We start from the raw sequence: 62,187 nt of genomic DNA, 5'->3' as shown, positions 1-62,187 counted from the left end.
CGGAGCAAGCCGCCGCGCCCCGCGCCGCCACCACCGCGCCGCCCCGCTGCCCTGCCGCCGCCCAGCCGCCGTCGTCGCCGACCAGCCCGCCGGCGAGCTCCGGTGAGGATCCGGCGATCCTCGGGAGGCGCGCCCCGGTCCAGATCCGAGGCAGCTACAGTAACCCTAGGAGGTGTTTTTTTTGCTAACTCCCGAAATTGCAGATCCAAGTGCCTCTGTTCGGGGCCCCGTAACTTTGCATCCGTAGCTTCGATTTGGGCGTATAGCATATCAAAATGTTCATCTCAGAGAGTACATCATTTCATTCCATTGCATCATTTTCATTTGAGCTCATCTTGATGCCCGGAATGCTGTTAGAAGAGGGATACTTGAGTTAATTGTCAGATCTGTTACTCCGTTTAGCACTTGTCATTTTTGCCATGATTAATGTGTGCATGATATGCCCGTGAGTTCTTCATATGTTTTGTTAAGGGTTTTGTCATCTTTCCAGAGGTACAACTCATGTATTTTTAGGATGTGTGTGGTGACTTGTGCAAGCTTGCAAAGTGGTGCACTTGCTAATTCTGTTTTCAGGGACTTAGTGAGTCCTGGGTTTGTTTATCTCATGATGCCATATGTTCATGTTGTTTCCTAGTGATCCGTGCCTCTTTTGAGGATGATCAGTAAGGGAGTTTTGTTAATATTGTAGTGCTCTATCCATCCATGTCTTTGTTTGCAATTATGGAGCACCCTAGCTTGAGTCAATCGAGCTCTACTTTTGCTTCGTTGCGAATCTGGGCAGATCGTCAACTTGTTTGCGATTTTGCCGATGTTATTATAGTTGATCCGTGCATGCTATGCCATTGTTCTTGCCATGTCTAGCTTGCATTTTGTGCCTTCATAAGGGATGTATGCTTGTCTTGCCATGACTTGCACCATGGTGAGTGCATCGAGCTCGGAAACATGCCTTCGTGAGTTATGTTTCAGCATGTCCCAGTTTTTCTCTAAGTCTGAAAACTGATTATGTTTTTGCTATGTTCGTGTGCTTGTTAGTATATTTTGTGATCCCTTTTGACTCAAGGTCACTAATGGACTTTTGTTAAGCTTATTGAGTAGCTCCATGCCATGTCTTTCTTTGTCATGTTTAGGTCCTGTAGCATGTTTTTTTGTTGCTCCGAAGAGGGCTATATGATCTGAAATTCCACACAAGTGTTAATTTCACTAAGTCTGAGATCTGTTTGTCATTTGCATTTTTGCCATGCTTGTTTGAACCTGTTAATGGATGAATTGGCCGTAGCTCAGTGCTAGACTTTTGTTAAGCATCTTATGTGCATGTCTGCCATGTATTTTGTTGTCATGTTTGGGTGCTGTAGCATGTTCATCTCATTGCATTTAGATGCCTACTTGCTGTAAATTACAGACCGGTGTCATTGTTGAATCGCTTGCCATTTCCAAACCGTAACTCCGATTCCGGTGTTCTTTATATCGTTTTCAAGCAATTTCATCTTGTCTTTCCAGTGGCACACTTGGAATTCCAAGTTGAGGCCAGGTTCATGCATTTCCTGGCATATCTTGTATTTTGCATCCCACATCGCATCCCGCATAGCATATCATCTTTGCATCGTGTTGTTTGAGTTTGCACGTGGTTGATTGTATCCTTGTTGCTTGTTTGTCTTGTTTGGGTAGAGCCAGGAGACGAGTTCGCTAACGAGGAGCCCGTTGAGTTTGCTTTCGAGGATCCAGTCAACTCTGACAACTGTGCAGGCAAGATGATCATACCCTCGAAATCACTACTATCTTTGCTATGCTAGTTTGCTCGCTCTTTTGCTATGTCATTGCTTCGATGCCTACCACTTTCTTGCAAGCCTCCCAAATTGCCATGTCAAACCTCTAACCCACCATTGTCCTAGCAAACCGTTGATTGGCTATGTTACCGCTTTGCTCAGCCCCTCTTATAGCGTTGCTAGTTGCAGGTGAATATTGGAGGCCGTTCCTTGTTGGAACATCTTTTATTTACTTGTTGGGATACCATTATATTGCCTTGTTATCTTAATGCATCTATATACTTGGTAAAGGGTGGAAGGCTCGGCCTCTCGCCTAGTGTTTTGTTCCACTCTTGCCGCCCTAGTTTCCGTCATATCGGTGTTATGTTCCCGGATTTTTGCGTTCCTTACGTGGTTGGGTTATAATGGGAACCCCCTGATATTTCGCCTTGATTAAAGCTTTTCCAGCAATGCCCAACATTGGTCTTACCATTTGCCACCTAGCCTCTTTTTCCCTTGGGTTTCCGGAGCCCGAGGGTCATCTTATTTTAAACCCCCCCCCCCCCGGCCAGTGCTCCTCTGAGTGTTGGTCCAAATAGAGCCACTTGCAGCGCCACCTCGGGGAAACTTGAGGGTTCGTTTTAGTTGTACGTAGTGTTCATCTGAGTGTGCCCTGAGAAAGAGATATGTGCACCTCCTATCGGGATTTGTCGGCACATTCGGGCGGTGTTGCTGGTCTTGTTTTAACCTGTCGAAGTGTCTTGAATTACCAAGATACCGAGTCTGATCGGAACATCTTGGGAGGAGGTCTATTCCTTCGTTGACCGTGAGAGCTTGTCATGGGCTAAGTTGGGACTCCCCTGTAGGGATTGAACTTTCGAAAGCCGTGCCCGCGGTTATGGGCAGATGGGAATTTGTTAATGTCCGATTGTAGATAACTTGAACCTTAATTTAATTAAAATGAATCAACTGAGTGTGTTACCGTGATGGCCTCTTCTCGGCGGAGTCCGGGAAGTGGACACGGTGTTGGAGTAATGTTTACGCAGGTTGTTCTCTAGCTTCTCGCTCGTGCTTTGCCTCCTCTTCTCGCTCTCTTTTGCGAATAAGTTAGCCACCATACTTGCTAGTAGCTTGCTGCAGCTCCACTCATATTTTACCTTGCCTTACCTATAAGCTTGAATAGTCTTGATCGCGAGGGTGCGAGATTGTTGAGTCCCTGTGGCTCACAGATTACTATTACACCAGATGCAGGGCCTGATGATTCCGCTCCAGGAGACGCGTATGAGCTCAAGTGGGAGTTCGACGAAGACTCTCAACGATACTATGTTTCCTTTCCCGACGATCAGTAGTAGTGCCCAGTCGGGGGTGAACGGGACCGTTGTCGCATGTTGGGTTCTCTTTATTTTGGCGCCGTAGTCGGGCCATGAGTGTTTGGATGATGTAATGTTATTTATGTACCTGATTGACGTGGCGAGTGTAAGCCAACTATGTTATCTCCCCTTTTATTATTATATTACATGGGATGTTTGTGAAGATTGCCTAACTTGCGACATATGCCTTCAATGCGATTATATCTCTAAGTCATGCCTCGACACGTGGGAGCTATAGTCGCATCGAGGGTGTTATAATATGCCTTGTCTCTATAATATAGGGGAGCTTTGATCCTAGTATGTGTGTCGTGCAGTCCAAAGCACCCATCTAGTTGGCACACATCTAGGGGGAGCCCGTCTATATTCTAGAGAGGAGGGGTTTGCGGTTGCTTAATATTATTTCCCTTGTGCAAATCCCGTATTGTCATTAATCCACCAAAAAGGGGGAGATTGTAAGGGCATATTTATCCCTAAGGTGTTTTGGTGATTGATGAAAACGCGTTTGTGGACTAATCGTGTGCCTTGACTATCCCAGACATTTCATCGCCAGGCACAAGACGGTAGGGTGCCCCTCGAAGACTGCTGAAGACGGCGTCTTTTCTATGTTTCTTTTTGGTGGATTTGAGTCGTAGGAAAGCCGTACTATTAAGAGGGGGTCCGCGTCAGAAAGGTTTGGGTGGAATCATCACGTACACGTCTCCTTATTGTCCCCTCCTTTCCCTTGGAGCATCCTCCGCTTTCTCGCCGCCTTGTTTTTGGCTGCTGCGTTGGCCCGCGGTAGTACTGCTCCCAAGTGAGCGGTAGTACCATGCTACGGCGCGGTAGTACCGCAGGTGCCCACGGTAGTACCGCTCCCCTGGAGCTGCACTACCGTTGCCCACCAGGCTAGTACCGCTCCCTCGCGGTAGTAGAGGCGGATGTAATTTTTTACATCCGCGCCTACCACGGTAGTACCGCTTTCGCTCCGCGGTAGTACCGTGCTATGTTGTCAGGCAGTAGTACCGCCCCTCTGCTGTACTACTGTGTCGGGTTTTTGCTTCTTCCGTTTATTTGCGGAAGTAGGCAAGGATGTTTCCTTCCCCCTGGCTAGGGGAGTCCTGCCTTGCGGTAGTACCGCATGGGGGCGCGGTAGTACCGCGCTCGCGGAAGTACCGCCCTCAGCTCATGTGTTTCAGATCTGACCTTGCTGTTGCTGGGGTTGCGGCAGTACCACGGGCCTGTATGGTAGTACTGCATGACCGTGTAGTACCGCTTGGCAGCAAGCGGTAGTACCGCGCGGCCTTGCGGTAGTACCGTTGGCCACGGGCTGGTAGGTGGATAACGGTTGGATCTTTGTCCCTCACTATATAAGGGGTCCCCTTCTTCCTTGTTGACTCATCTCTTCCAACCCTAAACTCCATTGTTTCTCTAAGCTCCATTTTCGCCCGATCTCACTCCCTAGCCAATCAAACTTGTTGATTTGCTCGGGAGTGGTTGAGAAGGCCTCGATCCACACTTCCACCAAGAGAAATTTGATTCCCCCCACTAATCCCTTGCGGATCTTGTTACTCTTGGGTGTTTGAGCATCCTAGACGGTTGAGGTCACCGCGGAGCCATAGTCCATTGTGGTGAAGCTTCGTGGTGTCGTTGGGAGCCTCCAATTGAGTTGTGGAGATTGCCCCAACCTTGTTTGTAAAGGTTCGGTCGCCGCCTCCAAGGGCACCAATAGTGGAATCACGGCATCTCGCATTATGTGAGGGCGTGAGGAGAATACGGTGGCCCTAGTGGCTTCTTGGGGAGCATTGTGCCTCCACACCGCTCCAACGGAGACGTACTTCCTCTCAAAGGGAAGGAACTTCGGCAACACATCCTCGTCTCCACCATCTCCACTCTTGGTTATCTCGTGCCTTTACTTGTGCAAGCTTATTTGTATCATATCACTTGCTTGCTTGTGTTCCTATACTTGTTGCATCATATAGGTTGCTCACCTAGTTGCATATCTAGACAACCTACTTTGATGCAAAGTTTAAATTGTTAAAGAAAAGCTAAAAATTGTTAGTTGCCTATTCACCCCCCCCCCTCTAGTCAACCATATCGATCCTTTCATAATCAGTGGCTATTTTTCAATAGACCAGCATGTGAAAAAGTTGGCAACTACATTGCATTCTACATGGCAACTACTATCTTCATGGTAGTGCAAATAAGACAGTTAGATAATCCACTTGTTAAAAATCTCGTTGGTGTATATCTTGCTCATCTGCATCTCCATTGCTAAATATGTTAGCAATTTAGGCTGCTTGAGCGCAGTGTTTTCTTCTTGATGTAGCTCAGATCCCAGTATTTTCTGTTGCAAAGTTGTGTATTGCTTGGCAAACTATAGCAATGAGTTGCCAGGGCTCAGGTACCGCTTCAAAACAGCATTGAACCCCTCGCTGTGCTGAGTAGTCTACAGAAATGGAAAGAAGCACTGCATGAAGTAGGCCGGCACCCAGTACATTCGCTTCTCCCACAGGCTAGTAAGTGTCTCGTTGTCTTGGACTTGGTATGTTTCAATCATAGCCGTCCAGCTCCGTTCAAACTCCTCCACCGTCAAGCTGTGGTCCACGCACAACTTGAATGCCTTGTGTAGCTCTGGACGGTCAACAAAGAATGGTCCTAGCATCTCCTCAACCTTCTTAATAATATGCCACATGTAGTGCATGTGCACTGCCAACGGAAGACCTCCTCTATGTCTGCACGCATGCTAAAATCCTGGTATGTTATTATGTTCATCGGAGCAAGTCCACCCATGCACTCCAAGAAGGTTTTGAACAGCCAAGTGTAACCATCCGTATCTTCGTTCCGAACGAGTCCGCAACCAAACTGCAATGACTGATAGTGGTTATTTATTCCTATGAATGGAGCGCATGGCATGTTGTACATATTAGTGAGATATGTCGCGTCGAATGAAATGCAATCACGGAAATGTTTGTAGGCTATTCTTGCAGAACCATCCACCCAATACATGTTTCTGACACGGTCCTCATCGTCCAATCTTATCCTGTAGGCTATTGTGTCTTCTATGTCAGCCAACCTGCTCTCTCTATGGTACTTTGCCTTTAGGCTTGTGAGATCTGCTGGTATGTAGGGCATGCCTCTCAGACTACCATCTCCGTTGTGGATCAGGGACAGTATTTGGACCATTCTTGATGGACCGATGTTACAATCATGTAGCAACTTTATGAATTTCTTCTCGAGGGGGCTGAATCCTCTATGGGCGCTCAGAAATTTTACCGGGTCAAACTTCTTTATGAGTTCGTGGTTGTGTTCGTTGAAATATTCGGTGACCACCCACCATGCTCCATTTGCGTTTAGCTTACACCGGACAGGACATTCTATCTTGAGAACGATGCCTCTCTTTCGTTCGGGCACGACGGGAACAACACCTTTACCCTTCTTGTTCCTGCGTGCCTTGTAGCACCTTATCTCACGTCTGCTGTACTCGTTAGTTTTTTTATTTTCCTATGGTATTCGGTGTTCACCGCAAACCCATGGAACATTGCATATCTCTGGTAGTATTCCTTGGCATCTTCAAACGAACCAAATCTCTGCCCAACATATGGTGGTTGAGGTATCATGATTTCTGATTGCCCGTCTTCTTCCTCCCCTTGCGCTTCATCATCAGTTTCATCATTCACTTCAGTATTAGCGGCTGTTTCATCTGCTTGAGTGTTGCTTGTGCTGGTGTGCACAGGTGTTCTTGTCGTCATTGCTGCAACGATTGCCAGTTCTGACACTGATTCTACATTGTTTGTGGCAGCATTGGTGACTTGCTCATGGAACACTCCCTCTGTGTGCTCCGAGGTTCCCGCAGTAGATGTCCCCGCGCCATTGTTGATTGTAGTTGAAGCTCCTGCAAAAAAACAGGTACGTGTGTAAGCAGTATTGCCTGAATGGCAGGTTTATCGTAACAGAATATAGCAACTGCGCCTTATTTGGCATGCTATCATTCATATAGCAAGCCATGGCATCTGCATCTGGCCATGCATGGCAACTGCAGTTTTTCAGCCATGGCAGCTACAGTTCAACAAACATGGCAGCTATTGTTGCCAAGACATGGCAACCAGCGTCTTTAACATCAAAACTTGCATTCTAGGTACGAGCCCACTAGGCAAATGGAGTTAATCATGAATGGCATACACACATAGACACTAGTTGACAAATCCTGAAGACCATAGACGACTATTGCACGTATCCACTTGGTACCATTTTGTTGTTTGCCACCACCACCGTGACAAATCCACTTTCCCCCATGCTTTTCCACAAAAGCAAAATGCACTATTGTTTTGTTGGTTCACATTTTTTACCTTGTTGTGCCACATGTGCTAATCAAAGCTGGTCTGTTACTTCAATTTGCTATGCTCTATATACAATAGCGATGGCCTGCAATGGTGAAGCTTGCCACGATACCTTTTCTGTTGTTGTTCCTCCATAACAACCTACGATCATGAGCAGTTGTTCAATGCATGGCAACCGTAGTTTCTACAACATGGCACATGTAGTGGTTCAACCATGGCAAGCAAATTTTGTTCACACTTTGGCATGCATGGTTGTTTAGACATGGCAACTATCAATGTCAAAACCAGCCGATCTCGGGTAGGGGGGTCCCGAACTGTACGTATGAGGATCGAAGGTAACAGGAGACAAGGGACACGATGTTTATCCAGGTTCGGGCCCTCTTAATGGAGGTAATACCCTACTTCCTGCTTGATTCACTTTGATGAGTATAGGGGTTACAAGAGTTGATCTACCTCGAGATCATAATGGCTAAACCCTAGATGTCTAGCCTATATGATTTATGATTGCCTCTACGGACTAAACCCTCCGGTTTATATAGACACCGGAGGGGCCTAGGGTTGTACAAAGTCGGTTTACATAGAAAGGAAACTTCGTATCCAAACGTCAAAGCTTGCCATCCACACAAAGGAGAGTCCCATTCGGACACGGGGGAAGGCCTTCTATCTTGTATTTTCACGGCCCATCAGTCCGGCCCATGTCACATAACCCGGACGCCTGGGGACCCCCTAATCCAGAACTCCCTCAGTAGCCCCTGAACCAGGCTTCAATGACGATGTGTCCGATGTGAAGATTGTCTTCGGCCTTGCAAGGCGGTTCCTCTTTCGAATACTCCAAAGCAGCTAAACAAAAGAACTATATACGGCTCTGTACAATAGTTACAACCCTGAACCACAAGGGTGAAATACTTAAACAAAATAAGTCATGTCTACTGACAGCTTTTTCGGTGAGACGTTATGTTCTGGCCTTATTATTATTTTGAACCGTTTTTTAGCCTCCCGCTTCGCGTTTCAAGGCGCGGTCTTCATTGACACATCTTGTCAAAGCAGAGACCGTGTCCCCTTATTGAGGGATTCTTATCAATACGGGTTTGGGTAATCCAACTGTGTCGTTTGCATGACCTCTTGGGAATAAGCGAGTTTTAAGGCTCATCGGGGGGCGCTTGATATTCACTGCCTTTATAAGAGGATAAGAACCCGCCTTATTACCTCACGCCTTCTTCCTCCTCTGCCCTTCCATCCTCGAGCTCCAGTGCCCAAGTTTCGATCTTTTTCGTCGCCACCAAACACTCCAGCCATGTCCGGATCTGGCTCATAGGGCAAGTGGATGGCTTCCTTTGTCATGGAGAGGAACGTCAAGGAACTCCGGGAAGCGGGGTACTTAGCCGTAGACATCTCCCACCAGCTCCTTGCCAAAAAGCATATCATCCCCACTCCGGAGCCTAATGAGAGGGTAGTGTTCATCCCTCACTTTCTCTGCGGACTAAGGTTTCCCCTCCACCCTTTCGTCTGCGGGCTCATGTTCTATTGCGGGCAAGATTTCCACGATCTAGCCCCAAATTCCTTCCTACATATTTTGGCGCTCATCATCGTGTGCGAGGCACTCCTCCGCATCCCCCCCCACTTCGGCCTATGGATTAAAGTCTTCAACATGAAGCCAAAGGTGGTTGACAGAGAGCACGCAGACTGTGGAGGCACCATGGTGAGCAAGCTCCCGAATGTCACCTGGCCAAAAGGGGCATTTGTGGAGACCATCAAGATATGGCAGCAGGAGTGGTTCTACATCACTGAACCCCGCGGTGCCAACTAGGCAGGCACTCCTGAGTTCAGATCCGGACCCCCGATGCGGGTTGCATCGTGGATAAACAAGGATCTAGATTGGGCGTCGTCCAATGAGGTGATGATGCTACAGAAGCGCATCAAGAATATAATGGAGAAGAAAACCAGCCTTGCTGATGTGGTCCAGGTGCTGCTTTTTCGCCGGATTCTCCCCTGCCGGCGCCGGACTCTCCACATGTGGGAGTTCAATCCGGCTAGCCCTCAGAACCTGCAGCGATTCTTCGGCATGACGCACAAAGAGATCTGGAAGTTGCTCTTCAAGGCCCAGAAGTTGTGGCCGAAGCCGACCAAAGACATCGGCTTCGACCGTGCTCATCCGGCCACTCCCATAAGTTTTCGGATTTCCGAACCATAATTTCAAATTGAAAATCCAAAGGGGTATACTGAGACTTCCATTCTTTCTTCAGGGCTGGACAAAGAAGGCGGAGCGGATCCGATGCCCGGCTCCGCTGCCCGAAGATCCAGCTATTCCTCTTCTGACAAAGATGCTGGTCCCGACGCCGTACCAGACGCCGGAGAAGAAGGCCAAGAAGAAGGGCAAGGGGGGCTAGAGGCGGCCTTCGCCGAAAAGGTACTTCAGATGCTGCGTCCGAGGATACCGAAGCTCTCTCCTCCCACGAGGGGGTGAAGAAGAAGAGGAGAAGGAGGAGAGCAATTCTCCCCTTAAGGGGGGGAAGCAGAAAAGGGCGGCTTCTGGGGACCTAGAGGCGGAGGCGTCCAAGAAGTGGAAGATCTCCCTTTCGGACGATTCGGAATCGGACGCCGAAGCCAACCCCGAGTGGCACCCCAGGCTGAAGCCCCTGGCCGAATCGTAAGTATCCAAGGACATTGTACATATATCCAGTTTTGTGTTTTATTGGTTTAACACGTTGAATTGTGTGATGTAGTCCGGCTCGCGATCTCCCCCAATGATCATCGTCTTCTGGGAATTCGCTGGGGCCAAACATGATTGAGAGCGAGACGCCTCTGCAGGCCTCCCCGCCCATTGCCACGGACAACACTGAAGTGTTGTCCCAAAGAACCTCTCCAGGACATGGAGAGGTGAGGGAGGCCGTCAAGACGGCGCCAGAGGGTAATACCTCAGCTGCCGAAAACATGGGGGAACCGACCCCCATGGAGACTAGTGGCGGGGTCCATGCCCAATTCGACCCCCAACCGAATATTATTCCAGAGATCCGCACGGCTCTGGAATAAAGTGAACAGCCTCCTTTGAAAGAAGGGGGCGCGTCGACTCCACCGGCAACCTCTGTCAACCAAGAGGCGCCGGACATTCTGGTGGAAGCGCTTCAACGCGCTTCCATTGTGGAGGAACACCGTACCCTTATGGGTACGGTGGTTGAAAAGGTTCGGTCCGCTAAAAACGGATTGAATGAAGCCTATACCAGCCTACTAACAGGCTTTGAGGTATGTGAAGTAATATTTTTTAGTTGCTTTGCATATGCAAAAAATATGCCTATGTATAGATAGTAGCCCCTGAGACTCTGTTCGGCTTTTGCAAAGGAGGGCCGAACAGAGGATCGACTAGTATTGGCAGGAGATAACATATGTGTCTATTTTAATAAACAGGCTTCGCTATTAGAGGCAACCGCATAGGTTGTCGAAGTGTCCAAACTTAAGCAGAGGTTGGAGCGTGCCGATGAAGAGCTCATCCGCACTAATAAGCGGTTTGAGGAAGAGCAAGGTATGCGGTACCTATACATACCCGGAATGATATGAGCTTTGATTAGTTATCTTGCTGAGTTTTATGGTTATACTCATACTGAATGCATCTATGGTCGAATCCCTCAAGAGCGCACTGGCCGAGGCCAAAAAGGAGGTGGAGGAGGAACGAGCCACCCGCCAAAAACATGAAGCGAGGTTGGATGAAGTCCAACAAGAGCTCAAGGATGCCATAAGCAAATGTGAGTCCTTGGAGCTCAAGGTTTCGGATCAAGACGCCGAACTTGCTAAGGCCCTCCAAAGCGCGAAGGAGGCCTGGGTTGAAGCCCAAGGCGCCTGCCGAGAGACTCAAGAGGCAAGGTAGATAGTGGCGGGTAAGGCCTTTAATATTCAGAGAAAATTTGTAAGGAGAAGATACATATTACTGACTCGGGTTTGGAGTTCTCCAGGAGCGTTTGCGGATCTGCCCAGGAGTGTTGCTGACGCTGCGGAGTTCTTTCGAGCCGAGGAGGGAAGCTCAACGGAGAAGTTGTTCTGGTCACAGTACCTTGTGCTAGAGCATCCAGTGCCCCTCAGTGATCAGCTGAAGCAGTTGACTGAACTGCATAGGGTGGCCGGACTGGCCATGAAGGATGTTATAGTCTGTCTTTGGCCAGCCGAGCCCATACCCAACAGCTACTTCGGACTAATGAAGCGGCTAATCAATGCCTGCCCCAGGCTTGACGCCATAAAGCAGTCGGTCTGTATCGAAGGTGCCCAGATGGCCTTTGCCCGTGTCAAGGTACAGTGGGCGAAATTGAATGCCACCAAGCTTGCAACAGAGGGACCACCCGCGGGCAAGGAGCACCGCACGCCGGAGCGGTATTTTGATGAAGTCCTGGAAGGATCCCGCATTGTAGAGGGCCAGTGTTCGAAGGATATTATTTTTGAATGAATGTATCCGGGCTGCCCGAACTTTGTATTATGAAACAAGACTTTTATATAATATGTTTGCTTGTTTTTATTTCAGATTATTTTCCTCATGTGCGGTATTTTGCTGTATCTGAAAGTTTGCCAGTCGTCGGCTTCATCCCCCTCGTAGATACTACGGGGGTGTTTAGAATAACATGTAATCACTCTTGACCCAACGTCTTGGTCTGTGAAGGAGGTGATTTACATAGCAAACCAGGCAATCAGACTATGCGGCTTTAGTACCTTCACTTAGCCATAGGAGTTTGACGGGGGGTTAAGTACTAGCCCCTGGTGCGCGTGCGGCTTTCCGAACTGGGATGCCTTAGGCACGCGACCGAGCCGAAGTTGGTCCTTCGTATAATACGGAAAAAATTTGCAAAAGATTTATATTAAGTCACTGGATAGCTGACCAGCTCTCGCTGCATCATGACAGTTAGTTTTCGGCTTTCTCTACTGAGGTGTTTGACCGGACGAGCCAAAAACACAATCGCAGTAGTTCTCCCTTTACTACCCTAGCCGAACTGGCAGAACGTAAGGTAGTAACCATAGGAGCCGGGCAACCCAACTATTAACAAAAGACATGATTCGGAGCCGATGCATATAATGCTATATTCGGGATGCCGAAGTGTACTATAAAAGTGTTCGGACTTGTTTTTTGAAAAATATGTTTTGGCTGGGTAGAGCCCCTGGCGATTTAAGTCGTGCCGAGGTGTATATGACAATCGGACGAAAAGAGGGAATACAGATTAGGAGATGAGCCAAGACCGAATAGGTTGGGTGAAAAATTGTTTCCATTATAGTCTGATTGATACGTCAAGACATATTTTTATAGAGGATGACATAGGCCTCGAGGCTATTTTACATGCCGAGAACAAGGGAAAGTTGTATACAGGTCCTAAAGAGAGGAAGAGGATCTTGAAGATCCTTTGGACACTCTGCCGCACGTCTGCGCTGCGTTTTGTCTTGATGTGTGATCCTTTGAGAGGGTGGACGGTCAAGTACACTTAAGGGGCCTGGAAAAGGGCCCTTGGTACCATCGAAAGGTGATGTTGGTTGTAAAGAACCTGGAAAAATAAAAATAGGAAAAAGAAAGGAAGAATATGAGGGTCCAGGTAGGATCGAGCCGTATTGTGGACTTTAATATGCCTCTGTCCTTGCCCATGGTATCTTTAGTGCGTAGTTATGTACGCGCGGTACATATGCTGCAATCCAGTTGGGGCTGTGACGGAGGCTGAATTGCTAATCTAGCTCTTGATGAGTCGGACTGTCATTCTACAGGGTAGACCGGACTCGTTTGACAGTGTCCGGTGGCTTGACTGTCGATGTAGTATTCGGCCTGATAAGGCTACCCTGTATTTCAACTGTGAGGGTCGCAGTTTGCTCCTCGGTATGGAGGGAGTGCTCCATGTTTCCATTGACTGTTATAACACCCCGTGGTCCAGGCATCTTGAGCTTTAGATAAGCATAGTGCGGAACCGCATTGAAGCGGGAGAACACGGTTCATCCGAGCAGTGCATGATAGCCACTGTGGAAAGGGACGATGTCGAAGATCAAGTCTTCGCTTCGGAAATTATCCAGTGAGCCGAAGGCTACCTCCCGCGTTATGGACCCTATGCAACAGGCCCCTACGTCGGGTATCACTCCTTTGAAGGTGGTTTTGGTGGGCTTGATTCTTGACGGATCAATGCCCATTTTGCGGACAGTGTCCTGATAAAGTAGGTTAAGGCTGCTATCGCCGTCCATAAGGACTCGGGTATGATGGAATCCGTCGATAATTGGATAGAGGACCAATGTTGTCGAACCTCCATGACGGATACTGGTCCGATGGTCTCTGCAATCAAAAGTGATCGGACAGGCTGACCAGGGGTTGAATTTTGGGGCGACTGGCTCTATGGCATAGACGTCCCTTAATGCGCCTTGCGCTCCCGCTTGGGGATGTGAGTGACGTATATCATATTCACCATTTTGACTTCGGGGGGAAACTTCTTCTGTCCCCTGTGTTCGGTGGGCGAGGCTCTTCATCGTCGTCCTCGCTAGGCGTCCCTTTCCCCTTATGCCCGTTGTTTAGCTTACCGGCCTGTTTAAATACCCAACAATTTCTGTTGGTATGATTGGCAGGCTTGTCGGGGGTGCCATGAATCTGGCAAGGCCGGTCTAGTATTCGGTTAAGATTGGATGGACCATCCTTGTTTCCTTTAAATGGCTTCTTCTGCTGACCGGGTTTAGGGCCACTGAATCCGGCGTTAACCGTTGTGTCTTCGATATCCTCGTTGTTGCTTCGACGCTTGTGCTTGTTGCGTCGTGGCTTGCCGTTTCCATCTCTGGCCTTGGAGGTGCCAGGGTCGCTGGTGTTGTTGCTTCTACGAGCAAGCCAGCCGTCTTCTCCCGCACAAAAGCGGGTCATGAGTGCGGTGAGGGCTGCCATAGACTTTGGCTTTTCTTGGCCGAGGTGTCGGGCGAGCCACTTGTCATGGACGCTATGTTTAAAGGCCGTGAGGGCTTCGGCGTCCGGACAATTGACAATTTGGTTCTTTTTAATTAAGTACCTGGTCCGGAGTTTCCGGGCTGACTCTCCGGGTTGCTGGACAATGTGACTAAGGTCATCGGCATCTGGAGGCCGAACATAGGTGCCTTGGAAGTTGTTTCTAAAGGCATCTTCCAAATCTTCCTAGCTACCAATAGAGTTTTCTGGTAGGTTGTTTAACCAGTGCCATGCTGGTCCCTTGAGTTTTAGGGGGAGGTACTTGATGGCATGGAGATCATCACCGCGGGCCATGTGGATATGGAGAAGGAAGTCTTCAATCCATACTGCGGGATCCCTTGTTCCATCATATGATTCAATGTTCACGGGTTTAAACCCTTCTAGGAACTGGTGCTCCATTACCTCATCGGTGAAGCATAAGGGGTGTGCGGCGCCTCTGTATCGGGCGATGTCACGACGCAATTCGGATGAAGTCCGTATGCGGTTTTTGGGCCTGATGAGGTTATGCCTGTCAGGCCAAGCTTGACGCTCGCCTTCCCGTGTTGGGGCACGCCTCCTTGATCCGTAGATTGATCTTGTTTGGCCTGCTCTATTATTCAGGTCTTCACGAAGGTCGTAGGTGTATCCTGGAGTCATTGTCTCTCTGTCTCTACGGCGAGGTGGTGCGGGTTGGTGTTCGGAGTAGGTGGCCGCTTTATCTCGCCCGCGTGGTGGCTGGTCTGGTTCATCGGCACGGTCATGTCTTGATGGTATGGGCTTGAGGGTTTCATTGTCAAATTGTGGTAGTAGTCGATGCTTCGGATAACTCTTTGTTGGGCGTTGAAGGACATACTCTTCGGCGGCTAGGACTTGGGTCCACCTGCCGTTGAGTGTATCTTGTTCGGCTTGGAGCTGCTGCTGCTGCTTTTTTAGACTCCTAGCAGTGGCGATTAGCTAGCGCTTAAAGCGCTCCTGCTCGAGTGGTTCCTCTGGCACGATGAAGTCTTCGTCGCCGAGGCTCACATCATCCTCGGAGATTGGTAGATAGTTACTATCCTCCGAGTCCTCGTTCCCGACTGGATCGTCAGGGTTAACTTGCCCATCCTCCCAATCATCATGTTCGGATGTTGGCTCGACAGGGGCTTCGGGGTCTTCGGCGTTCTCCGGGGTGTTATTATCTTTGTTGCCGGTATTGCTGTCTTTTTCGCGGCGCGATTTTGAGTGGCACCGCTGACGTCGACGCTTTGGAGGTGCTTCAGCATGCTTGTCCTCAACCGGATCCTTCCTTCCGTCATCATCATCCTCTTTGGGTGTGTCCACCATATACATGTCATATGTGGAGGTGGTCATCCAACGTCCGGTAAACGGCGGGTCTTGGCCCTGTTCGTCTCCGGCATCGTCGTCCATGCCGTCGATGTCTTCGGAGGCGTAATCCAGCATGTCGGTTAAGTCTTCAACAATGGCTATGAAGTGGGTGGTGGGTGGGACGTAAAATTCCCCGCTCTCAGCCCCTAGTCCGGGTTGGGCATAGTTCGGAAGTGATTCCTCTGTAATAGCGAGGGATCGCATTAAGTTCAGGGCCTCGTTTAAGAGCGAGGTTTGGACGTGGAAGCGAGAGTCCGCGGGGCTGGCCGGGGTGCAAGCCTCCTGGCCTTGCCTACTTGGCGCGGACTTCGAGAGTTCATATCTGGAGTCCGGGGGTGAGTCCGGCCTTTCAATGATAGGGGGAACCTGGACTGATTCTGAGTTCGCCGTGGACACGATTGCCTCTGGATCCTCGATAATGCGCTTTGTAATGGAGAGTCCGGTGGGCTCCACACTCCCATCTTCGGACCTGATGGTTTGCTCCGGATCTAAGGTCAGAGCGATGGTTGGGGCCGCGAACCCTTCAAAGATCAAGTCTCCTTGAATATCAGCGACATAGTTTAGGTTCCCGAAACTGACCTAGTGACTGGGGGCGTAGCTGTCATCTGTTCAAGGTGGCCAATCGAGTTGGCACATAGTGCGAAGCCGCCGAATACAAAATTTGGCCAGGGAGGAAAGTCTCCCCCGAAACAGCATCATTGTAGATGATCGATCGAGCCATCGAACCATCTGTTGACGGCACAGTGGAACTCTCATTGAAAGCACCAATGTCGGTGTCAAAACCGGCCGATCTCGGGTAGGGGGTCCCGAACTGTGCGTCTGAGGATCAAAGGTAACGGGAGACAAGGGACACAATGTTTATCCAGGTTCAGGCCCTCTTAATGGAGGTAATACCCTACTTCCTGCTTGATTGACTTTGATGAGTATAGGGGTTACAAGAGTTGATCTACCTCGAGATCATAATGTCTAACCCTAGATGTCTAGCCTATATGATTATGATTGCCTCTACGGACTAAACCCTCCGTTTTATATAGACACCTGAGGAGCCTAGGATTGTATAGAGTCGGTTTACAGAGAAAGGAAACTTCATATCCGAACGTCAAAGCTTGCCATCCACGCAAAGGAGAGTCTCATCCGGACACGGAGGAAAGCCTTCTATCTTGTATCTTCATGGCCCATCAGTCCGGCCCATGTCACATAACCCGGACGCCTGGGGACCCCCTAATCCAGGACTCCCTCAGCAACCACATCAGATTAGACATGGCAACTGCAGTTGTCCATGCATGGCAACTGCAGTTGTCCAAACACGGCAACTGCGTTTTGTATTGACACCGCGTAAACACCAATGTCACCTATGTTCCTTTTTCCTGATTCACTGTCCATAGAATCACTTCATACGACTCACCTGTGTACGACATTGATGGCAGGTACCCGGTTGCCGCCTGTTGCCACGTGCTGCATGATGGTCCTGCGTTTTTTCAAAAAACTCGTAAGTCCTTGCCATCCTTGCAGGTTTTCTTTCTTGGCCACATCAGTATGCTTTTTTCATATGTGTTATCTTGATTTGCCACATTGGCTACTTGAAGTTGTTCTCCCGTACATCTATCAGCGTTATCGCCCTGTGTTGGAACTTGCCATGGTATCCCTGTGTGTGTGGTTGTGTCATAAGAACCTGCGAACAAGGACATTGTAGCACATAAGTAGAATGCCATTTTTCCTCCCCACAAACATGTCAACTGTTCCTTTTTTTATCATGCATCGTACCGATGTTCGCGTACTGCTCTAGTAGTGGTAGCAACGGCCCTGCGGAAATGATTTGATTGTACTCTGCTGCATCCCAAGGGGGCGCTTGCAGCCTTTGAGAAAACCAAGGATCAGTGCCGTCTTCATGATTCATTTTTTTCCGCTTTTCTCCCACTGTGTTTTCAGTCACTACATGAATAAGAACGCATGAATATTCGAAATGCATTCTTGTTGTATGCACATAAAAGAAAACACGTCAATCTTATCACATTTCTTGCATAAACAACCAATGCATGATGGCAAGTAGAACATGCACATTCATTCTCTTTTCTAAAATCTGGATGCCAACTATCATTTTGAACCGATGGCAACAACCAACATAATATGATGTCAAGTAACAACATAACATGGTGGCGGCTAACGGCAAAGATAGGTGGCAGCTAACGACAAATATAGGTTGCAACTAATTTTCTCCCTCCCTATGTACCGCCCAAATTCCTCCCTTCTTCCCCTGATTTTAGTGAATCCTACACATCCTTCTGAAGCAACTACTCGCAACAACCCAACCCAAAAGCTTAGTTCAGATCTAGGATAGAACATGGCAGATCTTGCTTATGTTGGTGGGCAAAGGGGAATAAAGACAAATTTGTGGTGTGCTTGCCATGACAGTGTGGATCTAGTCGCCATCTTCGTGGGCAATATGGAAGTGCAATTATTTGGGACAAAAGGAGGAGAGAGAGGAGGAGATCGGAGATCGGCCTGTTAGCATGTCGTCGCGTTTTTCATCGATCGGGAGGGGGGCGAGGGGTGGGGGTGGGGTGGGGCTAGAGATCTGGTTTGGTTGCCATGGCAACTAGAGAAGGAAGACAATGGAGGTAGGGGATCGAGAGGTAGGAGACGACGATGACAGGTCGCACTGGGGTTCGAAGGTAGGCAAGGACGATGGGCGCGTTAGGTTATGCAGGCAGCGGGGTCGTTCACCCGGATGTGTGGGCGATTGTGTCACACACCGGACATGCGGGTTGTGGCAGGTTGCGCCCGGACACCATCGTGCAGGCGGGGTTGTCTCCGTGCCACACAGCGTGTGCGGCACAACCCCCTAGATGCCACACATGTGGCAGTTATCGTCGTTCAAAACGAATCGACGGCAATCAACACGTGTGAGCAAGTTGGAGAAGTGCCACACATGTGGGCGTTAGTGTTTCCGTTATTTAAATTAAATCTAATAATATTTCAGCCGAAGGTGAAAAACATGCCATAAAATTGCCACCACTGACACGTCCGTGCTAAAAAAACACTGTACCAACTTAGCCGCGGGCAGGATCATGTCCAAACGACCTTATCAGAGATGCAAGCAAACATGAGATACTTATCCGGTTCCAAGATAATAATAACACTCAAGCTGCAAATCGCTCAAAGAAAAATGGTTCAACTACTTCCAAAAAAAGTCGCCATACTCTTAAGTTGTGACCTCCATAATGGCAGTGACAATGTCTCCATTGGCAGACTTGAGAGCCCTGACAGCCTTGGCCCTTGAGACGCCCGCCTGTGTCATCACCAGCTCGATGTCCTTTGGCTCGACTCCCTCATCGTTGACAACCTCGTTGTCATCATGCTCCACGCCCGACGCCTCAGGACTTGAGATCATTTGACTCAGGTCAGGAGCCTTGAATTGTTCTGCAGCCTGGCTCTGCAGCTGGGAGCTGAGATCCTCAATCTTGGCTTCACCGAAAATAACATACGTATCTGAATTTGGGCTCTTGAACACATCTGGCTTTGAGATGACGAACAATATCTGGAAACAGTGGTGTTAGTCGACCAACGAAGGAATACAGACCATGCTGTGTAAGTGATTGTAATAACTCACATTCTTGCTTTTCTTCACAGTGACACGGCTTACACCAGTGATGGATTTCATGCCAAGCTTCAGCATTGCCTTGCGGCTCTTCTTCTCACTCCTGCTTTGTTTTGATTTGCCACTGGCATCACCTTCTTGCCCTGTAAAATAGCAATAAGAACAATATGGATCATACAGTGTAAGAGTTACATAAAGCGAATTGTATAATACAATCTGGAGCTTCCAGATAAGAGGGAACCGGAACCAGCTAGTCATGAAAAAACACAACAATTTCTTTAACACTACCTAGCACATATGATAGTCGGCACCAAGAAAACGTCTCCTTGCATATGCAAGTCAAATTTAAACGAAATGTAATTTACTCCAAGTAAAACATAGTGCAATGCCCATTTGCCCAGTATAACCTCTAAGGCTATAACAATAAAACATCAATAATTTAGACGCCATCTATAAAAATGTACTCCCTCCGTCCAAAAATACTTGTCCAAGGAATGGATGTATCTAGACGTATTTTAGTTCTAGATACATCCATTTCTATTCATTTCTGTGACAGAGGGAGTACACTATCACAGCCTTGCAGCTCCAGGTTTGAATAGCAGACTAAAAAGTACAATATATGCACCAGAAGCAGCTAGACATCTGTGCCATCAAATTGACTACAATCTAAACATCTCCGTTCTTTTGTTTCTATTCATTTCTGTGACGGAGGGAGTACAGAACTATCACAGCCTTGCAGCTACAGGTTTGAATAGCAGACTAAAAAGTACAATATATGCACCAGAAGCAGCTAGACATCTGCGCCATCAAATTGACTACAATCTAAACATCTCCATTCTTTTGTTTATACAGCACAAAAGATCTTTCAACATCGGTCACAGGCACAGTACAAAGATTATATTCCATCTCAATTGAATTGACAACGAGGATTGTAATTTTGAAGTATCTACAACAAACCCACATGACCAAACCAATCAATATTCTTGTCAGATGCAGAGAGAATATCCCAAAAGAAGCTAAAAGCAGACAACCAGTAAACATGCATTCATCCAAACAAACCAGCCAGTGGTGAAGCTACGTGTAGACACCCAACAGAGATACTCTTCCTCCCGGGTTGCTCTCGGGCGACTCTGGAGGACCCTCGCCGCCACCCTCTCTAGTCCACCTCCTCCACGCCCCCTACCCTCGCCGTCGCAGTAGGAGGCCTCCGGGCTAATCCCCTCGGCGGACAGCGGCGGCGAGGCCACGCTCTGCTCTCCATGCACCGTTAGCCTCCTCCCCATATCCAAATCGAATGCCTCCAGAACCTTCCTGCATGGAGCTGCCAGCTGCCCGCTGGCCGGCGCATGCTGGCCCTCCGTCGGTGGCCGCCGCTCCATGCTGCTCGCCGGCAACAGCGACGCCTGCAGGCTCCCGTGTCCCACCATGGTGGCGTTATACTGCCTCCTCCTTCTGGACTTGGGGATGGGGAGAAATCTCTGACGGTTCGCCCGGCCATGACTGCGGCGGTGCACTCACGCCACTCCTCCATGTTGATGGCGCGGTCTGCATCTCCTTCATGTCCGTATGGTGAACTTCTCTGCACTCTATGTGATCTCTCTAGTTTGCTTCATTCCACTCATCACCGGCCATCCATCCCGTACCGCCGTCAACATCACCTCTTCGTCGAGCCCTTCGCCACCATCCATCCGCCCCTGCCCGTCGTTTGGTGTTTTGCCCTTGTAGCTATGCATGCTCAAGACCCTCCCATAGCTGTCGTTGTTGTGTTGCGGTGAGCTTCGTGTTCTTGGTGTTCTCTCGGTTCATCTTTGCTCAATGACGACGCAAGATGCCTCCCCAACTTGCTAATCGTTCAGAATTCCTGCGGCGGAGCCCCTAGTCAAGGTTCGTGTTCAGCTGTGGCACTCGTTGATTGTGGATGCTCCTGTGTTGCACCCTGGGGTTTGGTACGCGTTAGGCTGCTTGCGATGTCTTGGTATTGTGATCTCTCGACGGCGCCCCGCATCTACTTGTGTCTCTCGTGGTGATGGTCCTATGGTCTGCTAGCTAGGCTGTGACATGTCCTGGGTGTCTTTTTTCTCATCTTCTTTTAACCTTTTTATTTGTACGGTTTTTTGGCCCGGTTTCCCTCATAAACGTGGCCAATTTGTTCAGGTTTTCAATCCGGTTTCCCTTATAAACTGGATCATTCTCTTGGCATTATGGCCATTTGAGTGGTAATATATTCAGGTGGGGAAACTCTCCCCCCGGTGACCATTCCAAAAAAAAGAAGGTAAGTGTAGACTGTTATGTCAAGTAACATCACTTAATTTGCTCAGCAAACAAATCACGGCTATTTTCAAGTGTATACGAAAATTACATGGATACTGTACATATGTACACATGCTACCATTGTTGGCACCACCACTGAAATCGTCCAAGGGCAAAGACAATCCGACCCTAAAAGAAGGTCTAATAATGTAAACAGAAAAAAACAGGATTTAATAAATCTCACTCTGTTATTATTTTCACATGTTCGCATCAGATTTATTAATTAATACAGCTTTACGCAAAGTGGATACAGGAGACCAGTGAGCATAGTGAGTTACCATCCAAATCATCATTGTCATCATCATCGTCGTCGTCATTGTCGTCATCATCATCATCATCATCCTCAACCACAACCTCCTCTGCCTGCTCCCAAAATTCACACAGTAAGATCTTCAGATGTTACCCAGTACACAACAACTAAAACACCTATGTCACCGAGGATAATATTGAGTTATACTTCTATCGATATTAAACAGTGGATTACGCTGCCTCGTGTAAATAAATAACTAGATGAAGCATTAGGCTACAGGATTAGAATTACCAATACCCATTATAACACACTGAAAGCAATAACCTTCCAGGATCGGACTAGTTCATCGAATGGATCTAGAACCAGCAAAAACAAGGACATTTCATGGAATATTTAATCCCTGAACAAATCGATCACCGATTCTGACGATGACTGGCATTGCTCGGGAGGGGTTGGACCAAGGATCACATCCAAATCTCACCTCTGTTTTCTTCGCCTCGAGCTGCTCCTGCTCGATCTGGGCGGCGAGCTCCTCGGCAGTCTGCGCCGTCATCCTGGTGCTACGGTGGTAGTCAAGGGGCAGCGCTCGTGAGAAGGGAGGAGGTGGCGGCGGGCCGGCGAGGGCGTCAAAAACCCTAGGCAGATTCTCCTAGTGGTTGCGAGACCCGGACTAAACTCTTCACTTATTTATTTTCAGGTGGGATCGCGGTGACCACCTCAACATTTCCAAAAAATACAATATGGCACAGTTGAAACACTAAGGCTCTGTTTAACGGCAAAGTACTGTCTCCATTTCAAAATAGATGACTCAACTATATATTACTATGATCTGTTTGGTTAATGCCAAAAACTGTGTTACTAAAACTAGAGTATTTACAAAATTATAGTAATTTCTCCGCATAATAAAAAGAGCCCTGAACCTCTTTCTTTTAATAGAGCAAGCGAAAGAAACGAGTCGATCGCTAGATCTTCTCAACAAACTCATCTGGCTATTAAGCCGCCGCTCGATCCTCTGTCCCACGTGTTCCCTAATGCGAATGAGATAGCTAGGCTGGATACATTAATCATAGGAAGGATCCGAAGCAACCCATAGCTATCCTTTAAAGATCAGCCAAGGTCCGGAGAGGCGATCTCATCTCTTTTAACGAGTACTACTACTAATCACCGCTAAAAGCAATTGCTAGCTACTAGCCACGAACGGATGCACGACCAACAGCTAGCTAGTAAATTTTACAGCATTATTTGGTGTAATCAAACAGGTCCTCTATATTGTGAATATTTAAAAAAAACATTGTTATATTAAAACCATAGTGTTTTGTACATGTATGCTAAACTACTGTAGTTTATGATATTTTGGTTTTGTTAGTACTTTCCTACCAAAGAGAGCCTAAGGCTGTGTTTGATAGTAAAGTATTGAAAGAACCAAAGTATTGAAAACTACAACATTTTAGCATGTAGGTGTAAGATACCACAGTTTTGACATACCACAGTATTTTGAAGTATTGAGAATACTTTGAGTTGTTTGATAGTGTTGTATATATTGACGCACCTAATAACTAGCTAGCCGTTTTCTACTTGCTTACCCTGTTACCCAAACCCAACGACCATTGTGACGATTAAGCTCAATCTAGATGGAGCGCTCCCTTTAGGATGCTCTATGGGTGGATGGGGTGTGATTGCTTGTGATAGCTCGGGGCAGGTACTTGTTGCTTGGGTTGGCCGCTAGGAGAATATTCATGACACTTTTGGGGTAAAGGTCAACGCGCTGGCAGCAGCAGTGACGACGGCGACGAAGATGGGAGCAATCCGGGTTGCCTTTGAAACCGCTCACAGCTTCTTGCAGATGCCTCGTCAAGAAGTTGCTCGAGAAAAATTAATGAATCGTTAATTAATAATTAACAAACGCGTTAATTACTGAACCGTTTTCGATTCTTTTGAATCGCGACTCGGACGCTCCCACGACCTACCCGGCCCGCACTATATAGTCAGGCAGACGTCTACCCTAGCCGCTACTTCGTATGATTTCGCATCACCGTTACAGATCATTGCGCCGCCAATAAAATCTTCTCCATCCCTCCTTTCGACGTGCACGGGGAGAAGGGACAGCAGGCCTCCGGAACCCCACCTCTCGTGATCCTGTACGGGAAAGGGGTGATCAGGTTTTTGGGGAGCGCACTCGTGCGACTGCTGGCAGCGACGACTTCGCGAACGACGACTTCTTTCCTGACCTCGGCAACCTCATCCTCGACGACATGGGCGACAACGTCAACGTCGGCGGTGTTGTTCCCGCTGCACCGTATGTGATTCTATCTTTCTTGTTCGAGATCGTGGTAGAATTCATGGTTCTAGTATGTGCCCTAGATGTGATATATTCATCTACTATGCTAGTTCGCATGATTAGCTTAATCTCTGCAATTGTTGTCATGATTTATTTTCTGTTTATTCGGATTAAATCTCGTAGTATTGCTCATATTTCCAACAATTCCAAAACCTGATTATAGGCAATTTACACCGAGTGGTTTTGCTGCGCATCTGAAGCCGCCTGCCTTTAAGGGGGTGCAATATAAGAGGTGACGCATGAGAGCAGTCTACTGGTTTCAGACCATGGGCTGCTATGACGCCACTAAAGGCAAGCCTTAGGGCGATCTTAATCCAGCACAGTTGGAAGCTTTTGTGAAGATCGATACTCTTTTTAAAGGCACTCTTCTGAGTGTTCTTGATGATTCCATTGTGGATTCGTATATGTCGTTTGACAACGGCAAGGACATGTGGGTTGCGCTCGAGGCCAAGTTTGCTGCCTCGGACGCCGGCAGCGAGTTGTACGTCATGGAGCAATTCCATGACTACAAGATGATTGATGAGCGCTTTGTTGTACAGCAAGCCCATGAGATACAGTCGCTCACAAAGGAACTCGAGTACTTTAAGTGTGTGTTACCGTACAAATTTGTTGCCGGAGGCATCATTGCCAAGCTTCCACATTCGTGGAACAATTTTTCTACTTCCCTGAAACACAAGAGACAGGAGTTTTCCGTTGCGGATCTCATTGGTGCTCTTGATGTTGAAGAGAAGGCGAGAGCAAAGGACACACGTGCTCGAGTTGCCGAGGGAACTTCTAGTGCCCATATGGTACAGAAGAAGAATTTCCATCCCAACAAGAACAAAACTCAGGGCAAAGGCAAGTTTGATACAAAGAATAAGCCGTCACATTCTACCAACTTCAAGAAGAATTCTCATAAAAAGGGGAAGGAACTTTGCCATGTCTGCGGTGATCCCAATCACTGGGCTCCGAAGTGTCCTAACCGCTTTGAGGAGCGTGAACATGAGAAGAGCGGCAAGTCCGCTAATGTTGTTATCGGTGATACTGATATGAAGGAATCTGGGTACGGTATTCTTCCTACCATCCTTTCAGTATTTCAATCTTCTGATTGGTTGATTGACATCGGTGTCAATGTACATGTTTGTGCTGACGCCTCCATGTTTTCTTCTTACCAGGTCAAGGGACTTCTCTCGTGCTAATGGGGAATGGGTCACATGCCATCGTTCGAGGTGTTGGTACGGTCGATCTGAAGTTTACTTCGGGGAAGACCATGCGTCTGAAGAACGTTCATCATGTGTCGTCCATCAATAAAAATCTCGTTAGCGGTTCCCGTTAGCTAATGGATGGGTCAAGTCAATCACATCATTCTCTAATGATGTGATCCCGTTCATCAAATGACAACTCTTTGTCCATGGCTAGGAAACTTAACCATCTTTGATTAACGAGCTAGTCAAGTAGAGGCATACTAATGACAATCTGTTTGTCTATGTATTCACACATATACTAAGTTTCCGGTTAATACAATTCTAGCATGAATAATAAGCATTTATCATGATATAAGGAAATATGAATAACAACTTTATTATTGCCTCTAGGGCATATTTCCTTCAGTCTCCCTGAGGGAGTCCTTGATTAGGGGGTCTCCGGACAGCCGAACTATATCCTTTGGCCGGACTGTTGGACTATGAAGGTACAAGATTGAAGACTTCGTATCGTGTCCGGATAGGACTCTACTTGGCGTGGAAGGCAAGCTAGGCAATACGGATATGAATATCTCCTCCTTTGTAACCGACCTTGTGTAACCCTAACCCTCTCCGGTGTCTATATAAACCGGAGGGTTTTAGTTCGTAGGATAACATACAATCATACCATAGGCTAGCTTCTAGGGTTTAGCCTCTCTGATCTTGTGGTAGATCTACTCTTGTACTACCCATATCATCAATATTAATCAAGCAGGACGTAGGGTTTTACCTCCATCAAGAGGGCCCGAACCTGGGTAAAACATTGTGTCCCTTGCCTCCTGTTACCATCCGGCCTAGACGCACAGTTCGGGACCCCCTACCCGAGATCCGCCGGTTTTGACACCGACATTGGTGCTTTCATTGAGAGTTCCGATGTGCCGTCGCCATCAGGAAGGATGCCTCATCCCGTCTTTAGAGACGGCACTGTTGCCAAGGGAGCTTTGGCTGTCGGCCAAACTCTCCGGCTAGGTGGTTTTCTTATGACCACCTGTTCGGCGGATGCGCCGACGATGACTTCTCGGGTCATCGAAAGCAATCTTCACGTCAACTCGGAACTCGCCGAGCAGTTAGATCCAATGGAGCTCTCTTCCCTAAACGAGCTCTTGGATCGCATCGCCACCCTGGGAGTCGCTACAGACTACGATCAGATTGGGTCTAAACCCTATCTGAGAGAGATCAACTCTCCCCAGGTCACCCATCATGTTGCAGTGGTGGAGGAACAATGCGGCAACCCTTCATCTATCTTAAGGACTAGCTATGTCCGGATTCCCGATCCCTCCAAGCCGGATACCCGCGGAGGGGAGGACGTCACTCAAGAACTGAACCTAGAGTCAGGCAGCGGGCTAGATTCATTGGAAAACATCCAAGAATCCAAACTTCCAAGTTCGGAAACTCCTTGGCCCCTGAGTCTCGGATTGGGTGAGGATTCGGATTCAATTCCACCCACCCACCCAAACATAAGCGATCTATCCCAAATTAGGCAAGATCCCGAAGAAACAGTACACCATTACTGGGCCAGATTCCTCCTGGTCATGAACAGGATAAAGGACTGCCGCGAGGAAGACACAATTTCATTCTTCTGCAATAATTGCACGGACAAGGGAATCCTCAACACCATAAGGCGCCACAAAATTACGTGCTTTGCCGACTTGGTGTCCATAGTATGAAAGTACTATGCGATGGAAAACACCTGGAAAATCGAAATAAAATTTTGGGATAATCCGGCCCTGAATACAAACCCAGTTCGAAATAAAAGGGTGCATTATCGCTAGACACCCGGGTTAAACACCAAAAAGCAAAAACCCTCTACAGGGCATGGAACTGTACTGGAGGGATGGCTCAATGGACCCTGTAAAATTCATAGTACAGAGGGCGCCACACCAACTCATAGCCTTAGAGCATGTTGGATACTCCAGCAGGTGGCCAAAAGTGGCAAAGATCTTCTAACCCCAGAAGCCACAGAGCACCAGCCCAGGGATACCAGTACGGTATTAACAGTCTTCGAGACTTTCGCATCAAATAATATGCGAAAACGAACACTCCGCAGCCTTGCCGAGGTCTACCACGCGGCAACAATAAACCCATGGAGTGACACGGCTATTACTTTTAATGCCAGTGATGAACCTAAATTCCGAACAGCCCGAGCACCAGCCGCATTGGTCCTCAGTCCAATAGTGGACGACTTTCGACTCACCAAGGTACTCATGGACGGTGGCAGCGGATTGAACCTCATTTATGAGGAAACCCTTTGAAAAATGGAAATAGACTGGAACCGCATCGAGCGAAGCAGCACAACCTTTAGAGGAATAATCCCCAGTCAGGAAGCGCGCTGTATAGGAAAAATCACACTAGATGTGGTGTTCGGCACGCCAGATAATTACAGGTCCGAAGAGGTCACGTTCCAAGTGGCCCCATTCAGTAGCGGATACCACGCTCTATTAGGGCGGGAGGCGTTTACAATCTTCCAAGCCATACCCCATTACGGGTACATGAAGCTCAAAATGCCCGGGCCCAACGGAATCATCACTCTTGCTAGTGATCCGGACATAGCACTCCGCGCCGAAAATAAGACAGTCGCACTGGCCCTCGAGGCACTATCCGAAGCCCTAGCGGCCGAGGAACTGACTGCGCTGCGCTCCACGGTGAACAGGGACGACGTGATACTCGATAAAAGATCCAAGTCCACCTCCTTTAAACCGGCGGACGAAATAGTCAAATTCCAAGTCCATCCAACGGACCCTACAAAAACAGCTTCCATCGGGGCACAATTAAACCCTGATGTCGACGCCACACTACGAGAGTTCCTACGCGAGAACTGGGACATTTTTGCCTGGCACCCTTTAGACATGCCAGGAATCCCATGTAGGCTGGCCGAGCACAGCCTAAATATCCTAAAAGGATTCAAGCCAGTCAAGCAGGCTCTTCGGCGTTTCTCCGAACCTAAGAGACAAGCCATGGGAGAGGAACTAGCCAAGCTATTGGAGGCCGGATTAATCAGAGACATAAAAACATCCGGACTGGCTAGCAAACCTGGTGATGGTACCAAAGAAGGACAAATCCTGGCGCTTGTGTGTCGATTTTAAGGACCTTAACAAGGCCTGCCCAAAGGATCCCTTCCCCCTCCCCCGCATCGATCAAATCATCGACGCTACCGCAGGACACGATTCATTGTGTTTCCTCGACGCATACTCCGGCTACCATCAAATTAAAATGGCAGAGCCAGACCAAGCCGCAACGGCATTCATCACACCGTACGGCCCATTCTGCTTCAACACAATGCCCTTCAGGCTCAAAAACGCCGACGCAACATATCAGCGCATGATTCAGACATGTCTGGCAAACCAGATTGGCAAAACAGTGGAGGCATACGTAGATGACGTGGTCGTCAAAACCAAGCATGTCGAATCTCTAGTAGACGACTTGAGGCTCACATTCGATAACCTCCGAACATACGACGTCAAGCTCAACCCGGAAAAATGCGTTTTCGGTGTACCAGCTGGAAAGCTCTTGGGCTTCATTGTATCCGGTAGAGGAATTGAAGCAAATCTAGCCAAGATCCGAGCTCTGTCACAATTGGACATCCCAAAGGACCTCAAACAAATACAAAAATTGACCGGATGCGTGGCGGCTCTAAGCTGCTTCATCTCCCGCTTGGGAGAAAAGGCATTACCCCTTTATCGCCTCCTTCGGCGCACCGAACACTTCGAGTGGACGGATACCGCCACGGCCGGACTCGACGAAATAAAAGCCATATTGGCAACAAACTCAGTCTTGGCCGCGCCAAACATTGGTGAACCAATGCTATTATACATTGCGGCAACTTATCAAGTAGTAAGCGCAGTGCTCGTCGTCGAACAAGAAACGGACGGACACAAATTCCCCCTTCAAAAGCCGGTTTACTATGTGTCCACTGTCCTTACTCCATGCAAGTCACGGTACCCGCATTATCAAAAGATAGCGTACGCGGTTTTTATGGCATCCCGGAAGCTGCGACACTACTTTCAAGAGTGTTCAATAATTGTAGCCTCGGAAGTACCACTTAACGATATTATAAACAACCGCGATGCGACGGGCCGGATTGCCAAATGGGCCATTAAGCTCCTCCCGTTCGACATAACTTACAAGCCACGGCGAGCTATTAAGTCGCAAGTTTTGGCCGACTTCGTCGCCGAGTGGACGGAAGCCGAACTCCCTAAAGAGTACGACACATATTCAAACTGGATCATGCACTTCGACAGCTCCAAAATGTTGGCTGGTCTGGGGGCTGGCATCGTTTTGACGTCCCCAACAGGAGATATAGTTCAATACGTACTACAAATAATGTATACGGACTCCAACAACGCAGCCGAATATGAGGCCCTTCTACATGGACTCCGGATGGCAGTATCCATGGGCATTCAACGCTTAGAGGTGCGCGGGGATTCGAACCTCGCGATATCCCAAATAAATGGATACTTTGATGCCAAGGATCCAAAAATGGCAGCTTATCACAATGTCGTCCTAAAAATGTCAGCTCGGTTCGAGGGGTTCGAATTTCACCATATAGCTCGGGAAAACAATGAGGCAGCAGACGTCCTGGCACGCATCGGCGCAAAATGCGATGCCGTCCCTCCAAACATCTTTTGGAGAGGCTGTTCAAGCCATCCGTAGTATGGGAAGGGGAACCCAGAAATAACAGCCCGGACCCAACCGCACTGGCCGACACCGAATATTCTGACATAATTGGAGGCTCTGCCAACGAAATAACATCTTCAGCCCACGTAATAATGGCAGTCATCACCCCGTGGACAGAACCATTCCTAGCCTACCTAACTAAGCAGGAACTTCCCGCGGACCAAAACAAGGCACACTGCATAGTGCGGCGATCTAAAGCCTACAAAGTGCATGAGGGAGAGCTTTATAAGAAAAGCACCACCGGAGTCCTTCAAAGGTGCATCTCCGAAGAGGAAGGGCGGAATCTTCTGGCTGAAATTCATGCCGGACTCAGCGGTCACCACACGGCGGCCTGGGCCCTTATAAGCAAGGCCTTCCGTACAGGCTTCTATTGGCCGACGGCCCGGGCAGACGCTCAGGACTTAGTCCAACGATGCGTGGTTGCCAGCTTTTTGCTAACCAAAGCCATATGCCACCCACCGCCCTCCAAACTATCCCCATCACCTGGCCCTTCGCGGTCTGGGGGCTTGACATGGTTGGAACCCTTAAAGGAGGAACCCACAAGCAAAAATACTTACTGGTCATGGTGGATAAGTTCACCAAATGGATAGAAGCCAAGCTTGTTAAGACGGCCGAATCCGGACCGGTGATAGACTTCATATCCGGGGTCGTACACCATTATGGCATCCCCCACAGCATCATCACTGATAACGGCACGAACTTTACGACCGACGAGGTAAAACTCTGGTGCAAAAACATGGGCATCAAGCTTGATTATGCTTCAGTCTATCACCCACAAACTAACGGTCAGGTCGAGCGAGCAAATGGTCTTATCATGAGCGGCAACAAACCCAGATTAGTGCGGTCCCTCAAGGAATCTAACACGCATTGGGTAGAGGAGCTCGACTCCGTACTCTGGGGGCTGCGGACCACGCCGAATCGCACTACCGGATACACACCATTCTTTATGGTATACGGTGCAGAGGCGATTCTGCCCTGCGACATTATTCATGACTCACCTTGAGTGCGCATGTACGAAGAAAGAGAAGCCGAGATTGATCGGCAGGATAGTTTGGACGCCTTGGAGGAGGAGCGTGACGTGGCAAAAGCCCATTCCGCATTCTATCAACAGCAGGCTCGAAGATACCAAAGCAGAGAAGTACGGGCCAAAACTTACAATATTGGCGAGTTAGTTCTATGCCTGCCGGATAAGAAAAAGGACAAACTCAAGCCCAAATGGGAAGGTCCCTTCATAATTGACCAAGTCTTGACTGGTGGAGTGTACCGTCTATGGGATGCATTGGATAATCGACTCGAGCCGAACCCATGGAATGCAGCCCGACTTCGAAGATTCTACGCCTAACGCCGGACTCTGTGTTCGTATCCTTCCTCTGTCCATTTTTTATACACTATCTGTCTTATATTTTTCTCCTTCTCCTTTTCTTTTCTCTCACAGCCTTTAGGGGCCCATTCGTGCCTTGTTTGCACGCAACTGACGCGCTATCCACACTCATCATACCTGGGGGTTTCTTTAACAGAAGCTTATTCATACGGGCTTTATGCCCAACACATGTGTTATCCTTCCGCATGTACCCTTTATTCACCATTATATGCATCGATATGACTTAAGTTTTGGCCAAGCTGGGTTGCCTGGCTCTTGTATTTATGCCCTACGTTCCCGTTAATTCGGCTAGGGCATAAGGGGAGCACCTCTGCGATTGTTACCGCCGGGTCAACCGGGTGTGTACCTCAGGCTGGGTGAAGCCGAAAGCTAGCGTTCTTAAGGGAATATTCGGTCGGTGAACTAAAGATGATTTTTCACTTATTTATTTATGCGCCCCCAGATGTTTTTTCTGCGTCTCTTCTCGCAGTCCGGACATGCACTTTAGGGCATGCCTCCTAGGGAAAGGAACCCCTAACGGAACTATTCTCCCTGGAAGATGTTTCTTACTAACCATGTAATATAACATAACTAGTTGGGCACTTGTCCGTTAAAGCACTAATGAGCCCTACGCCTGGTCTCCACGCATGCCCCGGTTCTTACATAACCGAGAGGGTATTCGGATACACTCCGAACCGTCGGGTCCCGAGGTTGAAGCGAAAAGGTCCGCCACGACAAATGATCTACAATCCGGCTAGAAGGCATTATACATGTCACTTTAAATTACATAGTCAATTTGACTGGTTGAATTCCTCTTCAATACCATCCAATAGGCTGTCTAGTGTACAATCCTGTTGGGAATACTTTGCGGCCAATTCTACTTGGTCGTACACTAAGCTCACAGGGATCTCCTTCCAATCGGGCCCCACAGGTCCGACCTCGGCCATGTGGTTCGGGTCAGCCTTCGTGTACCGCGTCTTCACCATTGCCCAGGCTTCACTGGCGCCCTGACGGCATGCCGATATCTTCCATAATCGGAAGCGCCGCCGCGCTCCCTTCAGCTTCTCTGCAAGCTCTCCAAGGCCTTCGGGCATGGAGACGGATGGCCACAAGGCCTGGGCGACGCCTTACATCACCTACCAAACTCGTTCGTGCAGTTGTGAGAGCTCGGGAAGAAGGTCACACGTAGAACTGGGCATTTCCTCTGTAGGACGACCTGTTAGCATACCTACAGACATAACTCTGTCAGCCAACTTCCTCGATGAACTCTTTTTCAAAGTTCGTTCAAGCACTTACTAAATATGCCGCGTCGAAGCTGCTGATTCTCCTTAACAAAGCCCGACAGTTGGGCACGAACATCTTTTAGTTCCACGCCCAGCTTGGTGTTGGCATCTAGGAGATCATTCTTCTCCTTCCTCACCCTCGTAAGCACGCTCTCACCGGCCTTCAACTGGCGTAGGAGCTGTTGCTTATCCGGATTTACTCCAGCGCCATCTGCAATTTTATCGTCAGATCTGCATATACGCCGCACTATATATGATACTTATCATTTGAAGGATATATTACCAGAGGGGTCTCTTTGGGCTCCCCTTCTGCGGCCAGTGCGGCCTGAAGTTGGGCTTTGCACTCTTCCAGCTCCTGGGACAGTTGGGTATTCTTTTCTGTAAGAACCTGCATAACAAATGATCCTTAAATCAGTTATTCTAACTGTTTCAAGCATTGTTGTGGAAATCGTTAACTGGTAACTGCTCGGTTGGCTGGCAAGTAGGGGGTTAATAGGCTAATCAGCAAGTTAATCGGCCATTTAATCAATTAATCGGACAATTTATCAGTTTATCGGCTACTCGGTGACCCTATGAGTAGGGATTAATCGGCAGGTTAACTGGTTAATCTGATGAATTCTTGAACAGGGGTTTCAAGTCTCAGGGGCTACTGATATATATAACCACCAAATTTTCTCACCCGTATGTCTTTTACATACTGCTCCGTGGCTCTGGCTAGACCATTTTGAGCGGCACAGAGGTACGCATCTCCCGAGTTGAAGGCATCCAATGCCTCTTGGGAGAAACAAGCGTCACGAAGAACAATCCGGCAATGCCTGTGGTTCATGGCACTTTCCACCTCGGAATTGGTGGCGGACAGTCTATCCGCATCCTCTGTCGGAGGAGCGCCCGACACACGCCTCGTATTCATTCCCGCCTCTGAATCCGGTCTTGGAGCCTGGCTGGTGAAGGCGCGATTAGTAGCCTCTCCGGGTATAGTCCGGCGAGCGCTCTTTTTCCTAAAAAGAAGGCATGGGCGTTAGTATGCCTCTGAGAATAATGTCTTGGAATAAAGACGGCGCGCCGTACAGCTGCGCCGGTGTCTCAATCCGGACTGCGTGTCTTTTCAGCCTGCTTGGCCTCGCGGCCCCTTGTTGGCTAGTCGCCGCAGGCTTGGCCTTCTGCCTCGAGGACCTCCCCTGCAAAACACGGTTGTTATACGGTAATCAAAAACACGCAGGGACGGATCCCTTTTCAAAGTACTGGGACTTCGGTCTCAGTTACCTGTGAGGCTGGAAGTAGCCCAGGGTAATCGGCCGTAAGGGCCACCAAGGCGTTGTCATTGCTCAATTGGTAAAATACCCCATCGATCAGCTCCACAGATATGTCCGGATCCTCCTGGGAGGCCGGGTCAAGGGACCGTTCTGGGTCCTCGGGCTGTGGAGGGGGGTTGTTTATCTCCCTTACAGCCTGGCACAACTCCTGCGTTGAAATCGCTAGGCTGAATACTTAACTATGGGAATATGAAACGGATGGGCGAGAAAAAGTCTCCGCTTACCCAGCTCGGAGGATTGTACATAGAAAATCCGCCCTGTGGGTTGACACGAAGGAATTCCTCCTCTTCTCCCTTGTACAAAGTGGATAAGATCTTTATTAGATCAGCAACCGATCCCGGCCCTTTACAGCCGTAGCGGGTGGCGTCGTCCTCCCCGTTGAAATCCCACATGGGGTGGCCTCTATACTGAAGCGGCTGCACCCCCCGCATAATACATGTGGCCATGACCTCAATCATGGTCAATCCGGATCGAGGTAACAAACTTATCCGGCTCATCAGGTAAAGAACGTCCCTGTCATCTTCCTCCAGGGAGCTCCATGGACGCCAGCTCCGGCGCTTCTTCAAAGGAGCGTTGTCGAACTCAGGGAGGCCGATTCGTATAGGATCAGGGAGGGGGATGTCTTCTATATAAAACCATTCTGAAGGTCAGTCTTCGGACGTCTTCTTTGGGGTTCCGGACAGATATCCGGTCCCGGCAATACGCCACACTTCGGCTCCGCCCACTTGATATATTGACCCCTTCTGAGAACGGGACACAAGGCAGAACAGCTTCTTCCACAGCGTGAAATGAGCCTCACAGCCCAAAAACAGCTCGCAAAGGGCTACAAATCCCGTGATATGCAATATGGAGGCAGGCGTAAGGTTGTGCAACTGGAGGCCGTAGAACTTCAGGAGCCCCCGGAGAAACGGATGAATTGGAAATCCGAGCCCTCTTACCAAATAAGGGACAAGGCATACCCGCTCTCCCTTGGAGGGATTGGGAAGGCTCTCCGCTTGCTCTCCGCCATTGTAGGTGGCGAGCCCGACTCGAACCGGGACCATGTACGCTGGGGGAAGAAATCCCTTGGTCTGAAGCATCACTAATTTGTTGTGCGGGACGGAACATCTCTCCCAATCTCCAGGCTTGGGGCTAGGGGAGCGAGAGGAGGAGCTGCGTCAACCGGCCATGATGGAATGGATCTCTGTCGGATGCGCTCCGATGAAGGCTCGCCAAGGGAGTATGGTGTGATTTGGATCTGAATCCTCGTCTTTTTAATAGGCAGCTCATTCACATAGCTAGGGGGGTAAATGTAAAAACACCCTGGCTCTTCACATTCGCTCGACATGTGGAAAGTGGACATTATTGGGCGTGGAAGCCAAGGAGCGCAACATTTACAAGAGGCCGGACACTATTTCAACAGGTACATGGAATTTGGAGAGGAACCCGCCTTGCAATGCCGAAGACAATACTGTGCACCGGACTCATCGTCATTGAAGCCTGGTTCAGGGGCTACTGAGGGAGTCCTGGATTAGGGGGTCTCCGGACAGCCGGACTATATCCTTTGGCCCGACTGTTGGACTATGAAGGTACAAGATTGAAGACTTCGTCTCATGTCCGGATAGGACTCTACTTGGCGTGGAAGGCAAGCTAGGCAATACGGATATGGATATCTCCTCCTTTGTAACCGACCTTGTGTAACCCTAACCCTCTCCGGTGTCTATATAAACCGGAGGGTTTTAGTCCGTAGGACAACATACAATCATACCATAGGCTAGCTTCTAGGGTTTAGCCTCTCTGATCTTGTGGTAGATCTACTCTTGTACTACCCATATCATCAATATTAATCAAGCAGGACGTAGGGTTTTACCTCCATCAAGAGGGCCCGAACCTGGGTAAAACATTGTGTCCCCTGCCTCCTGTTACCATCCGGCCTAGACGCACAGTTCGGGACCCCCTACCCGAGATCCCCCGGTTTTGACACCGACACTCCCACTTGCACTAGAGTCAATAATCTAGATTACATTGTGATGATTCTAGCACCCATGGATTCTTGGTGCTGATCATGGTTTGCTCGTGAGAGAGGCTTAGTCAACGGGTCTGCAACATTCAGATCAGTATGTATCTTGCAAATATCTATGTCTCCCTCCTTGACTTGATCGCGGATGGAATTGAAGCGTCTCTTGATGTGCTTGGTTCTCTTGTGAAATCTGGATTCCTTTGCCAAGGCAATTGCACCAGTATTGTCACAAAAGATTTTCATTGGACCCGATGCACTAGGTATGACACCTAGATTGGATATGAACTCCTTCATCCAGACTTCTTCATTTGTTTCTTCTGAAGCACCTATGTACGCCGCTTCACACATAGATCCCGCCACGACGCTCTGCTTGGAACTACACCAACTGACAGCTCCACCATTCAATAAAAATACGTCTCTGGTTTGTGACTTAGAGTCATCCGGATTAGTGTCAAAGCTTGCATCGACGGAACCGTTTACGACGAGCTCTTTGTCACCTCCATAAACGAGAAACATATCCTTAGTCCTTTTCAGGTATTTTAGGATGTTCTTGACCGCTGTCCAGTGATCCACTCCTGGATTACTTCGGTATCTCCCTGCTAAACTAATAGTAAGGCACACATCAATTCTGGTACACAACATTGCATACATGATAGAACCTATGGCTGAAGCATTGGGAATGACTTTCATTTTCTCTCTATCTTCTGAAGTGGTCGGGCATTGAGTTTGACTCAACTTCACACCTTGTAACACAGGCAAGAACCCTTTCTTTGCTTGATCCATTTTGAACTTCTTCAAAACTTTATCAAGGTATGTGCTTTATGGAAGTTTAATTAAACGTCTTGATCTATCTCTATAGATCTTGATGCCCAATATATAAGCAGCTTCACCGAGGTCTTTCATTGAAAAATTCTTATTCAAGTATCCTTTTATGCTATTCAGAAATTCAATATCATTTCCGATCAGCAATATGTCATCCACATATAATATCAGAAATGCTACAGAGCTCCCACTCACTTTCTTGTAAATACAGGCTTCTCCAAAAGTCTGTATAAAACCATATGCTTTGATCACACTATCAAAGCGTATATTCCAACTCCGAGAGGCTTGCACCAGTCCATAAATGGATCGCTGGAGCTTGCACACTTTGTTAGCACCTTTTGGATTGACAAAACCTTCTGGTTGCATCATATACAACTCTTCTTTAAGATATCCATTAAGGAATGCAGTTTTCACATCCATTTGCCAAGTTTCATAATCATAAAATGCGGCAATTGCTAACATGATCCGGACGGACTTAAGCATCGCTACGGGTGAGAATGTGTCATCATAGTCGACTCCTTGAACTTGTCAAAAACCATTTGCAACAAGTCGAGCTTTGTAGACAGTAACATTATCGTCAACGTCAGTCTTCTTCTTGAAGATACATTTATTCTATATGGCTTGCTGATCATCAGGCAAGTCAACCAAAGTCCACACTTTGTTCTCATACATGGATCCCATCTCAGATTTCATGGCCTCAAGCCATTTTGCGGAATCTGGGCTCATCATCGCTTCCTCATAGTTCGTAGGTACGTCATGGTCAAGTAACATGACCTCCAGAACAGGATTGCCGTACCACTCTGGTGCGGATCTTACTCTTGTTAACCTACGACGTTCGGTAGTAACTTGATCAGAAGTTTCATGATCATCATCATTAGCTTCCTCACTTATTGGTGTAGGAATCACTGGAACTGATTTCTGTAATGAACTACTTTCCAATAAGGGAGCAGGTACAGTTACCTCATCAAGTTCTACTTTCCTCCCACTCACTTGTTTCGAGAGAAACTCCTTCTCTAGAAAGGATCCATTCTTAGCAACGAATATCTTGCCTTCGGATCTGTGATAGAAGGTGTACCCAACAGTCTCCTTTGGGTATCCTATGAAGACACATTTCTCCGATTTGGATTCGAGCTTATCAGGTTGAAGCTTTTTCACATAAGCGTCGCAACCCCAAACTTTAAGAAACAACAACTTGGGTTTCTTGCCAAACCACAGTTCATAAAGTGCCGTCTCGACGGATTTTGATAGTGCCCTATTTAACGTGAATGCAGCCGTCTCTAAAGCATAACCCCAAAACGATAGCGGTAAATCAGAAAGAGACATCATAGATCACACCATATCTAATAAAGTGCGGTTATGACGTTCGGACACACCATTACGCTGTGGTGTTCCAGGTGGCGTGAGTTGCGCAACTATTCCGCATTGTTTCAAATGAAGACCAAACTCATAACTCAAATATTCACCTCCACGATCAGATCGTAGAAACTTAATTTTCTTGTTATGATGATTTTCCACTTCATTCTGAAATTCTTTAAACTTTTCAAATGTTTCAGACTTATGTTTCATCAAGTAGATATATCCATATATGCTCAAATCATCTATGAAGGTAAGAAAATAATGATACCTGCAAAGAGCAAGAATACTCATCGGATCACATACATCAGTATGTATTATTTCCAACAAGTCTGTTGCTCGCTCCATTGTTCCGGAGAACGGAGTCTTAGTCATCTGGCCCATGAGGCATGGTTCACAAGCATCAAGTGATTCCAAAATCCCATCAACATGGAGTTTCTTCATGCGCTTTACACCAATATGACCTAAACGGCAGTGCCACAAATAAGTTGCACTATCATCATTAAACTTATATCTTTTGGCTTTAATACTATGAACATGTGTATCACTACTATCAAGATTTAGTGACCACTCATTAAGGGTGCATGACCATAAAAGATATTACTCATATAAATAGAACAACCATTATTCTTTGATTTAAATGAATAACCTCTCGCATCAAACAAGATCCAGATATAATGTTCATGCTCAACGCTGACACCAAATAACAATTATTTAGGTCTAAAACTAATCTCGAAGGTCGATGTAGAGGTAGCATGCCGACGATGATCACATCGACTTTGGAACAATTTCCCACGCGCATCGTCACCTCGTCCTTAGCCAATCTTCGCTTAATCCGTAGCCCCTGTTTCGAGTTGCAAATATTAGCAACAGAACCAGTATCAAATACCCAAGCGCTACTGCGAGCATTAGTAAGGTACACATCAATAACATGTATATCAAATATACCTTTCACTTTGCCATCCTTCTTCTCCGCCAAATACTTGGGGCAGTTCCGCTTCCAGTGACCACTCCCTTTGCAGTAGAAGCACTCAGTCTCAGGCTTAGGTCCAGACTTGGGCTTCTTCACTTGAGCAGCAACTTGCTTGCCATTCTTCTTGAAGTTTCCCTTCTTCCCTTTACCTTTTTTCTTTAAACTGGTGGTCTTGTTGACCATCAACACTTGATGCTCCTTCTTGATTTTTACCTCCGCAGCCTTTAGCATTGCGAAGAGCTCAGGAATTGTCTTATCCATCCCTTGCATACTATAGTTCATCACGGAGCTCTTGTAGCTTGGTGGCAGTGATTGAAGAACTCTGTCAATGACACTATCATCAGGAAGATTAACTCCCAGTTGAGTCAAGTGGTTGTGGTACCCAGACATTATGATATGTTCACTGACAGAACTATTCTCCTCCATTTTGTAGCTGTAGAACTTATTGGAGACTTCATATCTCTCAATCCGGGCATTTGCTTGAAATATTAACTTCAACTCCTGGAACATCTCATATACTCCATGACGTTCAAAACGTTGTTGAAGCCCCGGTTCTAAGCCGTAAAGCTTGGCACACTAAACTATCGAGTAGTCATCAGCTTTGCTCTGCTAGACGTTCATAACATCTGGTGTTGCTCCTGCAGCGGGTTTGTCACCTAGCGGTGCTTCCAGGATGTAATTCTTCTATGCAGCAATGAGGATAATCCTCAAGTTACGGACCCAGCCTGTGTAATTGCTACCATCATCTTTCAACTTATCTTTCTCTAGGAACGCATTAAAATTCAACTGAACATCAGCACGGTCCATTTATCTACAATAACATAGACATGCAAAATACTATCAGGTACTAAGTTCATGATAAATTAAAGTTCAATTAATCAAATTACTTAAGAACTCCCACTTAGATAGACATCCCTCTAATCATCTAAGTGATCACGTGATCCATATCAACTAAACCATGTCCGATCATCACGTGAGATGGAGTAGTTTTCAATGGTGAACATCACTATGTTGATCATATCTACTATATGATTCACGCTCAACCTTTCTGTCTCAGTGTTCCGAGGCCATATCTGCATATGCTAGGCTTGTCAAGTTTAACCCGAGTATTCTGCGTTTGCAAAACTGGCTTGCACCTGTTGTATGTGAACGTAGAGCTTATCATACCCGATCATCACGTGGTGTCTCGGCACGACGAACTGTAGCAATGGTGCATACTCGGGAAGAACACTTGTACCTTGAAATTTAGTGAGAGATCATCTTATAATGCTACCGCCGAAATAAGCAAAATAAGATGCATAAAGGATAAACATCACATGCAATCAATATAAGTGATATGATATGACCATCATCATCTTGTGCCTTTGATCTCCATCTCCAAAGCACCGTCATGATCACCATCGTCACCGGCTTGACACCTTGATCTCCATCGAAGCACCGTTGTCGTCTCGCCAACTATTGCTTCTACGACTATCACTACCGCTTAGTGATAAAGTAAAGCAATTACATGACGATTGCATTTCGTACAATAAAGCAACAACCATATGGCTCCTGCCAGTTGCCGATAACTATGTTACAAAACAGGATCATCTCATACAATAAAATTTAGCATCATGTCTTGACGATATCACATCACAACATGCCCTGCAAAAACAATTTAGACGTCCTCTACTTTGTTGTTGCAAGTTTTCGGTGGCTGCTATGGGCTGAGCAAGAACCATTCTTACCTACGCATCAAAAACCACAAGGTGGTATAGTGATTGCTTTTTGATCTTCAGAAAGAACCTTGTTCATTGAATTCGATTCAACTAAAGTTGGAGAAACTGACACCCACTAGCCACCTGTGTGCGAAGCACATCGGTAGAACCAGTCTCGCGTAAGCGTACGCGTAATGTCGGTTTGAGCCGCTTCATCCAACAATACCGCTGAATCAAGAATCAACTAGTGACAGCAAGCAATATGTATATGCCCACGCCCACAACTCCTTTGTGTTCTACTCGTGCATATAACATATGTTGGGTTTCGTAGTAATTTCAAAAAAATTCCTACGCACACGCAAGATCATGGTGATGCATAGCAACGAGAGGGGGAGAGTGTGATCTACGTACCCTTGTAGATCTACAACGGAAGCGTTAACTTGGTTGATGTAGTCGTACGTCTCCACGGCCCGACCGATCAAGCACCGAAACTACGGCACCTCCGAGTTCTAGCACACGTTCAGCTCGATGACGATCCCCGGACTCCGATCCAGCAAAGTGTCGGGGAAGAGTTCCGTCAGCACGATGGCGTGGTGACGATCTTGATGTTCTACCGTCGCAGGGCTTCGCCTAAGCACCGCTACAATATTATCAAGGACTATGGTGGATGGGGGCACCGCACACAGCTAAGAATATGATCACGTGGATCAACTTGTGTCTCTAGGGGTGGCCCTTGCCTCCGTATATAAAGGCTCAAAGGGGGGGGGGGCTGGCCTGCCAAGAGGAGGCGCGCCAGGAGGAGTCCTACTCCCTCCGGGAGTAGGACTCCCCCCTTTCCTAGTTAGAATAGGATTCGCGGAGGGGGGAAAAGAGGAGAGAGAGGAGGAAGGGGGGCCGGTCCCCTCTCCTTGTCCTATTTGGACCAAGGGGGGAGGGGCGCGTGGCCCATCTATGGCCACCTCTCCTCTCTTCCACTAAGGCCCACTAAGGCCCATATACCTCCCGGGGGGTTCCGGTAACCTCCCGGTACTCCGGTAAAATCCCGATTTCACCCGGAACACTTCCGATATCCAAACATAGGCTTCCAATATATCAATCTTTATGTCTCGACCATTTCGAGACTCCTCGTCATGTCCGTGATCACATCCGGGACTCTGAACAACCTTCGGTACATCAAAATGCATAAACTCATAATATAACTGTCATTGTAACCTTAAGCGTGCGGACCCTATGGGTTCGAGAACAATGTAGACATGACCGAGACACGTCTCCGGTCAATAACCAATAGCGGAACCTAGATTCTCATATTGGCTCCTACATATTCTACGAAGATCTTTTATCGGTCAGACCGCATAACAACATACGTTGTTCCCTTTGTCATCGGTATGTTACTTGCCCGAGATTCGATCGTCGGTATCCCATACCTAGTTCAATCTCGTTACCAGCAAGTCTCTTTACTCGTTCCGTAATACATCATCCCGCAACTAACTCATTAGTTGCAATGCTTGCAAGGCTTAAGTGATGTGCATTACCGAGAGGGCCCAGAGATACCTCTCCGACAATCGGAGTGACAAATCCTAATCTCGAAATACGCCAACCCAACATGTACCTTTGGAGACACCTGTAGAGCTCCTTTATAATCGCCCAGTTACGTTGTGACGTTTGGTAGCACACAAAGTGTTCCTCCGGCAAACGGGAGTTGCATAATCTCATAGTCATAGGAACATGTATAAGTCATGAAGAAAGCAATAGCAACATACTAAACGATCAGGTGCTAAGCTAATGGAATGGGTCATGTCAATCAGATCATTCAACTAATGATGTGATCCCGTTAATCAAATGACAACTCTTTGTCCATGGTTAGGAAACATAACCATCTTTGATTAACGAGCTAGTCAAGTAGAGGCATACTAGTGACACTCTGTTTGTCTATGTATTCACACATGTATTATGTTTCCGGTTAATACAATTCTAGCATGAATAATAAACTTTTATCATGATATAAGGAAATAAATAATAACTTTATTATTGCCTCTAGGGCATAATTCCTTCAGTCTCCCACTTGCACTAGAGTCAATAATCTAGATCACATCACCATGTGATTAACATCGATAGTTCACATCATCATGTGATTAACACCCATAGTTCACATCCCATGTGACCAGCACCCAAAGGGTTTACTAGATTCAGTAATCTAGTTCACATCGCTATGTGATTAACACCCAAAGAGTACTAAGGTGTGATCATGTTTTGCTTGTGAGAGAATTTTAGTCAACGGGTCTGCCATATTCAGATCCGTATGTATTTTGTAAATATCTATGTCAACAATGCTCTGCACAGAGCTACTCTAGCTAATTGCTCCCACTTTCAATATGTATCCAGATTGAGACTTAAAGTTATCTAGATCAGTGTCAAAACTTGCATCGATGTAACTCTTTACGACGAACCTTTTGTCACCTCCATAATCGAGAAACATATCCTTATTCCACTAAGGATATTTTTGACCGCTGTCCAGTGATCTACTCCTAGATCACTATTGTACTCCCTTGCCAAAATCAGTGTAGGGTATACAATAGATCTGGTACACAGCATGGCATACTTTATAGAACCTATGGCTGAGGCATAGGGAATGACTTTCATTCTCTTTCTATCTTCTGCCGTGGTCGGGCTTTGAGTCTTACTCAATTTCATACCTTGTAACACAGGTAAGAACCCTTTCTATGACTGTTCCATTTTGAACTACTTCAAAATCTTGTCAAGGTATGTACTCATTGAAAAAAAACTTATCAAGCATCTAGATCTATCTCTATAGATCTTGATGCTCAATATGTAAGCAGCTTCACCGAGGTCTTTCTTTGAAAAAACTCCTTTCAAACACTCCTTTATGCTTTGCAGAATAATTCTACATTATTTCCGATCAACAATATGTCATTCACATATACTTATCAGAAATGTTGTAGTGCTCCCACTCACTTTCTTGTAAATACAAGCTTCACCGCAAGTCTGTATAAATCTATATGCTTTGATCATACTATCAAAGCGTCTATTCCAACTCCGAGATGCTTGCACCAGTCCATAGATGGATTGCTGGAGCTTGCTTATTTTGTTAGCACCTTTAGGATTGACAAAACCTTCTGGTTGCATCATATACAACTCTTTCTTTAAGAAATCCATTAAGGATCGCAGTTTTGTTATCCATTTGCCAGATTTCATAAAATGCGGCAATTGCTAACATGATTTGGACAGACTTTTAAGCATCGATACGAGTGAGAAAATCTCATCGTAGTCAACACCTTGAACTTTGTCGAAAACCTTTTGCGACAATTCTAGCTTTGTAGATAGTAACACTACTATCAGCGTCTGTCTTCCTCTTGAAGATCCATTTATTTTCTATGGCTTGCCGATCATCGGGCAAGTCAACCAAAGTCCATACTTTGTGCTCATACATGGATCCCATCTCAGATTTCATGGCCTCAAGCCATTTTGCGGAATCTGGGCTCACCATCGCTTCTTCATAGTTCGCAAGTTCGTCATGGTCTAGTAACATGACTTCCAGAAAAGGATTACCGTACCACTCTGGTGCGGATCTCACTCTGGTTTACCTACGAGATTCAGTAGTAACTTGATCTGAAGTTACATGATCATCATCATTAGCTTCCTCACTAATTGGTGTAGTAGTCACAAGAACAGATTTCTGTGATGAACTACTTTCCAATAAGGGAGATGGTACAATTACCTTATCAAGTTTTCTACTTTCCTCCCACTCACTTCTTTCGAGAGAAACTCCTTCTCTGGAAAGGATCCATTCTTAGCAACGAATGTCTTGCCTTCGGATCTGTGATAGAAGGTGTACCCAATAGTCTCCTTTGGGTATCCTATGAAGACATATTTCTCCGATTTGGGTTTGAGCTTATCAGGATGAAACTTTTTCATATAAGCATCACAATCCCAAACTTTAAGAAACGACAACTTTGGTTTCTTGCCAAACCATAGTTCAGATTGTGTCGTCTCAACGGACTTAGATGGTGCCCTTTTAAACGTGAATGCAGCTGTCTTTAATGCATAACCCCAAAACGATAGTGGTAGATCGGTAAGAGACATCATAGGTCGCACCATATCTAATAAAGTACGGTTATGACGTTCGGACACACCATTATGCTGTGGTGTTCCAGGTGGCATGAGTAGTGAAACTATTTCACATTGTTTTAACTGAAGACTAAACTCATAACTCAAATACTCTTCTCCACGATAGATCGTAGAAACTTTATTTTCTTGTTACGATGATTTTCCACTTCACTCTGAAATTCTTTGAACTTTTCAAATGTTTCAGACTTATGTTTCATCAAGTAGATATACTCATATCTGCTCAAATCATCTGTGAAGATCAGAAAATAATGATACCTGTCGCGAGTCTCAATATTCATCGGACCACATACATCAGTATGTATGATTTCCAACAAATTTGTTGCTCGCTCCATTGTTCCGAAGAACGGAGTCTTAGTCATCTTGCCCATGAGGCATGGTTCGCAAGCATCAACTGATTCATAATCAAGTGATTCCAAAAGCCCATCAGCATGGAGTTTCTTCATGCGCTTTACACCAATATGACCTAAACAGCAGTGCCACAAATAAGTTGCACTATCATTATTAACTTTGCATCTTTTGGTTTCAATATTATGATTATGTGTATTACTACGATCGAGATCCAACGAACTATTTTCATTGGGTGTGTAACCATATAAGGTTTTATTCATGTAAACAGAACAACAATTTATTCTCTTACTTAAATGAATAACCGTATTACAATAAACATGATCAAATCATATTCATGCTCAACGCAAACACCAAATAACACTTATTTAGGTTCAACACTAATCCCAAAAGTATAGGGAGTGTGTGATGATGATCATATCAATCTTGGAACCACTTCCAACACACATCATCACTTCACCCTTAACTAGTCTCTGTTTATTCTGCAACTCCCGTTTCGAGTTACTAATCTTAGCAACTGAACTAGTATCTATTACTGAGGGGTTGCTATAAACACTAGTAAAGTACACATCAATAACATGTATATCAAATATACTTATGTTCACTTCCCATCCTTCTTATCCGCCAATCACTTGGGGTAGTTCTGCTTCCAGTGACCAGACCCTTTGCAGTAGAAGCACTTAGTCTCAGGCTTAGGATCAGACTTGGGCTTCTTCACTTGAGCAGCAACTTGCTTGCCATTCTTCTTGAAGTTCCCCTTCTTCCCTTTGCCCTTTTCTTGAAACTAGTGGTCTTGTCAACCATCAACACTTGATGTTTTTCTTGATTTCTACCTTCGTTGATTTCAGTATCACGAAGAGCTTGGGAGTTGTTTCCGTTATCCCTTGCATATTATAGTTCATCACGAAGTTCTACTAACTTGGTGATGGTGACTAGAGAATTCTGTCAATCACTATCTTATCTGGAAGATTAACTCCCACTTGATTCAAGCGATTGTAGTACCCAGACAATCTGAGCACATGCTCACTAGTTGAGCGATTCTCCATCTTTTAGCTATAGAACTTGTTGGAGACTTCATATCTCTCAACTCGGGTATTTGCTTGAAATATTAACTTCAACTCCTGGAACATCTCATATGGTCCATGACGTTCAAAACATCTTTGAAGTCCCGATTCTAAGCCATTTAAGTATGGTGCACTAAACTATCAAGTAGTCATCATATTGAGCTAGTGAAACGTTCATATCGTCTGCATCTGCTCCTGCAATAGGTCTGTCACCTAGCGGTGCATCAAGGACATAATTCTGCTGTGCAGCAATGAGGATAAACCTCAGATCACGGATCCAATCCGCATCATTGCTACTAACATCTTTCAACACAATTTTCTCTAGGAACATATCAAAATAAACACAGGGAAGCAACAACGCGAGCTATTGATCTATAACATAATTTGCAAAATGCTACCAGGACTAAGTTCATGATAAATTTAAGTTCAATTTAATCATATTACTTAAGAACTCCCACTTAGATAGACATCCCTCTAATCCTCTAAGTGATTACGTGATCCAAATCAACTAAACCATGTCCGATCATCACGTGAGATGGAGTAGTTTCATTGGTGAACATCGCTATGTTGATCATATCTACTATATGATTCACGCTCGACCTTTCGGTCTCCGTGTTCCGAGGCCATATATGTATATGCTTGGCTCGTCAAGTATAACCTGAGTATTCCGCGTGTGCAACTGTTTTGCACCCGTTGTATTTGAACGTAGAGCCTATCACACCCGATCATCATGTGGTGTCTCAGCACGAAGAACTTTCGCAATGGTGCATACTCAGGGAGAACACTTCTTGATAATTAGTGAGAGATCATCTTATAATGCTACCGTCAATCAAAGCAAGATAAGATGCATAAAAGATAAACATCACATGCAATCAATATAAGTGATATGATATGGCCATCATCATCTTGTGCTTGTGATCTCCATCTACGAAGCACCATCGTGATCACCATCGTCACCGGCGCGACACCTTGATCTCCATCGTAGCATCATTGTCGTCTCGCCAATCTTATGCTTCCACGACTATCGCTACCGCTTAGTGATAAAGTAAAGCATTACAACGCGATTGCATTGCATACAATAAAGCGACAACCATATGGCTCCTGCCAGTTGCCGATAACTCGGTTACAAAACATGATCATCTCATACAATAAAATTTAGCATCATGTCTTGACCATATCACATCACAACATGCCCTGCAAAAACAAGTTAGACGTCCTCTACTTTGTTGTTGCAAGTTTTACGTGGCTGCTACGGGCTTAAGCAAGAACCAATCTTACCTACGCATCAAAACCACAACGATAGTTTGTCAAGTTGGAGCTGTTTTAACCTTCGCAAGGACCGGGTGTAGCCACACTCGGTTCAACTAAAGTTGGAGAAACTGTCACCCGCTAGCCACCTTTGTGCAAAGCACGTCGGGAGAACCGGTCTCGCGTAAGCGTACGCGTAATGTCGGTCCGGGCCGCTTCGTCCAACAATACCGCCGAACCAAAGTATGACATGCTGGTAAGCAGTATGACTTATATCGCCCACAACTCACGTGTGTTCTACTCGTGCATATAACATCAACACATAAAACCTAGGCTCGGATGCCACTGTTGGGTTTCGTAGTAATTTCAAAAAAATTCCTACGCACACGCAAGATCATGGTGATGCATAGCAATGAGAGGGGGAGAGTGTGATCTACGTACCCTTGTAGATCGACAACGGAAGCGTTAACTTGGTTGATGTAGTCGTACGTCTCCACGGCCCGACCGATCAAGCACGGAAACTACGGCACCTCCAAGTTCTAGCACACGTTCAACTCGATGACGATCCCCGGACTCCGATCCAACAAAGTGTCGGGGAAGAGTTCCATCAGCACGACGGCGTGGTGACGATCTTGATGTTCTACCGTCGCAGGGCTTCGCCTAAGCACCGGTACAATATTATCGAGGACTATGGTGGATGGGGGCACCGCACACGGCTAAGAATATGATCACGTGGATCAACTTGTGTCTCTAGGGGTGCCCCTTGCCTCCATATATAAAGGCTCAAAGGGGGGGGGCTGGCCGGCCAAGAGGAGGCGCGCCAGGAGGAGTCCTACTCCCTCCGGGAGTAGGACTCCCCCCCTTTCCTAGTTAGAATAGGATTCGCGGAGGGGGGAAAAGAGGAGAGAGAGGAGGAAGGGGGGCCGGCCCCCTCTCCTTGTCCTATTCGGACCAAGGGGGGAGGGGCGCGCGGCCCATCTATGGCCACCTCTCCTCTCTTCCACTAAGGCCCACTAAGGCCCATATACCTCCCGGGGGGTTCCGGTAACCTCCCGGTACTCCGGTAAAATCCCGATTTCACCCGGAACACTTACGATATCCAAACATAGGCTTCCAATATATCAACCTTTATGTCTCGACCATTTCGAGACTCCTTGTCATGTCCGTGATCACATCCGGGACTCCGAACAACCTTCGGTACATCAAAATGCATAAACTCATAATATAACTGTCATCGTAACCTTAAGCGTGCGGACCCTACGTGTTCGAGAACAATGTAGACATGACCGAGACACGTCTCCGGTCAATAACCAATAGCGGAACCTGGATGCTCATATTGGCTCCTACATATTCTACGAAGATCTTTTATCGGTCAGACCGCATAACAACATACGTTGTTCCCTTTGTCATCGGTATGTTACTTGCCCGAGATTCGATCGTCGGTATCCCATACCTAGTTCAATCTCGTTACCGGCAAGTCTCTTTACTCGTTCCGTAATACATCATCCCACAACTAACTCATTAGTTGCAATGCTTGCAAGGCTTAAGTGATGTGCATTACCGAGAGGGCCTAGAGATACCTCTCCGACAATCGGAGTGACAAATCCTAATCTCGAAATACGCCAACCCAACATGTACCTTTGGAGACACCTGTAGAGCTCCTTTATAATTACCCAGTTATGTTGTGATGTTTGGTAGCACACAAAGTGTTCCTCCGGCAAACGGGAGTTGCATAATCTCATAGTCATAGGAACATGTATAAGTCATGAAGAAAGGAATAGCAACATACTAAACGATCGGGTGCTAAGCTAATGGAATGGGTCATGTCAATCAGATCATTCAACTAATGATGTGATCCCGTTAATCAAATGACAACTCTTTGTCCATGGTTAGGAAACATAACCATTTTTGATTAACGAGCTAGTCAAGTAGAGGCATACTAGTGACACTCTGTTTGTCTATGTATTCACACATGTATTGTTTCCGGTTAATACAATTCTAGCATGAATAATAAACTTTTATCATGATATAAGGAAATAAATAATAACTTTATTACTGCCTCTAGGGCATATTTCCTTCAACATCTATGCATAGACCTGGCTCTGATGCCAGTGTTGGGGAACACAGTAATTTCAAAAAAATCATACGCACACGCAAGATCCATCTAGGTGATGCATAACAACAAGAGGGGATAGAGTTGTCTATGTACCCTCGTAGACCGTAAGCGGAAGTGTTATGACAACACGGTTCATGTAGTCGTACGTCTTCACGATCCGACCGATCCTAGCACCGAAGGTACGTCACCTCTGTGATCTGCACACATTCAGCTCGGTGACGTCCCACGAACTCTAGATCTAGCTGAGGTCGAGGGAGAGTTTCGTCAGCACGACGGCGTGATGACGGTGATGATGAAGTTACCGACGCAGGGCTTCGCCTAAGCACTACAACAATGTGACCGAGGTGGAATTTTGTGGAGGGCGGCACCGCACACGGCTAAACAATCAAATTGTGTGTCTATGGGGTGCCCCCCTCCCCCGTATATAAAGGAGTGGAGGAGGGGAGGGCCGGCCCTCTATGGCGCACCTCAAGGGGGGAGTCCTACTCCCGGTGGGAGTAGGATTCCCCTTTTCCCTTGTTGGAGTAGGAGAGAAGGAAGGGGGGAGAGGGAGAAGGAAAGGGGGCCCGGCCCCCACCCCAATTTGGATTGGGCTTGGGGGGCGTGCCCCCACCTTGTCCGCCTCCTCCTCTCTCCCACTAAGGCCCATTAAGGCCCATACACTCCCCGGGGGGTTCCGGTAACCCCCCGACACTCCGGTAAATGCCCGAACTTACCCGGAACCATTCCGATGTCCAAACATAGCCTTCCAATATATCGATCTTTATGTCTCGACCATTTAGAGACTCCTCGTCATGTCCGTGATCATATCCGGGACTCTGAACTAACTTCGGTACATCAAAACACATAAACTCATAATACCGATTGTCACCGAATGTTAAGCGTGCGGACCCTACGGGTTCGAGAACTATGTAGACATGACCGGGACTCATCTCTGGTCAATAACCAATAGCGTAACTGGATGCTCATATTGGTTCCTACATATTCTACGAAGATCTTTATTGGTCAAACCGCATAACAACATACGTTATTCCCTTTGTCATCGGTATGTTACTTTCCCGAGATTCGATCGTCGGTATCTCAATACCTAGTTCAATCTCGTTACTAGCAAGTCTCTTTACTCGTTCCGTAATGCAACATCCCGTAACTAACTCATTAGTCACATTGCTTGCAAGGCTTATAGTGATGTGCATTACCGAGAGGGCCCAGAGATACCTCTCTGATACACGGAGTGACAAATCCTAATCTTGATCTATGCCAACTCAACAAACACCATCAGAGACACCTGTAGAGCATCTTTATAGTCACCCAGTTACGTTGTGACGTTTGATAGCACACAAGTGCTCCTTCGATATTCGGGAGTTGCATAATCTCATAGTCATAGGAACATGTATAAGTTATGGAGAAAGCAATAGCAGTAAACTAAATGATCAAAGTGCAAAGCTAACGGATGGGTCAAGTCAATCACATCATTCTCTAATGATGTGATCTCGTTCATCAAATGACAACTCTTTGTCCATGGCTAGGAAACTTAACCATCTTTGATTAATGAGCTAGTCAAGTAGAGGCATACTAGTGACAATCTGTTTGTCTATGTATTCACACATGTACTAAGTTTCTGGTTAATAAAGTTCTAGCATGAATAATAAACATTTATCATGATATAAGGAAATATAAATAACAACTTTCTTATTGCCTCTAGTGCATATTTCCTTCAATTCCCTATGCTTCGGCCATAGGTTCTATCATGTATGCAATGCTGTGTACCAGACCTGATGTGTGCCTTGCAATTAGTTTAGCAGGGAGGTACCAAAGTATTCCAGGAGTGGATCACTAGACAGCGGTCAATGATACGTACATTTTGCATCATTCTTTTATATTGATATTTATTGCATTATGGGTTGTTATTACAAATTATTTCACAATACTTATGCCTATTCTCTCTTATTTTCCAAGGTTTACATGAAGAGGGGGAATGCCGGCAGCCGGAATTCTGGGCTGGAAAAGGAGCAAATATTAGAGACCTATTCTGCACATCTCCAAAAGTCCTGAAACTTCATGGGAGCACATTTCAGAATATATAAAATATATTGGGCAAAAGAAGTAACAGAGGGGGCCACCCATCGTCCACGCGGGTGGGGGCGCGCGCCCTACCTCGTGGCCCCCTTGGTGGCCCTCTGATGCCCATCTTCTGCTATATGAGGTCTTTCGTCCAAGAAAAAATCATAAGCAAGCTCACAGGATGAAACTCTGCCACCACGAGGCGGAGCCTTGGCGGAACCAATCTAGGGCTCCGGCAGAGCTGTTCTGCCGGGGAAACTTCTCTCCGGAAGGGGGAAATCATCACCATCATCATCACCAATGATCTTCTCATCGGGAGGGGGTCAATCTCCATCAACATCTTCACCAGCACCATCTCATCTCAAACCCTAGTTCATCTCTTGTATCCAATCTTTGTATCCAAACCTCAGATTGGTACCTGGGGGTTGCTAGTAGTGTTGATTACTCCTTGTAGTTGATGCTAGTTCGTTTATTTGGTGGAAGATCATATGTTTAGATCCATTATGCATATTAATACCCCTCTGATTATGAACATGAATATGCTTTGTGAGTAGTTACGTTTGTTCCTGAGGACATGGGAGAAGTCTTGCTATAAGTAGTCATGTGAATTTGGTATTCGTTCGATATTTTGATGAGATGTATGTTATCATCCCTCTAGTGGTCTCATGTGAACGTCGACTACATGACACTTCACCATTGTTTGGTCCTAGAGGGAGGCATTGGGAAGTAATAAGTAGATGATGGGTTGCTAGAGTGATAGAAGCTTAAATCCTAGTTTATGCGTTGCTTCGTAAGGGGCTGATTTGGATCCATATGTTTCATGCTATGGTTAGGTTTACCTTAATACTTCTGTTGTAGTTAGGATGCTTGCAATGGGGGTTAATCATAAGTGGGATGCTTGTCCAAGTAAGGACAACACCCAAGCACCGGCCCACCCACATATCAGATTATCAAGGTACCGGATGCGAATCATATGAACGTGATGAAAACTAGCTTGACGATAATTCCCATGTGTCCTCGGGAGCGCTTTCCTTCATATAAGAGTTCGTCCAGGCTTGTACTTTGCTACAAAAGGATTGGGCCATCTTGCTGCACCTTATTTACTTTTATTACTTGCTACTCGTTACAAATTACCTTATCACAAAACTATCTGTTACCTATAATTTCAGTGCTTCCAGAGAATACCTTACTGAAAACTGCTTATCATTTCCTTCTGCTCCTCGTTGGGTTCGACACTCTTACTTATCGAAAAGGCTACGATAGATCCCCTACACTTGTGGGTCATCAAGACTCTTTTCTGGTGCCGTTGCCGGGGAGTGAAGCGCCTCTGGTAGGTGGAATTTGGTAAGGAAAAGTTTATATAGTGTGCTGAAATTTACTGTCACTTGTTACTATGGAACATAATCCTTTAAGGGGATTGTTCGGGGTATGTTCACCCCGAATAGTAGAGCAAAGAGTTGCTCCTCAACCTACTGGACCTACTGAAAATGTTTACTTTGAGATTTCTTCGGGGATGATAGAGAAACTGCTAGCTAATCCTTTTGCAGGAGATGGAACATTGCATCCCGATTTACACTTAATCTATGTGGATGAAGTTTGTGGATTATTTAAGCTTGCAGGTAAGCCCGATGATGTTATCGAGAAGAAGGTCTTCCCTTTATCTTTGAAGGGAGAGGCACTGACATGGTATAGGCTATGTGATGATATGGGATCATGGGACTACAAGCGATTGAAATTGGAATTTCATCAGAAGTTTTATGCTATTCATCTTGTTCATCATGATCATAATTATATATATAATTTTTGGCCTCGTGAAGGAAAAAGCATCGCTCAAGCTTGGGGAGGCTTAAGTCAATGTTACATTCATGCCCCAATCATGAGCTCTCAAGAGAAATGATCATTCAAAAATTTTATGCTCGGCTTTCTCTCAGTAATCGCTCCATGCTCGATACTTCTTGTACTGGATCTTTTATGATGAAGACTATTGAATTCAAATGGGATTTATTGGAAAGAATTAAACGCAACTCTAAAGATTGGGACCTCGACGAAGGTAAGGAGTTAGGTATAACACCTAAGTTTGATTGTGTTAAATCTTTTATGGATACCGATGCTTTCCGTGAATTTAGCACTAAATATGGACTTGACTCTGAGATAGTAGCTTCTTTTTGTAAATCCTTTGCTACTCATGTTGATCTTCCTAAGGAGAAGTGGTTTAAATATAATCCTCCCATTGAAGTAAAAGTAGTTGCACCTATTAAAGTTGAAGAAAACACTATCACTTATGATGATCCCGTTGTTCCTGCTGCTTATAATGAGAAGCCACCTTTCCCTGTTAGAATAAAGGATCATGCTAAAGTTTCAACTGTGGTTAACAAAAGTAATATTAAGACACCTAAACCCCCTGAGAAAATTAAAGTTGAACCTAAGATTGCTATGGTTAAAGATCTCTTGGCCGATAATATTGATGGGCATGTTATTTACTTCTGCAATGAAGCTGCTAGAATCGCTAGACCTGATGCTAAAAATAAACATAGACCTGTTGTAGGCATGCATGTTATTTCTGTTAAAATAGGAGATCATTGTTATCATGGCTTATGTGATATGGGTGCTAGTGCAAGTGCAATACCTCATTTCTTATATGAAGAAATTATGCATGATATTGCACCTGCTGAGATAGAAGATATCGATGTTACCATTAAACTTGCCAATAGAGATACTATTTCACCGATTGGGATTGTTAGAGATGTTGAAGTCTTGTGTGGGAAGGTTAAATATCTTGCTGATTTTCTTGTTCTTGGTTCCCCACAAGATAGCTTTTGTCCCATTATATTTGGTAGACCCTTCTTGAATATTGTTAATGCTAAGATAGACTGCAATAAGGATATTGGTTCTGTTGGTTTAGGGGATATGTCTCATGAGTTTAGTTTTGCTAAATTTAGTATACAACCCTGTGATGAGGAATTGCCTAGTAAAGATGAAATTATTGGTCTTGCTTCTATTGTCGTGCCTCCTACTGATCCTTTAGAACAATATTTGCTAGACCATGAAAATGATATGTTCATGAATGAAATAAGGGAAATAGATGAAGTGTTTTTTAAATAGGGACCTATTCTGAAACACAACTTGCATGTTGAAATCCTAGGGGATCCTCCTCCACCAAAGGGTGATCCTGTGTTTGAGCTTAAACCATTGCCTGATACTCTTAAATATGCTTCTCTTGATGAAAAGAAGATATAGCCTATTATTATTAGTGCTAACCTTTTAGAGCATGAAGAAGAGAGATTATTGAAAACTCTGAAGAAGCACTGTGCTGCTATTGGATATACTCTTGATGATCTTACGGGCATTGGTCCCACTCTATGTCAACACAAAATAAATTTGGAGAAAGACGCCAAACCAGTTATTGATCACCAACAACGGCTAAATCCTAAGATGAAAGAAGTGGTAAGGAAGCAGATATTAAAGCTCCTTGAAGCAGGTATAATTTATCCCGTTGCTGATAGTCAGTGGGTAAGCCCTGTCCATTGTGTCCCTAAGAAGGGAGGTATTACTGTCGTTCCTAATGATAAAGATGAATTGATTCCGCAGAGAATTATTACATGTTATAGGATGGTAATTGATTTCCGCAAATTAAATAAAGCTACTAAAAAGATCATTACCCTTTGCCTTTTATTGATCAAATGCTAGAAAGATTATCCAAACATACACATTTTTGCTTCCTAGATGGTTACTCTGGTTTCTCTCAAATACCTGTGTCAGCTGACGATCAAGAAAAGACTACTTTTACCTGCCCTTTCGGTACCTTTGCTTATAGACGTATGCCTTTTGGTTTATGTAATGCACCTACTACCTTTCAAAGATGCATGATGGCTATATTCTATGACTTTTGTGAAAAGATTTGTGAAGTTTTCATGGATGATTTCTCTGTTTATGGATCCTCTTTTGATGATTGCTTGAGCAACCTTGATCGAGTTTTATAGAGATGTGAAGAAACTAACCTTGTCTTGAATTGGGAGAAGTGCCACTTTATGGTTAATGAAGGTATTGTCTTGGGGCATAAAATTTCTGAAAGAGGTATTGAAGTTGACAAAGCTAAAGTTGATGCTATTGAAAAGATGTCGTGTCCCAAGGACATCAAAGGTATAAGAAGTTCCCTTGCTCATGCCGATTTGTATAGGAGGTTCATTAAGGACTTCTCAAAAAATTTCCCGGCCTCTGACTAACATATTACAAAAAGATATTCCTTTTGTCTTTAATGATGATTGTGTAGAGGCATTTGAAATACTTAAGAAAGCTTTGATTTCTGCACCTATTGTTCAGCCACCTGATTGGAATTTACCTTTTGAAATTATGTGTGATGCTAGTGATTACGCTGTAGGTGCTGTTCCAGGACAAAGAGTTGATAAAAAAATTAAATGTTATTCAATATGCTCGTAAAACTCTAGACAATGCCCAGAGAAATTATGCTACTACTGGAAAGGAATTCTTAGAAGTTGTATTTGCTTGTGATAAGTTCAGACCTTATATTGTTGACTCTAAAGTAACTATTCACACTGATCATGCTGCTATTAAATATCTTATGGAAAATAAAGATGCTAAACCTAGACTTATTAGATGGGCTCTCTTGCTACAAGAATTTGATTTGCACATTATTGATAGAAGGGAGCTGAGAATCCCGTGGCACACAACTTGTCTAGGTTAGAGAATGTTCTTGATGACCCACTACCTATTGATGATAGCTTTCCTAATGAACAATTAAATGTCATAAATGCTTCTTGTACTGCTCCATGGTATGCTGAATATGCTAATTACATTGTTGCTAAATTTATACCACCAAGTTTCATACCAGCAAAAGAAAAATTTCTTCTATGATTTAAGACATTACTTCTGGGATGACCCACATCTTTATAAAGAAGGAGTAGATGGTGTTATTAGACGCTGTGTACCTGAGCATGAACAGGAACAGATCTTATGCAAGTGTCACTCCGAGGCTTATGGAGGACACCAATGTGGAGATAGAACTGCACACAAGGTATTGCAATCCGGTTTCTATTGGCCTACTCTCTTCAAGGATGCCCGTAAGTTTGTCTTGTCTTGTGATGAATGTCAAAGAATTGGTAATATTAGTAAGCGTCAAGAAATGCCTATGAATTATTCACTTGTTATTGAACCATTTGATGTTTGGGGCTTTGATTATATGGGACCTTTTCCTTCCTCTAATGGGTATACACATATTTTAGTTGTTGTTGATTACGTTACTAAGTGGGTAGAAGCTATTCCAACTAGTAGTGTTGATCATAACACCTCTATTAAGATGCGTAAAGAAGTTATTTTTCCGAGGTTTGGAGTCCCTAGATATTTAATGGCTGATGGTGGTTCACATTTTATTCATGGTGCATTTCGTAAAATGCTTGCTAAGTATGATGTTAATCATAGAATTGCATCTCCTTATCACCCACAGTCTAGTGGCCAAGTAGGATTAAGTAATAGAGAGCTTAAATTGATTTTGCAAAAGACTGTTAATAGATCTAGAAAGAATTGGTGCAAGAAACTTGATGATGCATTATGGGCTTATAGAACTGCATATAAAAATCCTATAGGTATGTCTCCGTACAAAATGGTTTATGGAAAAGCATGTCACTTACCTCTCGAATTAGAACATAAGGCATATTGGGCCATTAAAGAGCTCAACTATGACTTCAAACTTGCCAGTGAGAAGAGGTTATTTGACAGTAGCTCACTTGATGAATGGAGAACCCAGGCTTATGAAAATGCCAAGCTGTTTAAAGAAAAAGTTAAAAGATGGCATGATAAAAGGATACAAAAACGTGAGTTTAATGTAGGTGATTATGTATTGTTATACAACTCTCGTTTAAGATTTTTTGCAGGCAAACTTCTCTCTAAATGGGAAGGTCCTTACGTCATCGAGGAGGTCTATCATTCTGGTGCCATAAAAATCAACAACTTCGAAGGCACAAACCCGAGGGTGGTGAACGGTCAAAGAATCAAACATTATATCTTAGGTAATCCCATAAATGTTGAAACTAATACTATTTAAACCGTAACCCCAGAGGAATACATAAGGGACACTTTCCGGCGTGTTTTAGACTCCGAAAAGGAATAGGTATGTGGTACTGTAAGTAAATCGACTCCAAAACAGTTCTAATGGCAATTTTTCTCCGTTTTGGAATATTTAAGAAAATAGGAAAATAAGAAGCAGACCGGAAAGGACACGGGGCTTCCACGAGGGTGGAGGGCGCGCCCCTGCCTCGTGGGCACCTCGTGTGCTCTCTGGACTCTGTTTTCTTGCACGATACTTCTTTTGGTCGGTAAAAAGTAACTATATAATCTCCCTAAGGTTTTGACCACCGTATCACGCAAATATCTCTTGTCTTTGTTTCGAGTTGTTTTTCTGACAGATCTAGGTCGCCATGTCGTCTTCAAGTGCCCCCAGGGACAAGTTCTTCGAGAAGGTCATCAACCCCTACCTCGCGGAGGTGCTGCAACACCCTCAAACCATTGAGATGCGTGAGGGGTTGTTGCACATCTACAATGTTGAGGGACCAAGGAGGACCGGAAGCATGGAGACAAGGCTTGAGGCAATGGAGCAACAAGTTTTCAAGTGTCAAGAGATGGTGGAGTGTGGACTCGACTCCAATCACATAATGATCGCGGAGTTCACTAACAACCACAAGCTGGACACCAAGGACATTGGGGAGGCCATCTTCAAGCTTCATGAGAAAATCGAGCACCTCCAAGCCCACATCTATGACCTGCAAAACCAAAACTGTGAGTATGAATATAGATTCAAGAGGATGAGTTTGGCTGCAAATTTGAGAATTCCAGAGACTTGATCATCCTTCTATGATGGTGAGCCTATGCCTTGTAAGAGGGATGACAAGCCTACATCATCAACAACTCCATCTCCTTCACCGGCAAAAGAGATATAATCACACGGGTATGGGCACTCCCCTTGGCAACTTCCAAGCTTGGGGGAGTGCCCCGGTATCGTATCACCATCACTTTTATCTTTACCGTTTTTCTTAGTTCGATCCTTTTGATAATATCTTGATCTAGTAGAATAAAGTTTTAGTATGATCTAGTTGTGAGTTTTGCTTTATGATCTTCTTACGTAATCGAGTCCGTGAGCTATATATAATAAAGATTAGTGTTGAGTCAAGGGCATGATTATTTTGCTATGATCTTGAGGGAAAAAAAGAGAAGAAATAAAAAGAAATAAAGAGATCATATGGATCTTATGGAGAGTAATGAGCTCACGTACAAAGAGTATGATGAATAAAAATTATTGAGAGTTGACAAACATAGTTTTGGTCATCGTTGCAATTAATAGGAAGTAATAAAGAAAGAGAGGTTCACATATAAATATACTATCCTGGACATCTTTTATAATTGTGAGCACTCATTAAAGTATGATATGCTAAAGAGTTGACGTTGGACAAGGAAGACAACGTAATGGGTTATGTTTTCTTACATCTAAGATAAATTATATTTTCATGGATCATCCAACATGTTGAGCTTGCCTTTCTCTCTCTTGCTAGCCAATTTCTTTGCACCAAGTAGAGATACTACTTGTGCTTCCAAATATCCCTAAACCTGTTTTTGCCATGAGAGTCCACCATACCTACCTATGGATTGAGTAAGATCCTTCAAGTAAGTTGTCATCGGTGCAAGCAATAAAAATTGCTCTCTAAATATGGATAACTTATTAGTGTGGAGAAAATAAGCTTTATATGATCTTGTGATATGGAAGAAATAAAAGTGACGGACTGCATAATAAAGGTCCATATCACAAGTGGCAATATAAAGTGATGTTCTTTTGCATTAAGATTTCGTGCATCCAACCATAAAAGCGCATGACAACCTCTGCTTCCCACTGTGAAGGGCCTATCTTTTATTCTTGTCTTATACTTAATGCAAAGAGTCATGGTGATATTCACCTTCCCTTTTTACATTTTATCCTTTGGCAAGCACAATGTGTTGGAAAGATCCTGATATATATAGCTAATTGGATGTGAGTTTTCATGAACTATTATTGTTGACATTACCCTTGAGGTAAAACATTGGGAGGCAAAACTATAAGCCCCTATCTTTCTCTGTGTCCGACTAAAACTCCATGCCCATAAATATTGCGTGAGTGTTAGCAATTGTGAAAGACTAAATGATAATTGAGTATGTGGACTTGATGAAAAGCTCTTATATTGACTCTTTCCCATGTTATGATAAATTGCAATTGCCTCAATGACTGAGATTAGAGTTTGTTGGTTCTCAATGAAGTTTATGATTCATACTTAAAATTGTGATTGAATTGTTACTTTAGCATAAGAGATCATATGCCAATATATGTATATATATATGTTGTTCTAAGAATGATCATGATGCCCTCATGTCCGTATTTTATTTTTATCGACACCTCTATCTCCAAACATGTGGACATATTTTTTGATTTCGGCTTTCGCTTGAGGACAAGCGAGGTCTAAGCTTGGGGCAGTTGATACGTCCATTTTACATCATGCTTTATATCGATATTTATTGCATTGTGGGCTGTTATTACACATTTTGTCACAATACTTATGCCTATTCTCTCTTATTTTACAAGGTTTACATGAAGAGGGGGAATGCCGGCAACTGGAATTCTGGGCTGGAAAAGGAGCAAATATTAGAGACCTATTCTGCACATCTCCAAAAGTCCTGAAACTTCACGGGAGCACGTTTCAGGGTATATAAAAAATATTGGGCGAAAGAAGTACCAGAGGGGGGCCACCCATCATCCACGAGGGTGGGGGTGCGCCCCCTGCCTCGTGGGCCCCCTGGTGGCCCTCTGATGCCCATCTTCCGCTATATGAGGTCTTTTATCCGAGAAAAAATCATAAGCAAGCTCACGGGACGAAACTCCGCTGCCACGAGGCGGAACCAATCTAGGGCTCCGCCAGAGTTGTTCTATCGGGGAAACTTCCCTCCGGGAGGGGGAAATCATCACCATCGTCATCACCAATGATCCTCTCATCGGGAGGGGGTCAATCTCCATCAACATCTTCACCAACACCATCGCATCTCAAACCCTAGTTCATCTCTTGTATCCAAACCTCAGATTGGTACTCGTGGGTTGCTAGTAGTGTTGATTACTCCTTGTAGTTGATGCTAGTTGGTTTATTTGGTGGAAGATCATATGTTCAGATCCATTATGCATATTAATACCCCTCTGATTATGAACATGAATATGCTTTGTGAGTATTTACGTTTGTTCCCGAGGACATGGGAGAAGTCTTGCTATAAGTAGTCATGTGAATTTGGTATTTGTTCGATATTTTGATGAGATGTATGTTGTCATGCCTCTAGTGGTGTCATGTGAACGTCGACTACATGACACTTCACCATTGTTTGGGCCTAGAGGGAGGCATTGGGAAGTAATAAGTAGATGATGGGTTTCTAGAGTGACAGAAGCTTAAACCCTAGTTTATGCATTGCTTCATAAGGGGCTGATTTGGATCCATATGTTTCATGCTATGGTTAGGTTTACCTTAATACTTCCGTTGTAGTTGCAGATGCTTGCAATGGGGGTTAATCATAAGTGGGATGCTTGTCGAAGCAAGGATAGCACCCAAGCACCGGTCCACCCACATATCAGATTATCAAAGTACCGAACGCGAATCATATGAACGTGATGAAAACTAGCTTGACGATAATTCCCATGTGTCCTTGGGAGCACTTTCCTTCATATAAGAGTTTGTCCAGGCTTGTCCTTTGCTACAAAAAGGATTGGGCCATCTTGCTGCACCTTATTTACTTTTATTACTTGCTACTCGTTACAAATTACCTTATCACAAAACTATCGGTTACCGATAATTTCAGTGCTTGCAAAGAATACCTTACTGAAAACTACTTATCATTTCCTTCTGCTCCTCGTTGGGTTCGACACTCTTACTTATCGAAAAGGCTACGATAGATCCCCTACACTTGTTGGTCATCAGTCAAGAACATCCTGTAATACCTGAAAAGGACTAAGCATATGTGTCTCGTTTATGGAGGTGACAATGAGCTCGTCGTAAACGGTTACGTCGATGCAAGCTTTGACACTGATCCGGATGACTCTAAGTCACAAACCGGATACATATTTTTATTGAATGGTGGAGGTGTAAGTTGGTGCAGTTCTAAGCAAAGCGTCGTGGCGGGATCTACGTGCGAAGCGGAGTACATAGCTGCTTTGAAAGCAGCAAATGAAGGAGTCTAGATGAAGATGCTCTACAGGTGTCTCTGATGGTGTTTGTTGAGTTGGCATAGATCGAGATTAGGGTTTGT

The 62,187-nt window shown here is 45.7% G+C and overlaps 1 protein-coding gene across 1 annotated transcript; it reads right to left on the bottom strand.

Moving 5' to 3' along the window:
* Nucleotides 1-18,683: 18,683 nt before the first annotated feature.
* LOC119285640 (nascent polypeptide-associated complex subunit alpha-like protein 1) lies at nucleotides 18,684-22,534 on the bottom strand. The gene is made up of 4 exons (XM_037564979.1): nucleotides 22,340-22,534; nucleotides 21,887-21,971; nucleotides 19,311-19,441; nucleotides 18,684-19,238 (listed from the first exon to the last, which is right to left on the bottom strand). Exons 1-4 carry the CDS (start codon nucleotides 22,409-22,411, stop codon nucleotides 18,903-18,905), a joined length of 624 nt encoding a protein of 207 aa, XP_037420876.1. The 5' UTR covers nucleotides 22,412-22,534; the 3' UTR covers nucleotides 18,684-18,902.
* Nucleotides 22,535-62,187: the final 39,653 nt, after the last annotated feature.

This window comes from Triticum dicoccoides, chromosome 4A, assembly GCF_002162155.2.
Source record: "Triticum dicoccoides isolate Atlit2015 ecotype Zavitan chromosome 4A, WEW_v2.0, whole genome shotgun sequence".
In the NCBI taxonomy this organism is placed as follows: domain Eukaryota; kingdom Viridiplantae; phylum Streptophyta; class Magnoliopsida; order Poales; family Poaceae; genus Triticum; species Triticum dicoccoides.
This window is presented reverse-complemented; position numbering and strand designations above follow the sequence as displayed.

Coding starts and splice junctions, on each gene's coding strand:
- LOC119285640 (XM_037564979.1), bottom strand. CDS start 22,411: ATGACGGCGCAGACTGCCGAGGAGCTCGCCGCCCAGATCGAGCAGGAG. Junction 21,972..22,339: donor TCGAGGCGAAGAAAACAGAG/GTGAGATTTGGA, acceptor TTTTGGGAGCAG/GCAGAGGAGGTTGTGGTTGA. Junction 19,239..19,310: donor CTGTGAAGAAAAGCAAGAAT/GTGAGTTATTAC, acceptor CACTGTTTCCAG/ATATTGTTCGTCATCTCAAA.